This window comes from Antennarius striatus, chromosome 8 (assembly GCF_040054535.1).
Source record: "Antennarius striatus isolate MH-2024 chromosome 8, ASM4005453v1, whole genome shotgun sequence".
NCBI lineage: Eukaryota > Metazoa > Chordata > Actinopteri > Lophiiformes > Antennariidae > Antennarius > Antennarius striatus.
This window is the reverse complement of record NC_090783.1, coordinates 17,827,057-17,897,625: the sequence shown is the minus strand read 5'-3', so window position 1 is coordinate 17,897,625 and position 70,569 is coordinate 17,827,057. Positions and strand designations below refer to the sequence as shown.

The 70,569-nt window shown below is 40.1% G+C and overlaps 6 protein-coding genes across 16 annotated transcripts in view; 3 read left to right on the top strand and 3 right to left on the bottom strand.

The window, feature by feature from the left end:
• Positions 1–9,156, top strand: part of cxcl12b (chemokine (C-X-C motif) ligand 12b (stromal cell-derived factor 1)) — a 13,211-nt gene extending 4,055 nt beyond the window's left edge. Inside the window, exons 2-4 of the mRNA XM_068321312.1 lie at positions 49–166; positions 4,154–4,237; positions 6,044–9,156. Coding sequence (XP_068177413.1) covers positions 49–166; positions 4,154–4,237; positions 6,044–6,083 — 242 coding nt within the window. The 3' untranslated portion in view covers positions 6,084–9,156. The remainder of the gene's footprint in view (positions 1–48; positions 167–4,153; positions 4,238–6,043) is intronic.
• Positions 9,157–31,939: 22,783 nt separating this feature from the next.
• On the bottom strand, positions 31,940–33,454 carry tmem186 (transmembrane protein 186). Of its 4 annotated transcripts, none has more exons than XM_068322224.1 (2): positions 33,375–33,454; positions 31,940–32,706 (listed from the first exon to the last, which is right to left on the bottom strand). In XM_068322224.1, the coding sequence occupies exons 1-2, from the start codon at positions 33,417–33,419 to the stop codon at positions 32,050–32,052; spliced, it is 702 nt and encodes a 233-aa protein (XP_068178325.1). In that variant the 5' UTR covers positions 33,420–33,454; the 3' UTR covers positions 31,940–32,049. The 4 variants fall into 4 exon arrangements, with proteins under 4 accessions (XP_068178325.1, XP_068178324.1, XP_068178327.1 ...); XM_068322223.1 differs by having other exon boundaries at positions 33,274–33,443; XM_068322226.1 differs by having other exon boundaries at positions 32,868–33,410.
• An 86-nt stretch (positions 33,455–33,540) lies between these two features.
• gde1 (glycerophosphodiester phosphodiesterase 1) lies at positions 33,541–37,775 on the top strand. The gene is made up of 7 exons (XM_068321561.1): positions 33,541–33,700; positions 33,790–34,078; positions 34,436–34,611; positions 34,936–35,041; positions 35,790–35,882; positions 36,436–36,647; positions 36,810–37,775. The coding sequence occupies exons 2-7, from the start codon at positions 33,809–33,811 to the stop codon at positions 36,955–36,957; spliced, it is 1,005 nt and encodes a 334-aa protein (XP_068177662.1). The 5' UTR covers positions 33,541–33,700; positions 33,790–33,808; the 3' UTR covers positions 36,958–37,775.
• A 1,286-nt stretch (positions 37,776–39,061) lies between these two features.
• Positions 39,062–47,037, top strand: mcrip2 (MAPK regulated corepressor interacting protein 2). Of its 2 annotated transcripts, XM_068321490.1 has the most exons (7): positions 39,062–39,359; positions 39,492–39,583; positions 39,783–39,849; positions 40,892–41,025; positions 42,932–43,039; positions 45,559–45,662; positions 46,856–47,037. In XM_068321490.1, the coding sequence occupies exons 2-6, from the start codon at positions 39,529–39,531 to the stop codon at positions 45,627–45,629; spliced, it is 435 nt and encodes a 144-aa protein (XP_068177591.1). In that variant the 5' UTR covers positions 39,062–39,359; positions 39,492–39,528; the 3' UTR covers positions 45,630–45,662; positions 46,856–47,037. The 2 variants fall into 2 exon arrangements, with proteins under 2 accessions (XP_068177591.1, XP_068177590.1); XM_068321489.1 differs by lacking the exon at positions 46,856–47,037 and having other exon boundaries at positions 45,559–46,834.
• A 1,883-nt stretch (positions 47,038–48,920) lies between these two features.
• slx4 (SLX4 structure-specific endonuclease subunit homolog (S. cerevisiae)) lies at positions 48,921–62,554 on the bottom strand. Of its 5 annotated transcripts, XM_068322630.1 has the most exons (14): positions 62,363–62,554; positions 61,597–62,204; positions 60,206–60,404; positions 59,884–60,108; positions 59,128–59,324; positions 58,581–58,876; positions 57,729–57,954; positions 56,704–56,891; positions 56,226–56,372; positions 54,854–55,023; positions 51,775–53,960; positions 51,166–51,322; positions 50,663–50,977; positions 48,921–50,306 (listed from the first exon to the last, which is right to left on the bottom strand). In XM_068322630.1, the coding sequence occupies exons 2-14, from the start codon at positions 62,015–62,017 to the stop codon at positions 49,937–49,939; spliced, it is 5,097 nt and encodes a 1,698-aa protein (XP_068178731.1). In that variant the 5' UTR covers positions 62,018–62,204; positions 62,363–62,554; the 3' UTR covers positions 48,921–49,936. The 5 variants fall into 5 exon arrangements, with proteins under 5 accessions (XP_068178731.1, XP_068178730.1, XP_068178732.1 ...); XM_068322629.1 differs by having other exon boundaries at positions 61,597–62,554; XM_068322631.1 differs by having other exon boundaries at positions 48,921–50,303; positions 61,597–62,554.
• A 1,742-nt stretch (positions 62,555–64,296) lies between these two features.
• crebbpa (CREB binding protein a) overlaps positions 64,297–70,569 on the bottom strand; it is a 67,205-nt gene continuing 60,932 nt past the window's right edge. For all 3 annotated transcript variants that reach the window (XM_068320548.1, XM_068320549.1, XM_068320550.1), the window contains 4 exons: positions 68,816–68,983; positions 68,311–68,472; positions 67,945–68,226; positions 64,297–67,702 (listed from right to left, as the gene is read on the bottom strand). In XM_068320548.1, the coding sequence (XP_068176649.1) occupies positions 65,444–67,702; positions 67,945–68,226; positions 68,311–68,472; positions 68,816–68,983 (2,871 nt within the window). In that variant the 3' untranslated portion in view covers positions 64,297–65,443. The remainder of the gene's footprint in view (positions 67,703–67,944; positions 68,227–68,310; positions 68,473–68,815; positions 68,984–70,569) is intronic.

Sequence of the window (70,569 nt, the reverse complement as noted above, 5' to 3'; positions counted from 1 at the left end):
TTTTTCTTTCTTTCTTTTGTTGTTTTCATTGCTTTTTTGCATCTGCAGCAAAACCTATCAGTCTGGTTGAGCGGTGCTGGTGTCGTTCCACTCTAAGTACGGTTCCTCAGCGCTCCATCAAAGAGCTCAAGTTCCTCCATACACCCAATTGCCCCTTCCAAGTCATGTAAGTTATTGACTGTATAATTACTGCAGTGATTAAGTAAACAAACATCTGAAGGTAGTTTGAAGTATTCTGAAACCATAGCTCTATTAGGTTTGTCCACTGCTTTTGGTGTCTTTAAAGATTTTCTGTGTCTTGGTCATGAATAAAGTCTGCTTAACTCCAAAGACAACGATTGTTATCAGGAAAAGCTAAAAATATCCAAATATCCAAGTCTAAGGTTGTGATTTTACTTTTCTATGTCTTTTGGAATTTCAAGTTTACTTTATTGCCAAACCTGGAATCAAGATGATCTCTAATTTGTGATAGGAATGAAACCTTCTTGTAGTGAGGCAACAGCTCTACTTACTGCGTTTTTGTACTGTCCCATTTCCGTATCATTGAAATGGAAATGAGAATTCAGAATTTTAGTCATTCATCATTCAAACATGACTTTCAATTGTTCTGTACTGCATTACTGTATTGCTGTATTACCACATACTCTTACACTGGTATTTCATTATCTTTAGTTTTTATATTTATTATTTTCTCAAGTCTGTAATTGTTCACCATTAGTTTGGGATAAATTAATCCCTATAATCCCAATATATATTAAATAACAGATTTAATGAGTGTATATACGGAGGTGTGAAGTATCATGATCATATCTTCCTATTCTTTCCCTGATGACAGTTTAAAACAACACAACACTCAGAAAGAGGAAAGCAGCAACAGTAGACACTCAAGGGGGCAATTCATGCTTGGGAAAGGAAACATTGATTAAAGGTCAAACTGATTGCCATTATATTTCTGTTGACTCCTTATGTGCCAGTAACAACTTTTTATAGTTTCCCCACATAGAAACATTGCGTATACTGTCTTTGGTGTGGAACACACCAGAAAAGCCTGATTCAGTTTGTAACACAAAACAGGATGACAGAAATCTAACAGCTAAAATGCTGTGGGGCTATTGTCAAAAACAGAAGGGGTCTGACAGTGGGTATAGCATAAGTTCACAGAGAACAGTTTTTTGGGATGGCCATAAACTCTCTATAACCTCCCTCTTAAAAACTTTCAGTTGAGTCAAGAAGTCATTCAGACAAGCAGTCTGCAGAAGATCTATGCTGTTTCTACTGAGGTAGATGAAAGAAAACCAGTAACACTACACCCTCTTTACCCCCCTGCCTTCTGTATCCCACCAAATACTCCATCCCCTCCTTTCCCAGCATGCTGTTGGTATTAACTTGCTGTGAAGTCATTACTACCTGCTGCTTATGGAACTACAGCCCTAAAAATCCTACAAATTTGTGTTTAGGCTATCAGTTGGTCATTGAGACAAGCAGACAGATAAACAGGATAAAGGGAGGCACATGTAAACAGCAGAGGGCTCCCAAGCAGATGAGCTGGCCACCCATAGTACTATGAAAGAGAATGGGAAATATCTCAAGGAAAAGCAAACAGAGATCCTGTTACTGAGTTGTCTAATCATTTGATTAATAAATTAATTTGAGGGATTTGGATGGATGATGTTTAGATTGATGCCACTGCTGCTCTCTTCTAACTAAAGACACCATTTGCATGTGCAAATTAGTGTGGTGAGGAATAGAGGAGGTGACATGTTAAAGGGCTGTGGGGGGGGGGGGTCAAACTGAAGAAGAGAGAAGTCAACGGGCAGAGAGGAATGTGTGTCGATTGGCAAAGATGTGTGAGGGAGTACAGAGAAGCAGTGAGGCGAGACACCTCTTGAGCTGTTAAATCTCATACGCGACCTTTTGCCATTGAGGTGTGAGATCCACATGTTTGGACAGGGGCAGACCGTTATCTGTCCCTTGATTGCTCCAACAGAGCTAAAACCCACCATGCATCCTCCTATAATACAACAAATCCTCTCCCAAATATTTAGCTGAGCTCTCCATCATCAGTCAGGACTTTAATCAGTACAACATACAATGTGCAACTTCAAGCTGTTCCTATGTGGTGTCATTCTGAAATCCGTCTTCAATTTCAGTGAATTATACCCAGTGTGATAAACATAGTGTTTTTTCCCCTTAAAATACCTCAGCCTGAGGTTGTGGTATGACATTTTACAAAATCTAAGGTGAAAGTGGAGCTTTATGAGGCAACCTAAACAGGGAATTATTGCTTCATTTGATGTTCTTGCTTGATTAATCCTTCCATGGACTGATGTCACTTTCAGTACAATGCCAACAGTTTTATGATAGCAGAAAAAAACAGTCCTCTCCTACAGACAGTCCAGTCATTGTTTCTTTTTTTATGTTGTGACTGACAGGTTACAAAAATATGATAATGTCTAACCTGAAACCTTCTTTCTGTGAGGCGACAGCACTTCACTCTGCCCCACCTGCTGCCCGCATTTTTCATGAACAGTCATATTAGATTAATGACATTTGTTTCATATTTTCAGAGAATATACATTGTTTTCAGGAAGACTGCATATTTTCTATTGGAAAAAATGTAGGACTGTTAGTAGCCGCTGTTAATCGATTACAAATAAAAATCCTCGCACTACACTCTACTAAAACTCTTGAGGTAGCATGTTTTTGTGTAGAGACTGTACAGCAGCATGAACCACATTGTGAGCCTCGGCTCCAGCTGTCCCTGAGTAGAAACAGAGTGTGGTGATTCTTCACCACCGACCTGAAGGTGACATCCTGTTATGTTCAATAATCCTCTGGTTTTAAGTTTAGATGTGTTGTGAGATGTGCTGAAGTTTTTAGAGCTTAGCAGTGGTGTTTCAAAGCTTAAACCATATTAGATCTTATCATGACATAATGAGCTCCTACAACATCACAGATCCATCTGTAAATAGAGTGCAAATTTTTAAAGTATATAATACAAAGGAATTTGGGTTCTTCAATAATATGGTGTTGACATAACCTGTGTGAAATTATTAGATATATGTATGATATATACATGTACTCTGTGTGTGTGTGTGTGTGTGTGTGTGTGTGTGTGTGTGTGTGTGTGTGTGTGTGTGTGTGTGTGTGTGTGTGTGTGTGTGTGTGTGTGTGTGTGTGTGTGTGTGTGTGTGTGTGTGTGTGTGTGTGTGTGTATATATATACATACATGACTTGGATAATAATCTTGCTTTGCAAAAATGTATTTATTTATTTTTGGACATTTTTAGCTCTGATTTGAAGACACTACTACGTAATGCTTTATTGTCAACAATTTATCAACTTGGGCCTGCAAAATGATTCAGGTGCATTCAAAGCACTCCCAACAAGTGAAGAAAGGTTAAAAAAAATTCTCACATGGCCATAATTCAGAATTGGAAAAATGGAAAGTGATAGATAGATTGCTTTTGTCAAGGAAATTCCACAAGTTGATTGAATGGGGGAAACATTGAGAAATCCTCCTCCACTATATGGTAAAGCAGAAGCTGTCATGAATCCAGAAGTAGGAGATTATTTTTTATGTCTATAGTTACTAAAGCATGAGCCTTTACCATTTATAACCTATGATGTTTAACATAACAAACGTTTTTGATGAGAACCCGATTTCTTTTACAGTTGTTTTACATTCATCTGCAGTAAAATACACTTTTATCTTTCACTCAATCAATCAAATTTGTTTGTAGAGCACAATTTCACAGATAATGCAACACCATCTACTCTTGAGTAAGACTTGCTAAAACATCTGTGTGTCCTGGAGTATTTTTTGCAAAAACAAAGAAGCAACTAAGGAACTCAGATGAGCTCTTCTGAGGATCTGTGTTCACTGAAATGAAAGTCAGTCTGTTATTGAGTAATCTTACAGCATAGTTGTTGTTGTTTTAAATTATGGGGTTTTTTTGTTTGTTTGTTGTTCCTTTTTTTTTTCATTTTTATGAAGAATATTCTCCAGTAGACTTTTTTTGGATGGCATATACTATGTGTACTTTGTGATTTAACAAGAATTTTTTTTTGAAATACAACTTTTTATAAAAATCACAGTTTTAAGAGTTAGCAGAGACACTTCTCTAATTTGCAAGTACTTTTTCTCCCACAGTGCCAAGCTGAAAAGTAACAGAGAAGTTTGCATCAACCCAGAGACCAAGTGGCTGCAGCAATACTTAAAGAATGCCATTAACAAGTAAGAAAAAATTCTCCTCTCTTTAATACAGACACACTGACAGAAAGAAATGAAATACAGCCCCTCTCTCCGCTGTGTTTATATCTTATAAAGAAGAAATAAACCACTGCTACAAATAGCCATTTCTGTTTCCTGCTGACAAGTAGTCTCTGAAATCACTGATGTGGTTGATGTCACTAGCTGAGTTATTATCTGTGAGATAACTAAAATCCAGAAAGAAAAGTGATAAATCTGCCTTGGTGCGTCCTCCTTTCTTATCAGTATGCTTTTGAGACCTCAGCCTGTCCAGATGTCACCTTTTTGTCTCAGATTGTTTCATGATAGTTAATGAAACAATTCCTATGTTTAACACAACTTGTCCTTATTTCTATTAAGTAATTTCCACGTATCTGTCATTAATAGTGATGCATCAGTTGGTATTGTTGGAGACACTATTTTTCATAGTAACAAAGTGTTTATTCAGGCTTCAATGAGCTAATGGTTCAAATCTGTACTGTACATTTTGCATAAGAAATGCCCCTAGTATTTGCTTTTTTTGCAGGCTTCATGTCTGCTTAAAGCATGAAAAAAAGAAAACAGTAATTTCTCATAATCTATGAAATGTTTATACTGAATAATAAGAGGAGTTACATAAAATTTTTTTGAGCGATCTTATCCAGGGAGTTTTCACAGTTTACGAAGGTGGACATGTTGTGCCGCCGCAAAGTCCTTCAGGGTGTAAGACATTCTGTCTTCTGTATGTGCCTCTTACTGTTTATAGAGAAACAGGTTTCCATTATACATCATTCTTGCTGGTAAAAAAAAAAATCCTGCTGTGTTCAGTGAGATTCAGATTTGATTTACACATTTTGTTAGGGTTTTCTGAGCTTTTTTCACAAGGCTTTACATGCAACAAAAATGTGGAAATGACTGAGTCTTTATTTACAGTAGGATTTTATTATTAGAACTAAAATGAACTATGGGAAATTTAACATTAAAAAGTCAATGTTATGCATACATACATTTCTCTGAATAGAAATGTCTGTATGATGTGTTTTAGCCTAATCTTTTAGCTGTTAGTTAATGGGTTTTCCATTGGAACTTTATTATTTCCAGTTAGATTTTGAGTTTGACATTGTTGGCTTTCTATCTGTTGAGTGCTTTGAAATGTCTTCTGATGTGAGTAAGCACTATATAAATAAAAGTTGATTGATTGATTGATTGATTGGTAAGGGTAATTATTCTATTATATTCAAGTGTTAATTATAATAGCATTGCAGATTTATATTTTCACTGAGTGCTTTCTAACTTTTGCTAACAATACGCACACTATATTTTGCCTGTCAACAGTTAAGTGCAAGAATGCAGTGTGTGTGTGTGTGTGTGTGTGTATGTGTGTGTGTGTCTGTGTGTGTGCGTGTGCGTGTGTGCGTGTGTGGATGTGTGGGGGTGTGTGTGTGTGTGTGTGTGTGCTTATTTGGAGGTACCTGAAAATATCATTTATATTCTATGTTTACCATGGTACTGCTGCAAAGACCCGACGCATCCTCAAACGGTTGGTTGGTCGGTCAGTTTTTTAGGTTTGCACAAAAAGTGCCTTCAGCTCACCACCATCCAACTTGTTTCAAAATGTGAAAAAGGCAATGATAAAATGATTCCATGCATTTCAAATGACATGCTGAAACTATGAGATCCCAAATTGATTTGAAAAAATATCACTAACATTATTTTTATACTAGAATCTTGATGTGATCTAAAAATATAAAGTGATTATTCTATGTTTTCAAGCTATTTAAATAATATATCCCTCTGAATCTCTCTCTCTAGGGTGAAGAAAAACAGAAGGCGCAATAACAAGAAAAACTAAACGAAAGGGAAGACATTATCTGTCAGACCTACCATTCCTGGGTCATACCTGTATACCTCCCTGTCACTGCTATGGATGTATGTAAAGATGCTATAAGTGCCTTTTCCACCCCTGGACCATTTATAGAACTAGTACTTCACTTCTGAACTGCTCACCCCCGGTTCTACCTCACCACCAACCCCTCCAGACACCTTCCTAATCAAATCCAACTGTCCATTTTAACCAAAGCATAATTACATCAATAGATTCATGCTGAAATCAGATATAATGTTAGCGTGTGTGTTGAGTCAATAGAAGACGAGAAAGAATTTGTGTAACTTGGAGTCACATGAACAAACTCTGCATCTGTATTTTCCACTTTAAACACAGCTACAAAAGAAATTGTTTTCTGAATGTTCTGTCTCCCACAAGGCTTTGGTTGTAACAATTCTTTCATTTTCTTTCAAATCATTTCTAAATAAGAGCAGCTGAAACAATTAAATACACTTCTCCAAAGAACTTCATTTCAAGGTGTGGATTAGATAGCCTTAAAGTGGTTTGACAAACTGTATTTACAGTTAATTATTTAGAGAAGTAAATTACTTTTTCAATAGATTTTAATAATTTTAGTTTTATTGTTATCATATATACAGTAATGCTATACATTCAATATGAGGGGTTAGCAATACACAATTATTTACATACAATTAACACCAGATCTAGTATGGGACCTTCTTTGACCTGCTAAGACCACATTGTACTGATGTTGATTCTGAAGAAGTGGAATTAAACACTTAGCAATGCAAATTGTATTATATTTTATATTTAATATTAACAGAGACCAAGTATGCATGCAGTAAAATGTGCAACATGAAGAAAGATGTGAACTCCAAAATCAATACTTATGTTTTCATTTGCTGACAAACATAATGTTTTATTATGTTAATTCTTACTGATTTGCATTAAAGGGGGTAAACATCGTATTAAGACTGTAATTAAAATGCAGTATTTTCATACTAAGATCTGTCTGGAGAAAAGTAATACACCCAGTGGCAAACGATTTATTTTCCTATCTTATATAAGAGCCACTTTATTATCAATTTTTCTTAATTTTTTGTGCATTGTTTATAATGTTTAAAGGCAATTTTTTGTTTTTATGTAATGTATGCAGTAGATGAAGGCTAGCCTATAAAATGCAACAGAAAACAACTTAATTTTCAATATTTAAAATGTAACATTTCCCCTATACTGTACATAATGATATGCTGGCAAATTTGTTAGTTGGAACACATTTTTTACCCAAAGGAAGCAACATTATTTCAATCATTGTGTTTATGTGTACAAATTACCAGTAGAAAATCATATCACCCATTCATTTTTTGTTCCTTCATCATCCAATCTGAGCTGTAACAAAGGTGAATTAAATAAAAGAGGAAAAGCTGCTGTTATTATGTTGCATGAGACACAAACTTATTCAGCGTAGTTTAACAGCCATCCTTATTAACAAGTGATTCAATTTAACTGTGGATGATGTATGATGTGTCACTAGAGCAGCTGAGCCCAAGCAGAAGAAAAATTTGAGTTTAGATCCAAGCGATCCACATATGGTTTCAATCTAGACATTCAATGCACCCTCGTTCAACTGCTGCCATGCTGCAGTTACAGTCTGTTTTTTTTGTATGTGTGTATGTGCAATTTATAATGAAAGCTCGGTGTTTGTGGCCATTTTTCGGGTCTTTAGTTACATTCACTATTTGCTGAATCATGAATAAGAGGTTTGCAAGTGTAGGAAATTTTCATTTATTTAACAGAGCTCTATTCCACATGATGATCATTTTGTTTAAATTTATTGAAAAACAGCTATCCATTCATAGCTTTTAAATAACTGTTGAAATACATCTATAAATAACATTTTGTTACTTTTGTCACTTTTATAAATTTTTTGACTTCATAATTATTTTCTGATGAATGAAAACGAGATTGCATTTGTGATGCTGAAACTTCAATGCCTTTATCAGCAATTATTCATTTCATTGTTAGTTTATGTTGGTGAATCTGTTAATTAGACTCAATCAGTGGTCTGTTTTCTATACTTGTGCATTTTAAAACATTTCACATTTTAGAAAATATATTCTCATCAATAATCATTGCTTATTTGGTCCATAAGCTCTGCTTTGGAGTTCAAAATAAGATAATGTGAAATAATTTTAGGCAGCTTCATATTTTTTATCACTGCTGATAACACAAAAGGCATATTTTGACAATGATACCCAAATTCTTCTTCAATTAAGTCAAATGCAATAAAGAGCAAACCTTTCAGTTTATATGTCTTTTCTATAATTTGGGAGCATTACAAAAAAGAAATACTGGTAGTATCCTTCTCAAGAAAAAAAACCCTTTGCCATTAAGATAATACACTGGCAGTACATAAATGTATAAATGTAAAGTATATGTGTAGGAGTCTGATCCCATTCCCAGGGTGTCCAATATCACGGTTTTACCATTTTGTGTTGATTCTTGGTGGGGTTAGAAGTATGAGTGACTTATGTTACATTACCTGGGCTTGTTTTATTGGCAGTTCTGTTGAATATGCCAAGCAAAAGTGAGAAATATCTCTCTTTCAACAGCTGTCATGAAGCATTACATACTCATTCTGATGATAATAAAACGTGGCTGCTCCATACCTTGGACAGGTGGGATTTGCTATAGCACAGACCACATAACCTCTCTTTTTACAACAATAATTAAATCTCAGGAGACTGGACTTCCTGTTGCAGATTCTCAGATTTTTGTTAAAAAGGACAACCATCATCAACCTTAACCCTCACAGTCTTATCTAGGAGAAGACCATTTGAGGCACAATAAATATTCATGATTATCACTTCCTATTTTCCACATTATAACTACACCTATAGACCAATCTACTGCATTAAAAGAGGAAAGTGGAGAGTCACATGAAATGCCCGTTAAGACCCATGTATGGTGTAACACCTAAGGTTGCAAAATAATTCATTTGTGGTTGTTTATTACTCATCCTCAGCATGTAGCTTTGAAAAACTGTCAGGTTTAATTCAATAAAATCACGTAGAATGTATTAATTTCATTGTGCAGCTCTTTCCTCTGATCTGTGTGAAGACATATGTAAGAAACATGAGACATGGCATGGATGTAGACCCAACAGTGTTTGGAAAGTGAGAACTGTATGCTTGGGGCTTTTGGGAACATACAGAAATGATTATGGGATTTCTATACCATGCTTAGGCAGCTAAGACCTGGTGATGGAAGTGACTTACATATGTACTGAATACTTACTAATACGCTTTTTCTTTTATTGTTACAGTAATCCAAACCAGCACAGAAACATAGAGGACCTTAAAATAAGTTTGTTCAATATTCTTAACCAAAGTGAATTTTAAAAAATTGCATGCCAATCGTGACTATTAAGTTTATTGGGCCAATGAAAGTTGGGTGTGTGTTGGTTTCAAATCAACAAAACAACTGGTTCAACAAAAACTGGAACTCACAACCATCTCAAGGAGACAATGAAAGACAATTCATTTGTACACCACCACTCAAAAATAAGAGGTCACACTGGCCCTCTATACACTGGAATTTGGGGATTGGAGATAAACCATGCACAGTCTGAAAAACACAAACTGATCGGTCTCACTATCCATAAAGGATTATACAATAACCGTGTTTGAAGTTACAAGGAGGCCATTGCCCACACCAAAACCCGATACTACACCAGTATAATCACCGCCAAGGGAAACTCAAAGTCACTGTTCTCCCTACTTAATAACATCACCAAACCTCAGGACTCTCTAGCCCCTCACCTAAACACAACCTCCTTCTGCAACTCCATCATGACTTTTTTTAATGACAAAATCAAAGATATCCACCCGAATGTTTTACAAAATAAAAAACATCCACCAACATCTTGGATCCATCCCCCACCTCTGCATCCCAGCTGACTCTCACACACCTTTACAATCTTTCTCTTCCTTCCAGCTACCTACTCCTTCAGAAATAACAAAACTCATCAGAAATACTAAGACATCCACCTGTCAACTGGACCCCTTATCTAAACAATTTGTTAAAGCCTGTCTCCCCTCCTTGATCCCTTTCATCACTTCCATCATTCACTCCTCTCTCACCACTGGAACTGTCCCTACTTCGTTCAAAACTGCTGCCATCATCCCAATAATGAAAAACCTCACGCCGATCTCTCTCACTTCAACAACTTCCATCTCATCTCCAATCTACCCTTCATTTCCAAAATCCTTGAATAAACAGTTGTATCCCAACTCCATTCTCACCTCTCACAAAATAACTTGTATGAACAGTTCCAGTCTGGTTTCCGCCCACTCCACAGCACTGAAACTGCCCTCAAGAAAATCACCAATGATCTTCTTATGGCAGCTGATTCTGGACTCCTCACCATCCTCGTCCTCCTTGACCTGAGCGCAGTCTTCGATACCATCTGTCATTCCACCCTCCTCAACAGACTATCTTCTATTGGCATCACCCACACTCCATTAACCTGGTTCTCATCTTACCTTTCTGACCGCACTCAGTTCATCCAACTCAGGTCTGTTAAATCCTCCCCCACCTCCGTCACTTCAGGCGTGCTCCAGGGTCCTGTCCTGGGGCCTCTCCTTTCCATCATATACCTCGTTCCCCTTGGCAAAATTTTTCATAAATTCAACATTCATTTCCACTGTTATGCTGATTAAACAGCAATAAAACCGAGGTCCTCCTCATTGGCACTAACTCCACCATTTCCAAAATGGACAGCTTCTCTCATCATGGATGATTCCACCGTTTTGCCTTCCCCCCAGGTTAAGAGTCTGGGTGTCATCCTTGACAACACATTATCCTCCCAATCACACATCAGCAACATCACAAGGTCTGCTTACTTCCACCTATGCAATATCAATCGTCTCCGCCCCTCCTTCACGCCCCACACTGCCGCCATTCTCGTCCACAGTCTGTCACCTCTCGACTCGACTATTGCAATTCTCTCCTATTCGGGCTCCCTCACAAATCCCTACACAAACTGCAACTGTTCCAGAATTCAGCTGCCCACATCATAACTCGAACCCCCTCCATTCACCACATCACTCCTGTCCTCCAACAACTTCACTGGCTTCCAGTCCAGTTCCAAATCCATTTTAAAATTCTCCTCCTAACTTTCAAGGCCATCTACAACCATGCTCCTCTATTTGCCTGACCTTCTTCATGTTACCACTCCCTCCCGCTCCCTCAGATCCTCCTCCTCCTTACACCTGTCTGTCCCTTCAGCCCATCTCACTCCCATGGGTTGCAGAGCATTCAGCAGCTCTGCTCTCTGGAAGTCACTGCCACCCCAACTTAGAAACATCAATTCACTTCCCCACTTCAAAGCACAACTAAAAACACATCTGTCTAAGACTGCTTATTCCAGCTGAAACCTGTTTCTTTTTTTATTGATTTTATCTATTGTTATTGTTGATTCTTAAATGGACTTTGTATAATTCTGTACGGTGTCCTTGACTGTCAAGAAAGTCGCCTTTAAATAAAACTAAAATAAAATAAAATAATAAAACATATTATTATTATTATTATTATTATTATTATTATTATTATTATTATTATTATTATTATTATTATTATTATTATTATTATTATTATTATTGTGTATACCATCAGCACCAACAGTCCCTCAGCCATCCACAAAATCTACTCACTCAGGAAGTAATTCAATGTGCAGCGATTAAGAGGTCATTATCTGGATAGAAGAATCCAGACCTACTCCAATAGCCACTGTCAATCCAGATTCACCACCAGTGACCACCAACGAAGTGTCAGAAGTGCATATGGGCAAGAATGACAGTTCAAATGAGGACAATGGTAACGGTGATCTTAGATCACATGACGATGGTGATAATGACAATGAGGAGAACCTCCAGCTTCACATCAAGGCGCCAGATCTTAGACGCACCAGGAGGGTACCCACCAGGACACAAGAACCCTCACAATCTACCCAGGTCCATAGTATCCGATGTCAATTTGGGAGCGATAAGGGCAGCTGCATTCCCAATGAGGGTTGGTCATCAGGGGCGACAACCCCTTTTGGAAGAAGTGACTGTAGGGATCTACACTGGCAGGTACACAACACAGGTGCATCACATCCACTTATGTTGTCTTGGGTCAAATGAGGAAGAGATATACTGTATGTTGGTTGAATGTAAGTTACTCACTCCTTGTGTTTTCTGGTCGCTAGTTGTGTGTGCTGGGCTCCCTTTTCTGCAGGGTAGTTGTCGCTTAATGGAGGACACAGGCTTAAGCATGGGATTTTGTAAATGATTTCGCGTCACTGAGACCTGAGCAGCTGGGCTGCATGGTGACAGAACGTGAACCAAGACTCCTTCTGTGCAAATGTGCGATGGGATAGTTGAGCATATCAAAAAGGTCCAGGCCAGCCACTGTTTCACATGAAGAACTTCCATCCATCTGTCCATCTTCACAACTGCTTTATCTGCTGTGGCCGGTCACGGGGAGCTTGAGCCTATCCCAGCTGGCTTAGGTGTGAGGCGGGGGAAACTCCGGGCATAGCTCCAGTATGCTGCGGAGCCACAGCGCACTGGTGTGCATGAGTGTTTTTCTGTTGTTAATAGACAGAAAAACACGCACGCATGCACACACTCACTCCTACAGACAATTTGGAACCAGCCAATTAACCTGAAGAGCATGTTTTTGGAGTTGGGAGGAAGCCGGAGAACCCGGAGAGAACCCATGCAGACACAGGGAGAACATGCAAACTCCGCACAGAGCGGGATGCTAACGTGGAACCGTCAAGCTGTGCACCGATAGTGCTACCCACTGTGCCACCGTTCAGCCCCGTAAATAAGTTGTATTTTTTTATTTTTTTATTTTTTGTTTGCTTATTGTCTACCTGAATTTTGTCTCTGGGTCATCTGCTCATGTGCTCAAATCGTAGTGGCTTTGTCAGTGTTTAGGTTTATCCAAGTCCTGCCGACAAGCCGTAGGATTTCTTACTTAGGCCCCTGTCTCCCATTAAAATCCTCTGCCATTTTGGTCCATCTAGCACCACTGTCACCCCTACTCTCTCTATCTCTCTCCCTCTCCCTCCCTCTCCTGTTTTCTCTCTCAGGCTTTTGTGTGGTGGATCATCGACAATCAGTGTCCTCTGTCTGCTTCCTTGGCTGGCAATATCAAAACCTACACAATGGACCTGCATCACCATCCATTAGGGGAGTCTGGTTCCATCTCAGTTGGTTCAGCTATGGTTTGGGGTTTTGGCAGGGGTAATCATAACTTTTTTAAGAACAATAACTTGGGCATTATTTGGTCTGTCCTCAGAGTGGTGGATCCTCGGCAATTGGTGACCTCTGCTTCATCGGCTGGTGGTGACTCACTCTACTGGATGGATCTGTGTGCTTTTGTCATACATTTATTATTGTTGTTGTTACTGTTATTGTTGTTGTTATTGTTGTGCTGTTAATCTGTACATGCGGTATCTATTGCTTCATCTGTCCGCTCCTTCAAGAGGAGCCCCTCTTCTGTAGTCTTCCTGAGGTTTCTCCCATCCATTTTTTTCCCTGTTAAAACAGTTTTGGGGGGAGTTGTTCCTTATCTGATGTGTGGGTCATACTGCTCGCAGTACACAAAGGTCAGAGGGATATCGTCCATGTACAGATTGTAAAGCCCTTTGAGACATTTTCTGTGAATCTGGGCTATATAAGAATAAATAAACTTGAAACTTGTCAGTTTTTTTTTTAATAAGTGGTGTTAATGCTGGTGGTTCCCCTCCCTAATTGTATCTTTGCCAGTACTTGCGTCTGCCTGTCGCTTTTCCCTGATTTATTTAATTACACCACGAAAATTGGTTTACATGTCAACATACTAATTATCATCTTACTTGTTTCAAGAAAATTTACATACTAATGCATTTCTGGGTAAAGTTTTTAGCTCTTTTGGCTCAAATTCAGTCTGGTTTACTTCCAGTGGAAATCAATTCTAATGTTACCAACCCTGTCAGTTCAAATAAGACCAACAGTTTTATGCGTCAGATCAAAAGATGAGACCTGTATAGTGTGTAAAGCTAAAGTAGAACACAAGCAACATTTTCTTCACAGTATGGTTGTTCGAATAAGATGTCATGTTATATTTGACTGGACTTCGTTGTTTGACCATATCTTTTCAAATCATGAACTTGTACTACTTGGTGAGAGGGCAAAGGGAAATTCTTTAATGTGTTTCAGATGTTTCTGTCTCACATGGCCTCATTTTGTAGGTGCTATGTTAAATACAATGTATAGGCACAAGGTCAGGACGCAACTATTAAGTGGTCAAAAATGAACACTGAACTCCTATAGGAAATGAATTTATACATTTATGTAATCATATCAAATCTACATTGAAAGCAAGAAATTATGCACTTGGCATGATGTTTTAGACTTGAATCAACATCAAGACCCCGTCTCGTTAGATGTTGTGAACAATCTACAGAAATTTTAAAGGCTGGGTCAACTAGAATATTTACTAAAAAAATTCAGCACATCAATTGTGGAGTGTGAATTGGTAGCTGGAGAGATGCCAGTTCACCTCTTTAGCACTGCTGAGGTGCCCTTGACCAAGGCACTGAAACCCACCAGTTGCTCATTGGGCCCTACGTGGCTGACCTTCACTGAGCCAGCTCTATCTCACCAAATCACATTACACAAATTCATATAGACTCATATCAGCTGTGTGTGTGTGTGTGTGTGTGTGTGTGTGTGTGTGTGTGTGTGTGTGTGTGTGTGTGTGTGTGTGTGTGTGTGTGTGTGTGTGTGTGTGTGTGTGTGTGTGTGTGTGTGTGTGTGTGTGTGTGTATGAGTTCCGACCTGTATATCTGCGGACTATATAAAAGAGTGACAAAAAAGTACACCAAAAAAATTCAAGTTCATACTCTATTATTATTATTATTATTATTATTATTATTATTATTATTATTATTATTATTATTATTATTATTATTATTATTATTATTATTAAGTTCAAATCACCAGATTTGTTGAGAAGCACAGGTGGGAAACACATTGACAGCATTCCATTCCTGCATAACAATGCCAAAGCTTCATGTGCTAGATTGGGAATGTCCTTAAACTATTATAAATACCCAGTTTAAAACTGAACATAAAGGAAGATGATGATAAAGAAGAACAGATGTCTTTGTGCTTTAACTTAAAAAAGGTTTAAATTTTTACAAACTATATGACTATTTGAGGGTGGCACAGTGGCACAGTGAGTAGCGCTGTCGCCTCACAACACGGCAGGTCCGGGTTCGAGTCCCGCTCTGTGCGGAGTTTGCATGTTCTCCCCGTGTCTGTGTGGGTTCTCTCCGGGTTCTCCGGCTTCCCCCCACCTCCAAAAGCATGTGCTTCAGGTTAATCAGCTGGTCCCAAATTGCTCGTAGGACTGGGTGTGTGTGTGCATGGTTGTCCGTCTTTGTGTGGCTCCGCGGTGCACTGGCGTCGTGCCCGGAGTGTCCCCCACCTCACGCCTTATGTCAGCTGATTTAGGCTCCAGCTCCCCGTGACCCGCCACGGCGGATACATAACAATATGAACACTTGCCTAATATAATGTAGGTCCCCCTTTTGCTTTTAAAACAGCCCTGGCTCATAAAGGCATTGTACTCAACAGGAACTCGAAAAGGTTATTATGGTATATGGCACCAAGATGTTACCAGCAGATCCTTTATGTCATCTAGGTTGTGAGTTGGGGCCTCCAAGGAGCAGACTTGTTTGTCCAAGGCATCCAAAATGTGCTTGATTGGATTAAGATCTGTAGAATTTGGAGGCCAAGTTAATGACTCACACTCATTGTTGTGTTCCTCAAACCTTTCCTGAACAATTTTTGCTTTGTGGCAAGGTACATTATCCTTCTGAAAAAGACTTTTTCCATCAGGGAATAGCTTTTCCATTAAAGTATGTGCAGGGTCTATAACAATGCTGGTATGTGTGTAAGTCACATCCATATGGATGCCAGGACCACAGGTTTTCCATGGAGCAGAACATTGCCCAAAGCATCTTACTACCTCTGCTGGTTTACCTTCTTTTAATACTGTATCCTGGTGTTATGTGTCCCTCAGGTAAGTGACACACAGGTACCTAGCCATTCACGTGATGTAAAGCAGTACATTAAATATAAGACCAGGACCTTATATTGCACTGTGGTTCAGTTCTTATGCTCACATGCCTATTGTTGGTATTTTATGTGGTGGATAGGGTCAGTATGGTTATTCTGAGTGGTTTGCAGCTACGTAGCCCTGTACATGACAAATTGTGATGCACTGTGATAACTCCCCATGTGTATCAATGAGCCTTGGCCACCAATGACTTTACCTATAAAAGGTTTTGATAGACACAGCTTTTGACAGATACTGACCACTGCAGGCTGAGAACATCCCCCAAGAGCGGAAGTTTTGGAGAAGCAACTACCCAGTCATCTAGCCATCATATACTGGCCTTTGTCAAACTTGCTATTATACTTATGTTTTCCCATTTGTCCTGCTTCTAACACATCAATTTTGAAGACTAAATATTCACTAGTTGCCTAATATACTGCACATAAAAATTAAAGGAACACTTTTTAATTGGGCCTGGCATTAAATCAGTTAAACCTGTCTGATAATCTTCTGTTTGGTTAAGCAGCTGAGGGCATCGTTAATCACTTTCAGCTGTATTGGTGTTCATGGAATTAAAAACAGGTGCACTACAGTGGCAACAATCACAAAACCCTCAAAACAGGACTGGTTTCACATGTGGAGTTCATCTCAAGTTTCTCCCTCTTCATCTTTTTTGGCTGGTTTTCTATTCGTGCTAGTTTTGGCTTGAGTAATCATCTCTACTGGTAGTATGAGGCGATTCCTTAACACTAAAGAAGTTGCACAGGTTGTCCAACTTCTCCAGGATGGCACATCCACACATGCTGCAGCAAGGTTTAATGTGTCTCCCAGCACAATCTCCAGAGCATGGAAGAGATTTCAGGAGACTGGTAGCCATTCTCGGAGAGCTGGACAGGGCCGTAGAAGATCCTCAACCCATCAGCAGGACTGATACCTGCTCCTTCCTGCAAGGCGGGACAGGCTGAGCACTGCTCGTGCCCTACAGAATAACCTCCAGAGGGCCACTGGTTGAATGTCTCTACCCAAACAATCAGGAACAGACTTCATGAAGGTGGCCTGAGGGCTGACATCCTGTAGTGGGCCCTGTGCTCACTGCCCAGCACCGTGTAGCTGACTGGCATTTGCTTAAGAACACCAGAAGATTGCCACTAGCACCCTGTACTTTTCACAGACGAGAGCAGGTTCACCCTGAGCACCTGTGATAGACGTGAAAGAGTCTGGAGAAGACAAGGGCAACGTTATGCTGCATTAAACATTGTTCAACATGACAGGTTTGGTGGTGGGTCAGTGATGGTCTGGGGACGCATATCCATAGAGGGACGCACAGACCTCTACTGCTTAGGAAATGGTGCTCTGACTGCCATAAGGTATCAAGATGACATCCTTGAACCCATTGTAAGACCCTACGCTGGTGCAGGAGGTCCTGGTTTCCTTCTAATGCACGACAATGCCCGCCCTAATGTGGCAAGAGTATGCAGGCAGTACCTGGAGGATGAAGGAATTGAAACAACTGAATGGCCTTCACGATCACCTGACTTATACCCAATAGAACATCCATGGGACATTATGTCGAAGTCCATTAGGCGCCGCCAGATTGTTCCTCAGACTGTACAACAGCTCAGGGATGCCCTCACACAGATCTGGGAAGAAATTCCACAAGACACCATCCGCCGTCTCATTAGAAGCATGTTGCGACGTTGTCTTGCATGCATACAAGCGCGTGTGGGCCACACAAGATACTGAAAAGCATTTTGAGTTGCAGAAATTGTTTTTGAAAAAATGGACTAGCCTGCCACATCCTCATTTCATTCTGATTTTAGGGTGTCTACAAAAATAAGCCTTCTGTAGGCTGAAAACTTTTATTTCCATTAAAAGACTTGGCATCCTTTTGTTCCTAAGACATTGCCCTGTCGTTATTTGTATAGAAATCCAACTTCATATTGAGATCTGATGGATCTAATGTGTTCCTTTTAAGTGTTCCTTCAATTTTTGTGAGCAGTGTATATCCCACCCACTAACGGGGGCTATGACAAAGAAATAAAAGTGTTATTTATTCTACCTGTCATTGGTCATAATGTCATTTCTGATCATTATGTATGCATAAGACTGAAGTCTAGTTTTAAACAAATTTCTATGATATTTGAAGATCATGAATTTGTTCAGACAGTTGAAAATTATACAACTTTAGCCCTGTATGATAGATTGGATACGTAGGAGACTAAAGAAGAAAAGAGGAGAAGAGAATCACACCAGTGATAACAGAAAATACAATAGAATGCGATGTTAGTGTGCAATAGAAAGTCACATGTATATGTAAATTAAATTCATCACTTAGGTGAGATAACGATTATTTGATTGTGAACAGTGCAACTACATTAAGCACGACAGTTGTATTCAGCAGGGAAAACAGGCCTATATCTATTAAAGTCTTGGGCTTCTAATCTGGAAAAGGATTCTGTTTACCTGCACAGTGTTTACCAGAAAGCCTGGAATCCCCCTGCTGAACAACAAAAGGTGGATGTGTTCATGTACAAGTAAGCTGTGTATACATGTGTGCACAAACAACACTGAAGTTCAGCGGCCAGTCATTTGATTGTACCTCTGATTTGTATAGGTGTGACCACCTCTGTTTGGACCCTGTCCTCCATCTCTTTCCCAGCTCCCCTCCCTAAGAGAGAGAATGAAGGAGAGAGAGAAAGTATAGGAGCTGCCTTGGCCCCCAGCGCTCAATGTGGAAACAATGGGGACGTGCTTCATAGTGACAGCGGGAGACAGGAACAGGCACAAACACAGGAACCGTCCATTCTGCCACCGAGACAGACGTTTAAGGGCTGTAGAATCCGGAGGAGGACCTCCCTCTCTCTCTCTCTCTCTCTCTCTCTCTCTCTCTCTCTCTCTCTCTCTCTCTCTCTCTCTCTCTCTCTCTCTCTCTCTCTCTCTCTCTCTCTCTCTCTCTCTCTCTCCCTCTCTCTCTCTCTCTCTCTCTCTCACTCTCACTCTCACACTCTCTCTCTCTTTCTTACTCTCTGTGTATTTAGGTATAACTACCAGCATTTTCTACTTATTATTAGAAGGCTCAAATCATTAGATTTTGCAAGTATTTAGTAATAAACCAAAGTAGTATGACCAAACAATGATGCAAAATTAAAAGTATCACAAAGTTGTTCATTATGATGGGAACATTCATTTGTGTTCCACAATTCAAAGCTTGGATAGGTTCCAGCATAACTTGTGACTCACATTTTGCATTAAGTGGTTGATGATGAATGCAAGAAATTAATTCCAGTTGTCATTGCGACATATTGCTCTGACACGATGGAGATCATAACAATTCTTGCAGTCCTGTTTATATCAGAAATTATGAACGACAGACTCCGGTTGATTTCTATAAAAAATAGGTTGTGGATACAAACTCAATTTTTTTTCTTTGGAGAAAAGAAAAGATTTTACAATAAAGAATGAACAAAAACAGTAAGGTTCACTGATGCTACGCAGCCAATCCTACCACTGACGGTGCTGCATGTGCGCCCTGCCATGCAGGTTAGCTAGCTAATGACAGTGCAACGCAAATGCTTACCCGGATCAATCCAATCCAATCCAACTTTATTTGTTAAGCACTTTACAATCAAGGCAAAATGAACGGGCAGCGGCACATCCACTCACCAAGCCGAAGTAAAAAGGACACGCAGTTCTTTTAAGCTCAAATGGCTGTCGGAGTACTTGCAAATGTGACTTTGTAATTTCCCCTTGCGGGGATCAATAAAGTATACTTCTTCTTCTTCTTCTTCAAATAAAAGAAGAAGCAGTGAAACCTGGGGAGATTTTTTCATTTTCAAGTGAGAAAGGTCAAAGCAAGAAGCAGAAGAAGCCTACAACCTGGACAATGTGTAAAATCAAGTGAAAAATAAGACAAAATTTAAGTAAGTCAGTGCGGTCACAAGATTTATCATTGATGTCCAACCCAGGGTGCTCTGGTATCAGGTACACTTTTGAGCATCCTTGTGTTCGAACATGGAGTTAGTTATGGACAATCCATGACTAGCACAGAAGTCCAACAACATAGCTCGGGTTTGGATCAGGGAGGTCATTTTGCCTAATCATGCCCCTCCAGCTGTCTGCGTCATTGCCAACATGTGCATTGAAGTCCCCCAGGAGAACAGTGAATTCCCTTCAGGGATCCCATAAAGGACCCCATTTAGGGATGCAAAGAAGGCTATTATTTAATGCATGCATACACACAAAGAAAAGTAAGACACCCCCTCTCCCCCCACAGCCTTAAAGTGTAGGGAGGCCACCCAGTGATGTGCAGTTAGAGGATAGATAGATAGATAGATAGATAGATAGATAGATAGATAGATAGATAGATAGATAGATAGATAGATAGATAGATAGATAGATAGATAGATAGATAGATAGATAGATAGATAGATAGATAGATAGATAGATAGATAGATAGATAGATAGATAGATAGATACTTTAATAATCCCGGAGGAAATTGCGCATATCCACTGCTCAGCCAAACACCAGGAAAAAACAGAAATAAAAACTGGACATACCACAACACATACACTACACTAACAGACACATGTAGCATTAACAGCACATATACTAAAGAGATTAAAATATAAACAGTATAAAATTAAAATATAAACAGTATAAAATTAAATTAAATTAAATTCATGGCTTCACCTGCCATCATGATAGAGAAAAATGGAAAATGGGAGAAATAAATTAAAATGTTTTATTTATCTAGTGATATGTATTATAAAGATATTTTCCATTAACGTCACCAATTTTAGATTATGTTTACTCAAAATTGCTGAATTTTCACATTTACCGCTGAAATACTGAGAAGAGACCTGAAGCTGGGCTGTCAGCAGCTGGCAGAGCTTCACCATGTTGCGCAGTGACTCGGCTAACCGCACTGGCATGCGATACAGTGAGACCATAATGCTATATCTCCATATTTCACTATTAAAATGTTCAAACATGTTTGCTATAGCTAAACTTCTATAATTTAGCAAATGTATGTAATGTACAGTGTTTTTTATCAACAGCTATATATCTGTGACGTCTGTCTTAAGTTGAACGATCTTAAAACGGCTGGGAAGAGGCACTAAGTGAGGCATACAGTTCTCCTGCCTCATGGTAGGGGGCACCGGTGATCCCAGGGATTCTTCTTGGGTGTCCTCGGCTGCAGAATAAGTGACAGCAAGCTACAATCTATAGTCAGCCGTTCATTTGGTTTTTACACTCGCCTTGCTTACTATAAAAATAGAGGATTACACATTTCATCTCAAAAATTGCTGCTTTTGATCAATGCTTTTGTTCAGAAGGAGCAGCCTACGGACTCCATTTATAAGTATAAGCCCAAATATTTAACAAATAAACATCTAGGTAACATGTTTTTTAATCAAATGTGCTTATTTGTGTGTATGTGTAAATAATTCTGCAATTAGACTTGAAACATAACCCACTCACTGTTGCTACACTGTAGGATCATGTTTGTAAATCTGATTATGATGAAGTCATTGCCTCACCAACCATTAACCTCACAGCACGTCACTGCATCCACCGGGATAAACTCCAAAACAGCGGCGCTCATCCGGGGGTTTGTGAGTATACCAAACCCGCCTGCACCTCACATCTGATGCAATTCCGGAAAAGAACAGGGTCCAACGCCTGTCCAGGAGTTTCTTCCAGGACCGAGGCTATGCATAGATGTAAGCCCCACCTGATCCAAGTGGTAACACTCCGCCTCCAACACGTGCTTTGGTTCCTTCCCTGCCAGTGAAGTGACATTCCACATCCCCTGAGCCAACTTTTGCCATCCAGGTGAGGTCCGTCGGGACCATATGGCAGCCTCTGGGCATGGTCTCATGTTTCCTCTTCTATTTCTAATAGGGTTTTCAGAACCATTCTTTGTCTTGCCCTTCACCCAAGACCTTTTTGCCTTGGGTGAACCTATCAAGAGTACAAGACTCCCGACAACATTTCTCTCAAGATCTTCAGGGAACACCAGTGTAACACCCTGTAAGCTGTACGAGTGTGCAAATGCGCACTGCTCACACATTCTCAACACACAAGAAAGAAAAAATTAATACAAACGTATTAAGAAATATCCAATACTGTATTAGACCAATACAAGATTTTCTGTACCATTTTACATTGCAACTCATTCAGTGACAGGTGTCCAGCCAATGATACGATAAGGTTCACTGACGCTATGCAGCCAATCAGACCATTGACGGTCCTGCATGTGTGCCCTGCTATACGCGCCGTGCAGGATAACGACTATAGACGAATGGACAGCGACATCCATTCACCAAGCCAAAGTAAAAAAGAAATGCAGTTCTTTTAAGATGATTCCATCTTAAATGCACTCTGTGTCTTGTCATTAATGTGGCGAGACACAGAGTGCACGACTACGGAATCTTTCAGCACTGAACAAAAGGGAGAGGATGGCTAAATAGGCCCCAGGTCATCAGCCCAATGTAGCTCAGGTGTGGAGACCAGGCTCCGCCCATGAGCCCAGACCCGCCTCCTGCACTGTAGAGAGGGAGAGCAGAGCAGAGAAACATGACCAGAGCAAAAACACAACCATGACAATACTACCCCAAGACAATTATACTCGACCGTGGAAGCGGTCCTGCTGGTTTTCAACACGTTATTTGACAGTCTTTTCTTTTGCGTGAGTGCTACAGGTAATAATGTGACTGTCTGGACAGTAAAACAATTGGTGGTCAGGGTTCCTCAACCCAGTTTCACACTCTACTTAGTGTGTAAGTAGTAGTAATTTGTGCACACACTTCATATTTTATATTTTTTTCTCTTGCATGTTGCTTTACTTTTACTGTGTTACTTTCTCTGAATGTGTTGAGCATGGAGTGTGGTGAGTGCTCTAGCTTCATTTAACTTGCCCCTCTGTAGGGTTCCTGCAGGCATTTGAGACCTAATACGTCAAATAACGCTTGCATTTTTTTACCTTGCTGCCTTGGAAAAGAGTTTGTAGTCTTGGGGGAAGGTCTCTGTCGCCTACCATTATTTGACTGTCACTTGTGTCAATTTGAAGTATCTGTTGCCTTCTCGTTGGTTTAAATGAGTCTTCCATTTTAAGCCACCTATTGTAATCAGACTCAATTCTCAATATGGCATTGGCTACATTCAGTATATATCAGATCATGAGGAACAACTGAAAATAGACCACAATCAGAATTCGGGGCATCAACCAGAGCTGTAACTCTCATTCATTCATTCATTCATTCATTCATCTTCTAGCTGCTTTCATCTGCTGTAGTGGGTCGCGGGGAGCCTCTGGATCTAAACCAAAACCATTAACTCCAGAATGGATTCATGAATAAAAACATTCACATTATATATGATTGTCTGAGACAATATTATTACTAATTATTAAGTGCAGTTTTTAATTACATTTACATCAGATGGAGTTTGTATTTTTCAGCTGAATCAAAGACCAGTGTTTTTGGAATCCTGAAACATTAGTAAAAGATTAATAGATTTAATTGTGAAGTCACGATTGCTTTTAAATTCAATCTCAACTTTAAATAAATATCACATAACTGTAAACACTGTTGTGGAGTGAGGATATATAAGGTGTTTTCTTGCAATAGTCATAGTATTTTAAGCAAAATATAATTAGTTTTGGTCACAAACCGGCCCAATCGTCGGTGTGTGCACTTCAAATAAAACACTGTAAACTATGGCCGGCCTGATGACGATGCGAGACACAATAAATCAGGAAAACTTCCAGGCCCTAATTTAGGATTTCCTAATAACTTTTGCAGCAGTGGTGTTGTCTACATTGCTTGAATTCCCAGTGCATTTTACTACCTATTCTCCGTGTGAAAAGCTTCTACTTTTTTTCCCCTCCGTACAAACTATATACTACATCTTATAAACGTTAGTGTAAATAAAGGAGCTACCGATAATGTTATAATTGAGCTATTAATCTGCCAACTGTTGATATACAACAAAACACTAACTTCCTGTCTTGGTTGTTGTGACTTATTTAATGTCTGTATCCTTGCTGAACTTTCAATAGGTGGTGTTATAACTGACAACATTACATCATTCAGCACCCAAAGGGCACCTACTACCCAACTTCACCTCCACCCTCATTTCCTTCTGATACCTCTTTCCTCATTCAGTAATGTGGCATTGTTCAAGATTAATGAGACTGACCCTTAGGAAATCCTCTGCACCACTGAAGTGGAGACTGTCAGTCTGAAAAGAACTGCCAAGGTAAACACAGTTAATCAGCCAGTCAGTCTTCTCTGTTTCTCTGTGCCCATCTAACACCTGTTTGATGACAGGTCAAGCTATTCTCACTTATTAGTAATCAGGAATGTGAAACTGGATTTGGAATGACACTGGGGTTATAGGAGGCATAATGTTGAAAACAGAGCAGTCTCCTTCTCAACATTCAGCTAGTCCATGAGTCTGAGCAGTGCTCCTCTTCAGAAGAAACCCCCCTGGGTGAGGCCTCACTTTCAAAGAATTCAAATGTATAGAAGGGCCCACAAGGATCGTCTATGTGAGAACTAATCTCACACTCTGGCTTCACTGTATTATAGGGCAAAAGCAGGACAAACATTCACTTCAACTGAGGAAAGTACCACGTGAAAAAAAGAAGCAAACTTTACACGCATTTATCCAAGAAATTTTCCCGCATCCTTGTCAGAAACACAGCCATCAGGTCACTTATCATACAGTCTTTATTCAGTATACTTATTCAGCCATGTAAGGGTAACAAAGTACACTTAAAATTCTGTGCAGTCAGAAAATATTAAATCCAAATTGTGGGAGGGTTTTTTTTTTCTGATGACTTTTCCCTTTTACTTAAAATAAATACTTTTAAATGTCCACCAGTCTTGTCGCAATAAGCAGAAACAAAAAAAGAACCATTTGTTGTGAATTTGCTCATGAAAGAATAATGCAGTGTTAAAAAAATTATAATAATAGATAAAATGAAGGAATGTTGGTTCTGGTTCAAAAGAGGAAATGTTTGGACTCCATGTATCACCCTAAGAGACATTTCAATCCAGAACATATTGGGTGTTGAGCTCATCCATTGTCAATTGTCCGATTCCCCCAACCTCATACTATGTTATCCAATAACACAACCCATCACCATTAGTACTAAAAAAGTAAATCACTGAGCGAGCCAGGGAATCTCTCACTCTTTTATTTCTTTTTAAAGACATCCCACTAGTGGGGTTTTTGTGTGACCTTGGCCTATGTTTGCCAGGGTGGGACAGGCCGCGTGTTTGTTTTTAGGGAGCATGCCCTGAGAACATATGATGAATCAGTAATTAGTGTGAAGCGTGTCCAAGAATGTGGTCTCCCAAACTACTCATGTATAAAAAGCACGTCTCCTATTCTTTTCCTTTTCCTTTTTTTAATCAGGCTCTTTCACCTTTTTTTTTTAATAGTTGCTACTGCAACTACATAAATTAAGAACTTCATGTATTTTGTTTAAGGAGGGAGAGGCAACATTTCCTGCTTTTTGCTGCTGTCACCCAAGTATAATAGTTTTCACTTACAAAATAGAATTTCACATCACTAATACACAAGGTTTTTAAAGAGGCTTACAGTTTGTCCCAACTTCATGTGTTTTGGATTTCCTTGGAGACAGAGAATAACTGATATGCAGGGGATCAGTGAATATTGTGGCTTTAGGCTATAGTATATGCTCATATGAGTGTTCCATATTACAAAAAAAAGAAAGGTTTCAGAGAGCACTTGCTCTGTCAAGTTTGAACAAAAGGCTGAACAGTCACACTGCTGATTCAAAAAAAATTCGGCACACATGTGTCTGTGTGTAAAATAACATTTCTCTATAGAATATTAATTGAAATGCAAAACCTGTTGCAGCTCACAGATGTACTAAAAATTGGTCATCTTTCTTCCAGAGTACTGTAAATGCAAGCCAACAGTAAAATCGCATCACTTATACTCTGAGTTATCCTGTAGAGTTTTGTCTAGAGCACAGCCATATAGTCTAATGGTGTCGAACTGGAATGTCTATTAAATGTATGTTCATTCCTTTCCCCTGTCTCATAGAATGTCTACACCCTGCCTTGCCCACAATCAAATGAAGTGATCGTAGCACTCAAATATGAGACTGTAATCACACCGCATGCCTGCCCCATTTGTACACGTTCCTCTCTTTGTCAGCCCAAAGTCTCATATAGACACCAAGTCCCCGGCAGTTTCCTGCAGCTGAACATAGACAAGTGTTTCTATTTATAAACCTAATACAAGGTTCAGCAGTCTCTATGAGTCTGTAGGCCACCACATCTAGCAAGATTTACCAAGCTCTGGACTTACATTGTTGGAAACCAGCTGAGACACAACACTTTTAAATAGATCAAAGTGTACATCACAAAAACATAGTCAGCAGTCACTAGTCTTTCAATCATCTAAGCAGCTTACTAAGTACGATCTGCTGTATGACGATTGTTTGTTGTGTTTTGACGAGTCCATGAAGAGCAAACGGGTAATTTATGTTTCACATGACACAAAAAGGGATGGCTTGGTGATGTAGTAGTTAATTCTGTCACCATCATCTCATGTCACAATATGAAGATCCTGGTTTCAGGGCTAGAACCTGATCCTTGTCAGGTCTACAACCTGATCCTGGTCTAGATCCTGATCCTGGTTTCAGGCTTTTCTGTATGAAGTTTGCATGATCTGCATTTGCACTCTGCAAGGCATTCTGACTTCTTTCCAAGATCTTAATGCTTTTGGACTTGGTGACGACGTTTGGTGGATTGGGAAATTAAAGAAATTAACATATTTTTCAAAATGTCAACACAAAAAATCTAGGTAAAGTTGTGAATCAAATCAGTTATATGTATGCATATCCATCCATCCATCCATCCATCCATCCATCCATCCATCCATCCATCCATCCATCCATCCATCCATCAGTCTTCTTGTGCACAAGATCATCGCAGTTCATCACAGGGCCACAAGAAAGACAAACAATGATGCACAGTCACATTCACACCTGCGGGCTTTTTGGTGTGACCAATTTACTTATATTGCGTGTATTTGGAGGTGGGAATAAACTGGAAAACCTGGAGAAAACCCATGCAAGCACAGGGACAACATGCAAATGCCACGCAGAAGGGAATCAAATCCAGAACCTTCTTGCTGTGAGGCAAGAGCACTACCTACTGCATAACTGTGCCACCATTTATATATATCTTAAACATAGTGAGACATCATATTAACCAATGAGGAAATTAGTCATACTTTCAACAAGTTTAAAATAATTTTTGAATTACCCTGTACATTAAAAAGAATCCAACTCTGGAACACTTTAGCATGAGCCTTTTGACTGGTGTTGTGGAAAAAAAAGGAAATCCTTCACAGACAGGATTGCATCCCTTTCGTATAATAAACATCTGAAATATTGTGTTAAAATAATTTGGAAGGTTAAACAATGTAGGGGAAACGATACCTGCATGACTGATGAGTGATTACCAGAATCTGGCATGACTGGGCTGATTCATAATGGTGTCATATAAATAAATCCCAGAGAGCAATGGCCTTAGTTGAGGTCTTACAGGGAATGACACAAACACTGTGGTATCCACGTTGCATTGTTATATATTTGTCACTGGAAAAGCACAAGGAGTCAGATCTTAAATATAAACACCTTCCTACATATTGTTAATGCTTAATAAGACGGAGAATTCTCCATAAGCACAGGAAATTGTATTGAATATAAAAGAAAAATCACTCAGACAGGTCTGGACTTGTGGTCAATACAATATTGTTGATCATAGGAACCTTGTCTTGGCCATAAACAATGACAAAAACAAACAAAGGTGGGTCTTTAGAAAGACATTTTGGATTAAGATACCAACAAATAAAAGTGGGATTTTCCTACAGTGGAATAGAGTGCTCCAGGGACCTTTCTGGACATGAAAGAAGCACTCAAGGTTGCCAGAATCACTTTCAATTCACGGAGGTTTTGTGGAGGAAGAAACAGCCATGTAAGACCTTTGTTCCTTTGTTCTTGTTCTGAAGTGTACTTTTAGGAGCCATAGGTGAACCAAGGGTGTTTTTTATCCAGGGTGTGACCTCAAGCACACAATTCAATCCAGTCCTTAAGATCACGTCAGGCTGAGCAAATGTGTAGATTAATGGGACAAAATCATATAGGCAGCACAGCATAAGAAAAAACATGCCAAATATGTCAAGTAAGCCATAACATTTCTCTGCTTTCTCAGCTGGTGCCAGAGAGGAACACTTATTTTTGTCTTTGTGTCTGTACCAGAATGCTGAAGAGGCAATAAAAATCAAAGAATGTGATATATGCTAAATAAACAAACAATGCAATAGATGGGAATAGCTGCAGTTGTGAAGTTCCGACGGTTAAATTTCATTACAGAAATCAACATCAATTCCCCATTCTAATTGGACAGGAAAGCAGCTTTTGAATTGAAAATATTCACCAGTGCAGTTTTTGAAGTGACCCAACAAACTGCTGCTCTGTTTCCTTGCTGACACTCGACTCAGCTTCCCAGTTATTAGTTTTGGAATTTTGAGGCATTGTATATGGAGTCTAGTGACATCTGGTGGCCTATACATATTACAGTTACCTTAACTGCAGAAAAAAGTTGGGATTTGTTTAGTAAAAATTATCCCATCCATCTATCTATCCATTGTCTTGCAGACTAGACAACCGCTCGTCTGTCTTACGGGTATTGCGACAGCTGATCCCACCTTACATCGGGCAAGATATAAACCGAAAAGTGAGTATCAAGTTAGAGTTTACAAGCAGAACATACAAACTCTGTGTGCAGCTTGTATGTTCTCTTCCTCAAACTTCCTCCCACCTTCAAAAACACGCATCTTAGGTGAATTGATCAGTCTAAATTTCCCATACATGTGAATGTGTGTGTGGTTGTTTGTCCTTCAGCTCCACATCGCACTGGCGTCATGTTTGTAGTGTCCCTTGCCTCTCGCTCGCAAATAAACTGGGTTAGGCTCCAGCAATCCCCTTGATCCATCATAAGCAGAACTAGCCGTAAAGAATGAATGAATGAATGGAGTGGTTTTACGTCTGCAGTGAAAGGGTAACATAGTGACACTTGGCAACCAGCCACCAGAGGGGAGCAGCCAGGAAAACATTCCGCTTGACCTTCATGACCCTGGAACATCCAGTATATAATAGTATCATGAATAAGCTCCCTTGAAACCTAATACTGTGCAAAAGTGGATAAGAGCATGGAATTAGGTGGGGAAGTACTCTGATTTAGGCTTGGACGGCTCCAGCATAAAATCATATTTTTTCATGGGTCTAGTTGCCTCTAATGGTCCTCTTACATAGGAATTCAATATACATATATACTAATGTTAATATTTAGAGCATTAAATCTAAGAGTGTGGCTTTCCTCTTCTAAAACACATATTGTGTTGATGATATGACAAATGTCCTCTGGAGTTTAATTTTTGTGCATTTCAAGAAAACAATGTCAAAATCATTTGAATTAGTCAAAATATCTGAGCTTGAGGTCGCACCACTGACTGGACTTTATGTATATTCTGCCAACAAAAATGCTTTTAAAAGCACTTAACCTGTCACTTAACCTGTCAATCTGATCTTGGTATTTTACTGTAGATTGTATTCTTGTTAATGTTTTTCTGACAAAGAATAAAACTTAGTGTGGCTGACTGGAACTTTATGTGGAAAAAGGTTTTTTGCCAATTTTGATAATTAATCTTATATCTATACTACCACTTAGACTTTCTATAGACTTTAGAGTCTCTCTGAGATTTAGTGTTGTCAAAGTGAAAAAAAAAAAAACTGAAAAATTCACCATAACTCATAATATTAGGTGAAAAATAGAGCAACCCCCCCCCCCTCAATTCTGGTTCCACACCCCATGTTTGTGTTGTGCATTTTGACAAAAATATGTATTGAATTTATTGTCTAGGATGAAATTTAACACTGCGGTGCGCTGGTATCGTGTCTGGAGTATACCCTGCCTCATGCCCCCAGTCCGCTGGGATAGGCTCCAGCAACCTTGCGACAGCAGGAAAAACAGGTATTGAAAATGAATGAAAAATTAAACATTTTCCTTCAATCATTTACAAATGTGGGCACTGTACTCATTTTATTATTTTTTTTACTGTATTTTTCAGTCGCTAACAAGTGTTTGTCCAAACTCTTAACACAGACTCACACCTAGAAAGCACAATTGACCAAATGGTTAATTTTCTTCTCAAAAACACATTTTGTTAAATAAACACCAACTCTCCGTTTCAAAATAGAATACATCTTTGTCTGTACACACACTTTACCAAAACACTGGATATTCGACTCAAAATGAAATTACTGTGTCAAACAATAATTATTGTTTTCACTTCATAAGGTACATGCAGTCAATCAAAGTACACCAGGTTTCAAAATACTGGGTATTGTTGACATTTCAAAAATTACATAGACTTTTATGTTTCAGTTTTAATGGTAATTGCCTGCAAAATGTACACAAAAGGTCTTGGTTGGGAACTTTATGTCCATGTGCAATGTTCACATTCAAAAGCATTCCAGTAAAGAGCAAATCAAGGCGATGCACCTGGGATAGAACCTTTTGGTATGCCGGGGGGCAGTGACTTAGTGGTAGAGCGGGTCATCCAATGTTCCAAGATTGGCGGTTCGATTCCCCCTCCCACCCAAAAATACCCGGAGTGTGAGCCGACAGTGGGTGTCAGCACCGCCAAGACGCCCTTGAGCAAGGCGCCGGCACCCTTACAAGTTGCTCATTTGGGCGCACCATAAAGGAGCTGCCCACCACTCCCCCCCGCATGTGTACGGGACCCCTGTGTGTGTGAGTGTGTGTTCAGGGCCTGTTCACACTGATACATGCACGTATGAATTACTAAATCTAGTGTGCCACTAATTTCCCTTTCAGGATTGAGTATATAAAATAAAAAAAATATTAAAAATTAAAAAAATATATTCAATTGTTTATCAGCTGCAATATATTGTTTTGGAACTGATGTCATTGCAGAAGCAGAGGTTTTTATACCGAATCTAAGGTTTGGAATATTGTTGTTGCTATTGTGGGATGTTGTGTGTTAACATTCGACAATTAAAAAAAAACAATTCATAATTTTGTTGGGAGGTGTAGCTTGTCTGTTAAGAAAATGAAAGCATTGTGGAAATATGTTCACTGACAGCATATTGAGGCAGATCCACCCATTAAAAAACGGGAGTTCATGGCAGAGCTGCCCCAAAACTCAATATATATACTTCTAAGTATATATATTCTTAAATATATATTTGACTCGGCCAAATTGGTATCCAGAGTTGAACAATATTTTACTTGTTCATGGTACGATAACTTTTCCCCAATGTGAATTCAGATGTTCATTGAACAAAGAACTCTCTATCCAAATAAATCAACAGCTTATTTCAGCATACTAAAATCTTTTACAGTTGCATAAATTTACCACAAATACAGCACTTGAGAGAAAAAACAATTCAAACCAAGAATTCTTTTAACTCCACACGTGGAGTTACAATTATATAAGTGTAATCTAGTCGTAATACCACTAAGACCTGTCAAGATGAAGGTTTCATTTTGAATAACCCCTTTAAAAAATTGGAGTCATTCACGATGGCTAAGTTCAGTAAGAAATTATATACTAGAAACGTGGCATTTAGATCATTTTTATTCAAGTACATTATATTTTAAACATAACATAGCCACAAGAGGGCACAGGCATTACTTTAGGGTAATCCACTATTTTCACCAATCAAGATTATAGAAATTATTCTAAACTTCCAAACACCTTCTGAAATCCCTGTTTATCCACCACCAGTCCAAATCGTGTGGAAAAATAAAATGTCTGTGGACTGCCGTGTCTCTTTAATTTCAAAATTGTCTCATTTACAGAGTCTCCTGTATCGCCAAAGGTCATTACATCAGAGACAGGCATGTAGATGTCATGGCGCCTACCCCAGAATGTGAGGTGGGACACTTTAAGAGTCGTCTGGGATGAGTCCAGGTACATCATCCCCACAACTCTCCTGAAGAAGTGACTGGTAGCATATAACATGACACAAGCAAATAGTGATAACCCTGTTGTGTAACTCACAAGAAAGAAAGGGACTTCTCCCATGTGGTAGAGTATAAACACCGGAGGTAAAACTACCACGGTGATCCCAGTTTGGAGCAGTTTGAGCCTAGACAACACTCGGATGACCTTAATATGTGGTAGTGTGTATATCATAGTGAATTTCTTTTTCTCCAAGTCCGAAGACCTGACCAGGGCTGAGACTTTAGGTGCAAGGGGTCCATCTAAACTCTTGATAGGTGAACCTTCTGAATTGCAACGCACTGCAGGTCTCCCTTCGGTGAACAGGCATGGTCCTCTAGTACAAGTCGGAATGTGGAACATCAACCTTTGTAGAAACACTGACCTTACCTGTAGAAAAATCAGATAAATGTATTGACTAAAAACAATTTACAAATACTGATTTGAATAAGACAATATAACAAAAAAACACTAGTGATATTTCAACAAATCCAATAATTTAAAAAAAATTATCAGCATATTAATTGATTAGAAATAATAATGAGCTGCACCTTTAATATTTCATGAAATTAATGTAATTCAGCATCTATATAGCCAAAAGTTGTAAAGCTGTAACATAAATGTTCCATAAGTTGCGAAACATTGACGCGCTGGTTGTTTTTGGCCATCTCCTAAGTGTCAAAGGTCATTGTTACATATCTAATTGTTACATAGTGCCTGGTCGCGGACAAAAAGTAGGAGCAATTTATCGGGATCAATAAAGCAGACACCAGTGATTTTTTTTCTCTACCTAAGCGGAAATTTATCAACCGAACCAGCAATGCCAAATTGTCCATTATTTTGTGTCAATGAAGCAGCGTTGACCAAATCTGAACGACATAACTTTACATCCGCGATGCATCCCAGGAGCAGTACTACAGCTAGCTTAGGTAGCTAATACTTCAGCTGTCCATTTACTTTCTGTAGTCTCGTAGAAGAATAATTTTTAAGTAGGAGCTTCAGAAACAACGTTGCCATGACTGCGCCGCGCTGAATGGGAGAAGAAAATCACGACATACAGAATAAATGTTCAAAAACGGTGAGTGTAGTACAGCTGTAGCCATGATGAACACGACCCGGATGTACTTCCTCTTCCTTCTTCTTCTTCTTCTACGTCTTCTTCTCATGTTCCTCCAGATTATATTACTTGCTTTTGAAACGTGACTTCCTGTTTACCTAAATCTCTTTTTGGATTTTGAGTCAACATGACTATCTTGTATTTCGACTTTTATGAATGAACGTGATTTTAAAAAATCAAATCAATCTTTTTTTCATCATCATCACCATCATCATCATCTTCTTCTTCTTCTTCTTCGCGGAAGTCAGTGTCACATCGGTGGTGAGAGTACGTATATATGTCCGACGAGGCATCAAATGAACGTAAACGTAACAGAATTATTAGCTCCTGTTTATTTATTATTGCTTCTTTATCAGACAAGGAAGAGGAGGCACCATGCAGTTTGGAGATGAGGTGGTTCTCTATTCGGTTGTCTTTGTGATCGTCCTGCTGGGGAGCCGCAGTGCTCTGTGGGCAACCTTCCTCACCGCGTCCTTCTACCTCTTCGTGGTGATATTCCGGTTCCCCCAGTTACCGACCTGCCGAGTCCAGCAATTGCTGCGCCCAACCAAGAGTGCATCCGGCGGCGTTCCCAGAGTATCAGTGGTCGGTCACCGAGGCGGTGGGCACGATGCTCCAGAAAACACCTTAGCAGCCATCCGGGAGGTGAGAGGCAGACTGACGGAGTCTTTGTGCTATGTCCTGGAGTACTTTTTCCTGTCTTCCATGGGGGCCAAGGGGTACCACCACCCCTCCCCAATTAGGTGTAATGTACACTGGAAACTAATACAATACAGACTTTAGAAAGACTTCCCCTTCTCCTTTTGGCCTTTCCCAGTTAGGGGTTGCCACAGATTTTACCCTGTGTTTTCCCATCATTTTTAAAAAAAATCACACTGACTACCCACATTCCCACTTATACCACATTAATGCATCTTCTCTTTGGTATATAGGTCACCAAATAAACCCTTCTGATTCTTATTCCAGCAGTCTTATTTATTTGTCTTATTTGTTATACTCTAGGCTAGTAAGAATGGTGCTACAGGTGTGGAGTTGGACCTTGAGTTCTCAGCAGATGGTATCCCAATACTAATGCATGATGATACTTTGGATCGGACCACCAATGGTTCAGGACCACTCAGTCAGGCAAATTTGTCTGAGTTGGGTAAACTGGACGCAGCTGCTAAACATAGACTCAGGTAGGAAAGCAGGTACCATCACACATAGAGTGCAAACATAGTCTAATGAGCAGTTAATATTTATTTTCTAAGCTCTGATTGCTCTGTTTGCTTTGGGCTTTTGCAACCTGATACAAAAACACCTTCCATGTAAAGCAATTATACAATTGATTTAAGGAACGACCAACTCTGTTTTTGCTAGTTGTAGGGCACACATTCTAATTAACAGATTTTATAATCATTAACAGCATCAGATTCCCAGGTAAGCCAAGATAATTTGTTTGGAAGAAAAAAAATGTTGACATGTGATTCTGAAGTCACACTGGGATTTGTTCTTTTAATCAGGGACAAGTTTGCTGGTGAGAAGATCCCAACTCTGGAGGAGGCAGTGGAGGAATGCATCAAGCTTCAGCTCACTATTTTTTTTGATGTCAAAGGTCATGCAGATGAGGTGCAATCAATGAAATGAACGACTCATGACTTGATCACATTCAGTGTTTGTCACAATGAATCTGTATTGTCAATACTGCATAATGAAGAGTGTAATCTCTACAGTGCAGACTTGTGTGTGTGTGTGTGTGTGTGTGTGTGTGTGTGTGTGTGTGTGTGTGTGTGTGTGTGTGTGTGTGTGTGTGTGTGTGTGTGTGAATTTACGCAGTTGTAACTACTATCTCTTTCTGACTGGATGGAAAGTAATTTCAGTACTTATTTTATTAGGTTCATGTGCCCTTCTATAGACATTTTTTGTCTATTATTTGTGTGAAATCAAAATGTAACTACAGTAATATAAACTTTTATATTGTAAGTGCTTTGGAATATGTTTGCATTGAAACATAGTACGGTAATATTTAATGTTTATTGCTTGGAATGCTATAATATGTGTCACTAAAATGCACACTTACCTGACCCAGAATAGGTCCAACAGGGTGATTGTAGTTAGGCCACATACTCAATGCAGTGTTTGCAGCACTTCATTTTGCATAAGACAAATTCAAACCAATACTCAATATATTTTAGCTTAGAAAAAAAATGCTGCAGTGCAGGTGATTCTTTATCAAGGTCCACTGCAGTGTGGCTACACACACAGCCGCTGGTGACATAGTTGGATAAAAGCACACACAGTGATGTAACAGCTGAAACACAGAACTCTAATAACAGACTGTCCTACAATAACCATGTATTTTGTACTTCCCTCCTAGGCAGCTGCAACACTTACAAAATTGTATAAAAAAGATCCAGTCCTCTACAATAGCAGCATTGTCTGCTCCTTCGAGCCAAAAGTCATCTACAGGGTAAGAGACTGTTAGAAGTGAGCCAGTTTCACTGCAGGACTGTCAAACTACTGAGGAAAAATGGGAAAGATTTCATGCAGACTGTTTTCTGTTTAAGTATGGTTCACATGCTTTCCCACTGCCTGCATAATTATTGTAGAACTGAAGCACTTGGTTTTTTTAAGACATTGTCCATGATTTCTATGAATGTGAAGCTTGGATCTCTGTGAGAAAGTGAGCTTGCAGTATAGGGATGTCCTTGCACATTTTTTGCCATATTCAGACACATGTAACTTTGTATGAGTTGAACTGAGCAAAAATCGAGCTCAAAATCTCTCAAATAAGAATTCTTTCCTTAAAACTGGTTTGCCGGACCAGTGTTAATGATCCAACATAAAACAAAACAAACTGGAACAGCACACTTGTTTTGCTTATCTCCACCTATGATCTCGTATTTGACATGCTGATACAGAATAGATAACCTGCAGTAGTTTTTCCCCATTTCTGTTGTGTATAGTAATCCTATAGCTAACCACCTTCGCTTCATTTCGTTTTCTACTCACCTCTGGCCCAGATGAGACAGAGTGATCCTGAAGTGATTACTGCATTGACCCACCGGCCATGGAGCTTCAGTCGGTTTGGAGATGGTACCCCGCGTTCCTCATCACCATGGAAACACAAGTGGTTAACTCTAATGGACATTGCGTTGGACTGGGCACACCATAATGTATTATGGAAGCTCTGTGGTATCTCTGTGTTTCTTGTGCAGAAGAACTTTGTCTCACAGTGAGTTTCTGCACCGGGGACCATACACTCATTACTGCTCTATAAAATTTATAATTCAGTGTAGACACACTCAGATCTAATGACTTAATAACACTCAAATACTGTCACTTCTTGTGTTGTGTGCACCAAAAAAATAACTCTATTTCTGTGTACTGTCTACAGAGACTATATCCAATATTGGGCCCAGAGGGGGGTGGAGATCGTAGTCTGGACGGTCAACACAAAAGTGGAGAAAGACTATTACCAGGATTTGCTGAAAGTCAGCTACATCACAGACAGCTTTGTGGAAGATTGTGAACCCCATTACTGAGAAATACATATATCCAGCACTCTGGTTACTGTGCACATGCACATTAGAAAGACACCATGTAAAAGAAAAGTATGTTAATGTGGCATGTAGGAGGAATCTTGTAGTCTCATGCACACCATTATTGCAAGTATGTGTGGTAGTATGTTTGAGATATTAAACTGACCATGACCAGACTAGGTTTTATACAGGTAACTGGGACACCAAGGAACCTGACACGCACAGTTGAAAGAAAAAGTATTTGAACCCTTTGAGATTACTTGGATTTCTGCACAGTGGCAGCAGTAGTTCAGTCCACTAGGTCTTGTCGTGGGGACCGGATGGTGGCTGGCTCAAGACCCACCCATGGACCAAAAAGTTTGGAGTGTGAACTGGAAGTTGAAGAGGTGCCAGTTCACCCATTAAGCACCAAGGTGTCCTTGAGCAAGGCATGTCCCCAAACAAGTTCCTCATTGGGGCACACCTGGAGCTGCCCACTGTTCTACCATCATCCTGTTTTTATCTACATTTACAGACATTTAGAGTGCCAGGTAGCAAAAGTATGTGAGTGTTTGGATTCATTCACTGATCACCCATTCTCTCTTGAGATTCAGTTGGTGGACAGATGGTCTTATGTTTTTCTGCAAAATGGCTGATTCCTGGATCCAATCAGCTCATGAAGAAGTCAGTAACCTAGGGGGTCATATACTTATTCTATTGCTCCTTTTTGTGTTGAAACCTACAAGTTGTAAAACTAGGACTGGCTATTGGAAGCAAAACAACCATTCATTGATTGCTCTGTAATTAGTGATTTAATCTTTTTAAACAAACTACCAAACTTGCATATGGATTCATTCCTTTTTCCATGATAATCAAAAGCAGAGTATATCTCTGCCCAAACTGTGGGATTCAAACTAGTTGAGGCTTTGGGGCCAGTCTCAGAATATTTTCAGGTTGGTATCAGATTATGTCCTCTCTCATTGGCCAGAAAAGCCTATTTTTGCCAGTGGGACTCTTAGTTTTCATCAAAGCACAGCTATCAGAGCCAACATCCTGTATAATGCCTGGATGATTGGAAAATGGTGTGACCACACCACCTTTGATGAATGTACTATAAATTTCTATCTCATGAAAAACAACCTATTCAAATACTTTCAAATCAGACACTGGGTGCACATGAGCTATAAAGATTTTCCACATATTCCACGAGAATCTTCACTAGAAGAACACTTATTTAGTAAAGCTTTACACCATACAAAAGGCCTTATTTCCTCCATCCCAAACAATCACCTTGCAGTTTATGTTAAAATCAGTATAAAAAGCAAATCGGATGTAGATCTTAATAGTATGATGATGATGACAATTGGAGTAATTTCCATAAATCATCACAGTATTAATCTCATCAGTCCACAGGCAAATCCAGTTCAATATTTTTAATTGAACCTATTACACTCCGCTCAAGCTACATGAGACACATCACAACACCTCTCCCCTCTGTGAAAGTACAGAAGTTCACATTTGACCTTGACCTAGTTTTGTCAAAGTTTATCTCATATTCATCCCCTTTGCTGTCTGAGTAATGTGCTTTTTGTTTCATATTTCTCTCTTCGACTGTTGCGAAGATATTTGGTGGACTAACAGGAACACACAAACTCTGACAATTACATCACCGCTTTGAAGCGGGATGTAATAAAACAAAATTTGCAGAAAATTTTAACACACTGTAAAAAAGGCTTTCGTCAAAGATTATAATAAAACCTTGTAATTTAAATAAGATAATTCTAGCGGGCCATTTTGCATGATTAAGTAAAAACTGCTCTTGCAGGCAATGATGACATCTGAGAAATTTATTAAAAAATGAGGCATACTATAAAACAGGACAGCACTGAAAAGAGTACATACATATACATTATTTGACCAAAAAACAATAATTCATAAAAAAGATATTTTTCTTTGTAGTACAAAGAAAAATATCATGATCGTATTATGTAATCATTTAATATACGTTAATATTGAAAGTTTGTCCTGCACAGATCCGACTTAATATTTAAAATTAAAAAAAAGAGGATTGTACCTCAACTGGCATTTGGCAACACTTTTATTTTCAAGGTTCCGACCGGATGTCGTTGTTCGTCCTTCTCCAGCGTTCGACGTTTCGCTACCATGACAGTGTGAACGTCGCCCTGCAAAAAAAGCAAACCGGGTCTAGTGTCCCGGTGTTCTCATCAGAATGCTGAGGATCACCGATGTCTCGTCTCGGAACGCAGAGGGAGGCGTCCGTGCCGGAGCGTCACCCGCATGTCACGTCAGGAAGCGCTCGGACACGCCCCCCTCACTGATCCCCAGCGTCGGAAGCCGCTTTCTCCTTGGATGACCTACACGTCGGTTCTTCAACGGAGCGCCTACTGTTGAGGAGGAGCCGCACGGTATGTATCAAACAAGTTAAAACGTCTCTGTTGTTGGCGACAGACGGACTCAGGAACAGCTGGTCCTGGGGAGCAAATGATATGCGATGTTCTCCATTTCGTCCCGTGTTGAAGCCACCCGTCTTTGAACAGGGACGTTACAGAATCTGTGGAGATCGCTGTTGTTCACATGATGTACACAATCACCAGAGGTCCCAGCAAACTTGTTACACAACGGAGGACGGGTTAGTGAATGGATCTGTAATCTAAAGCATGATGCAACCTAACATCAGATTTTTGTGCAATGAAAGAGAAAGTTTTGCATTTTATACAAATTATTCAGTGTGTGTGTGTGTGTGTGTGTGTGTGTGTGTGTGCAAAGATTTTAAAGGCTTAAAGTGTTAATTGAGATTGAAAACTATGAAAGTTAATTTTGTCTTTAAGGTCCCACGCAACAAATCGAGACCAAACTCAACGACGTGAAATTCAAACCAATGTCTCCACTTCCTAAGTAAGTATTATAAGACTATGTGTATGTTATGTACAATTAAAGTGACGGGTCTGTGTAGATCATTGTACTCTCTCGGTCCTTTTAACATGTCACCATGCATGAACACCAAATAACTCTTCCACTGGTGGTTGTGGTTCATTACCTTGGACTTTACCTGCTGCTAATATGCTTCAAGTGCTCCTCGGATTTATAACAAAGAAATATTATTTGATAGTTCTTCTTAACATCGTAATCATTATTTTTTGTCCTATTATGAGTACTGTTTCTACAATGTTAATGTATGCATCATAAATAGTACAATAACACTATAGTAATACTACCTATTGTAAAAAAAATTAACTGCTGTTGTTGTGGTTGCTCATCTGTGTCCCTTACTCTCTCTCTTCCCCCATAGATCAACCCCACCACCCATATACATCCCCAATTTTGTCCCTCTACATCTTTCTCACTTCAACCAGTTAAATCAGGGAGACGACCACCATGAGTTAGGATCTGTTTAAGGGTTCTGCCTGTTAAAAGGCAGTTCTTCCTCACCAATGTAACAAAGTGCTTGCTCAGAGGTGATGGTTGGGATTCTAGAGAATAAAGAGTGAAATACAGACCTGCTCTTCTTGCAGAGTAACTTGAGATCACTTTTTTGCGATTTAATACCTATTTAAATATAATTAGCATGACTTTAAATGGCTACACTTTTTTAAATGTCTTAATAACAGTTTCAAAAAGAACTGGAGGAAAGATAACTTCTTGCAGGTTTAGATTGGAATGCACCAGTATTTGCTACAAGTGGCTAATAAACTTACAGCACTAACTTTTCTGTGAGTTGTTGTAAAGCATAATGCTCATAGTAAAATGTAGTTATTTACATGCAAATTAAAAAAAGAACAACAAAATCCCACCAAATAACATAAATGTATTGCTGTATGCATGATGATCAGTCAGGAAATTGAGTTTCCAGAAGTTAAGCAGCAGCTACAATGATAGTAATTTCCTTAGTCTTGAGAGTCAACTCTTTGCACATTAATAATCCATCTAATCTCTCCAGCTCTCCGCACCCAAAGATTGTGTTCAGTCGACTGAATGGGAAACGTTTTCACAATACAGCCACGCAGAATAGTGCCAGCCCAGCCAGTGGATTCACCCCAGCACACGAAGAGAATGTCAGATTTGTGTATGAAGGTAAGGAGCAGTTCATGTCTGGCTTTGGGTCACAATGCAAGACGTCCAGGGCCAATCTGGACGTTGCTAGAGCTTTCTCTATTTCAATATGAAAGGGTCAGAGTTTCGAAAAAGGAACATATTTATTCCCGACTGAGCAGTTTTATAATAGGCTAGGTTCTGTGAATTAAAAGTTTTGGCACATGTAAAAGAAGACAAATTGGTTGTACCTGATTGACAGAATGCTTTCTTATTTTCATCTATAATAATTTACGTAATTATTTACTTTATAAACAGAAAATGAATCTGAAACTACTGTCATAATTAGTCACTTGTCTAGAAATTAAAGTTGGATATTTGTTGATTCGAGCTGCTCAAATATGAGGACCAGATAGTGTTCCTTTTTAATATAATGACAAAGCAGTCATTTTATTTGCAAATGTAGCCGCAAGAGGGCACAAGCAGTGTCTTATTGTGCCGGTCCCAAGCCCTGATAAATACAGACGGTTGTGTCAGGAAGGGCACCCAACATAAAACTTTTGCCAAATCAAAGATGCGAATCAAACCTATGACTTCCATACTGGATCGGCCGAGGCCCAGGTTAACAACAACCGCCATCGGTGCTGTTCACCTACAGGGTGCCGGTGGAAATTGGATTACTGTTGGTCGAAGAAGGAGACGAGGAAAGTGTGTTCGTAGGAAGAGAGAGAAGAGGAACGCCAAGAGTATAGGACTGACAGTATGGATGTTGAATTTTGGAACTATGACAGGAAAATGTAGAGAGTTGGTTGATATGATGCAGAGGAGGAAGGTAGATATACTGTGTGTACAGGAGACCATATGGAAAGGTAGCAAGGCTAGAAGTTTAGGAGCAGGGTTCAAGTTGTTCTATCATGGTGTAGATGGGAAGAGAAATGGAGTAGGAGTTATCTTGAAGGAGGAATTTGTTAGTAATGTCCTGGAGGTAAAAAGAGTGTCAGATAGAGTGATGAGTCTGAAGCTAGAAATAGAAGGCGTGATCTTCAATGTCGTTAGTGGGTATGCTCCACAGGTAGGATGTGAGCTGGAGGAGAAGGAGAAATTCTGGTTGGACTTTGATTAATTGATGCAGAGCATGCCTAGAAGTGAGGTCCACTGATGCAGACTTCAATGGACATGTTGGTGCAGGAAACAGAAGTGATGAGGAGGTGATGGACAGATTTGGTATCCAGGAGAGGAACGCAGGACAGATGGTAGTTGACTTTGCAAAAAGGATGGAAATGGCTATAGTGAATACTTTCTTCCAGAAGACGCAGGAACATAGGGGGATTCTGGTGGTGAGGAAGATGAAGAGGACAAAGGCAGAGCAGAGGACAAAATGGTGGAAGCTGAAAAAGGAAGAGTGTTGCATGACTTTTAGGAAGTCAGGTTAAGTAGTGGGAAAAGAATCATGGATCCAGAAACTATAATTCTCTTACTGTAGTGTTGGAGAGGAGGACATTGTCCAAACTAAGGGCCATCTTGGACAATGAGTTTCACACACTGTACAGATACGTGATGGGACAAAGGAGTACCTTCAGTAGTGGGATGACCCTTCCTAAATACACTACTAAACGCCATAGGAACTCTTTTCTGCTTTTGGCCATCTGGCTGTATAATGCCTTACTTTAACAAGCTGCAAAGGTAAAAGAAAGATGCTGTTACTTTATGTATCTGTATATACAGTATGTTGATATTTAATTCTGTCTATTTAATTACAGTATTTATCTGCTCTTTTTAATTCTGTATTATCTGCTCCTGTCTCACTTTTTTACTTTGTTCTACTGCGGAGTGACTGTGACAAAAAGCAATTTCCACTTCGGGGATTAATAAACAATTCTGATTCTGATATAAATCCAGATTCCTGTTTTCTAATTAATTCATCTTATACTGTGTTGTTTACTTCCAGCATGGCAGGAAGTGGAGCAGAAGCTCGGTGATGGGGAAGAACGGGAGTCAACTAACAGCCTGGGTCCTATTCAGTACTCTGAGAAGAATCCCAGTACTTCAATGAAGAGTAAGTATATGGTTCTTCAATGGCTTTCCCATATTTTCAAGTCCTATTCATTGTCCAGTTGAAATACTTTACTAAATACTAAATAACATTCACCTTCATATCACACAATAGTAACGTCTTAACATTTAACTCTGCACCTGCTTTTCACCACACTACACTCTAAACCAGTAATCATGTCCTACTTTTAGCTTTACTGTTAAATGTAACACAGGAATGCTGGATAACTGCTTTTATCTCACTGCAGGAGTTGCATGACAATTGTTTTTTTGTCTGGGCAATCAAATGGCAACTTTTGTCACAGTTTGGTTTAATTTTTAACTGTTTGATTTTTAAATTGAAAAACTTGGCTGTTCCAGACAAGCCAGGTGTAACAGCTCATTGTCCAGTCAAGACTGCATGTGCCTGGTTATCTCTTCTTTCTTTTTTTGAGATGAAATATTATGACAGACTCAATTAAGAATAAACAGGCAATGTCTTGCTTTATAAACTGTATTTGCCATATTTCCTTTTGTGGTTCCACCAAGATAACATCTTTGTTCTCAAGGTCTGGGATGGAATCCACTGCATGTGGTGACCATTTACTCTTTTGTCAACAAGAGGTCTAACATTTTAAGTGAACTACCTCATTATTGAATGGATGCCATCCAGTTTAGTACAGATGTTCATGTGTTTGCCACAATAAATGATCTTGCAACTTTTCATTGAAGTCGAACTTTAATTTGGGGCAGCAGTGTCTCAGCGGTAGAGCGGGTTGTCCAATGTTTCAAGATCGGCGGTTCAATTCCCGCTCCCGCCCAATCACTTCGGGGTGTCATCTGACAGGAAAAGGTGTCAGCTCACCTCCCGAGCCCTGCTGAGGCGCCCTTGGGCAAGGCGTCGTCTCCCTTACAAGTTGCTTACTGGAGGCGCACCATTAAGGAGCTGCCTGCCGCTCTACCTCCCCCTCACCTGCATGCCTACGACCCCGTGTGTGTTACAGGTCTGTACACACTATATAAGCATGAACCTACAAACCTGTGTGTAGAGTGGATTCTTCATTTCCCTTCAGGGATTAAAACAGTTAACAAAATTAAAATTTAAAACAATTAAAAATTAATTTACCCATTATTTCTGAAGCCCAACCACGTGCAAAACTAAAGCCTTGCGCATTAGCTGAAATTGTTGCATATGGAAAAAAAATGTTGAATCTACCTCTGACATTTTTCACGAGAGGAACCACAGTACCACACTCTACAGGAACACACTTCTTTTGAATTGACAGTCTGTTTTGTGACCAGCAATTGCATGCAAATAATTGTTTAATTTTCTGCTGGGCTTCACAAAATATAATTTAAGTTATCAACATCACAACAGACCCGTGCCCAACAGTCCCTGCAGGAAACCAGATGGCAGCTTTTTTTGTTGCTTGATACAAAAGGATATTACTCAGTATTTGTTATTTTCCAACACTCATGCAGAAACTCATCTGTTTAATAATAATATTCAATCCTTTAATGATCCCCTGAGGAAAATCACTTTTTTTCTTCTCTAAATAATCATACGTGTGTATACTCTATATAAAAACACACACACACTAGCAGGAACCCGTGGAAATTCCACGATAAAACAATAATACCAGACTTCATACCAAACATGAAAAGAATAAATAGCTACCTTATTCTATGGAGCAAGATAGATAGTACATAAAAATGGGAAAATTCTTATTGGTTGATAGGCTTTAACCCACTGAATGTATGGCATAGTTTTTGTATACCTCACCTTTCTTTTTCTTTGTGATTTTCCTTTTGTGCTTGGCATTCATTGGCTCTGGCTAAGTAGCACTTCTCTATTTGTGACGCAATCCTTTCCCCTCCTTCAGTCGGAGTTTTACTCAGAATTCGTCGCTGTTTGGACTCTCTGCTCAAAAACATGAGAATGGTTGGAACAGTTATGACACACTAAAATTATGTTAACTGGGAAGTCCATGTACAGTTATTTCTTCTCGTAACATAGCAGATGCCTTTCGCACACCACCCACTGCCAGTTCACACTCTGAACTTTTTGGTGCACAAGGGTCTTGAGCAGGCCACCCTCGGGTCTCCAGCCCAAGAACTAGTTGACTGAGCTACAGCTGTCCCCCTGAGCCTGTTTTTCTGCCATCACACTGAGAATATTTATATATTTTAAACCTTGTTAGAATTGTAATTTACATGGAAATAAAGCAGCTGTGACACACAAGTGTCAATTTCTAATGTTTATTTTGGAAAAACCTGTCTATGCCAGTTTCAGAATCATGTTTCTGAACCTGAAAGTGAAGGGGTGACAGAGAGCTGAACCAACTGTGGTTATTTTGTTATTGTTTTGTTTGTTTGTGACAGGGACTGACTTTTAAGCACTTAAAAAGATGAGAAGTGTGCATCTGTAAATTGCTGACCCATTGCTCGTATTGCACGTATACGCACAAGATACTTCTTGCAGTCTTACTATTATTCTACCACCATTAGCCCCAATTCTTTCTCCCCTCTGTGTTTTTTGCTCAGGCTTTGTGCCAATTGACCTGGAAGAGTGGTGGGCCCAACGCTTCCTTGCCAACATTGCCAACCTGTCATGAGTGAAACTCTGCGTTGATGCTCCACAAATGAAGGTATCACAAAGGTGGAGATGATCTGTTTCCAGGATCTGCAGGGTGAAAAAGTTGTACAAACATTGTACAACACCCCCACCCCCTGATAACCTGACTGTGAGCTCACAGTGCTGCCTTGATGTTGTGCTATGAAGGATCCGTCTCTACTTGAATGACATGGGAAAGAAGATTTTATCTTACTCAAGAAGTGTGCTTTTCTTGTACGTCACTGTTGATCTTTTAATAGAAATCTGTTATGAAGCAAAACAGTAAAGGGTTTTTCAAAAATGCTCTGCATGACTTATTATTTCCGACTTTAAATCCCTTGTTACAGATTAGGGTGAGTAAATTAGGTAGTTTAGCTTGCAAATTACAAAAAAATCTGTCCATCAATCAGGGTTTAACACTGGATCTAAGATTACCCAGACCAATGCCAGTTGGTCTTTAGTTGACAGGATGTATTAACAACCCACTAACTGTTCATGTTCACCACTTTGCCAGTGGAGTCAGACAGGGTAGGCCAATGGCAACACAACGTGATGTGATTAATTGCTTTGATTAGAAATAGAATAGGCTCCTTTTCACCTTTCATGATAGTGTTGAGACAGACATGTTTGAGTGCTCAGGTACATACATGAGAGTGATGGGCACCTATAGCCCTTGAAACCTATTATTCCACTGATGCTGGCTAGACCCAAACAAAACGACTGATATTACTTTAAAATGTGTGACTCGTCTTTAAATAAATTGTAACCACCTGCAGATATCGTTCAACTAATGTTCAGGCCATTGTGCTGCTTTATTAACCTGCCGAGATGCCAAATAGGCAAAACCAGTTATGACAAACTATCAGTATACTGTAGGAATGTAGCCAAAGTGTGAATATGAGCACATGTAACGGAGTTAGGCGACCACAGATGACCCATGGTTGTCATTATATGGCACGTATTGGGTAGACCCATGACAAGGTTGGAGGTATATCACAGTCTTGGCCTGGGAACACCTTGTGTTATGACTTTATTTGAAGGATGTGATTTTGCTACATAAATATTAATATTAAAAGTTAATAATTCATGTCAGACAGTTCATCTATGTTAAATATGTAGTTAAAAGAATATGTGTTTTATTTCATAGTATTTTTATTAGGGAAAAGGGGAATAAGTTAGGAGCTAAAAATTGAAATTGATTACTTGTTTATGGCGGTTTGATTTCAGTGACGCACTAGATGCGAAGAAGTAGAAGAAGAATCGTTGTTGTTAGCAGGCAAGCTAAGAAGACTCAGTTGTTTTGGGAGATGTCCAACCCTTGTTTGATTCAGTAAAGAAAGCCGCCTCAGTACAAGGACAGAGTCTAGTCTCGTCATTTTGTGGAGTTTAATTCATTACACCTTGGGATCCCCCAGTCAGAGCTATTGGATGTGGCCGGAGAAAGGGAAGTTTGGTGCTACCTGTTGAAGCTGCTGCCCCCACGACCCGACTCAGGATAAGCGGTAGAACATTAATGGATGGATGGATGGTCTTGGGCAGTTGAACCTGGCATCGCCATCCCTTACCAGGTTGGATGCACTTTAACATCATACCCAGGACATTAAAACGTCATTTATTTTTGAGTATTTTATCTTTCATTTATTAATGGTGGTGTGTGAATTTTATCTCAATATTGTTGTTCTTATTTGCTTTTCTGTTTATGGTGAAGATTGCCTTGTGCGCATCTCATGGCTTCCTGAATCCTTCATTCCATACACTTGAAAATATAATGGGCAAAACTTAACATCATGCATCTGTGGAAGTGAGATGGGAAAACATTCAACGTTCAATGCAATAATATAACGTGAAATATCATAGAACTTATGACAACAATCTGTGCATACAATATAATGCATGCAATGTCATGACACTCATGCAATAATTTAGGTACTACCGTAGCTCCTCCCGTCTGTCCCTCACAATTAAGTGCTGCATTGCTGAGGGTAGGATGTATGTGAGAATGCTGTTCCACTATTTTCTTATTCAGCCTTTTAACCCTGAGCTGTTGGAGTTGTAACCTCCAGTAAATAACATTCAAGTAATGTTCTTATTTTACCTGCACTTCTTCTTTGTCTTTGGTGTTCTTTTATGAGTTTATTGTAAATACTTAAAGTTTGGCACCTACTGGGACATAATTGTTAATTCCGGTCTTGTAATTACGCCGCAAAGATGGTGGAGGACAAATTGGGTGATTGTTTATGTTTAGGAGCAGAGGCGCAGAAGGAGGAATTGAGGAGACCAAATTCACATTGTCTCCGACAGGTGCTTTCGTTTTTGAATATTAGAAGTAAATTTGGTTCTTTCAGTTATTTTATTTTGTTCACAGGTTCGTTTTTGATGTGTTGAATACTATTTTCCACCTTTTTTGAAATGTATTATATTGTGTCAACTGTTTTCAAAATAATTTATGTTGACTCCTTCAGATACGTTTTTTCAATAGGTTAAATACAAGTTCTGTTATTCAATATATTCATATGTATTTGAGAACTGGTGTTTGCCTAGATTTTTTCCTCCCTTCATAAAAATGATTTAAAACTGTATTTTGGTTCACTTGTGTTGTCTGTGACATATTTAAATGAGTTTGATCTGAAACATTTTAAGTGCGACAATCATGCAAAAAAAAAAAAAATCATGGCGGGGAAACTTTTTCACACCACTGTATCTTTGATTATCTTGTGTAACACCTGTACCAAAGCGTGAAGACCAGTGAAAATTTGGATAGCAGATATTTTTATCTGACATAAATGCTAAAACTAGTAGTAATTTCATATTTTTAAGAAAATGTTCCCTAGGTTGCAAGGTGATTTTTTTGCAAGCGCTCCAAAGGGTCATAAACGCTGGCCAGAGTATCATCGGCAGCCCCCTCTACACCTTGTCTAACTCCTGCAGTCTCTAGGGCGCCCACAGCATCCTGGAAGATCTGTCCCACCTCGCATAGTCACTTCCAACTTGTGCGCTCGGGTAGACTCTACATACAGCAGGGTGCAGGGACAAAAGGACTGAGGGAAAGTTCTATTCCAGAGCCATAACTGTGCTCAACTGGTCCCGAATCCTTCACTCACATCTTTGAAAGTATAATGCGCAATGCTTAACATTCATGCATCTGTGGAAGTGAGATGGAAAAACATTCAACATTCAATGCAAAAATATAATGTGAAATATCATACATTTCATGAAAAGTCATTCAATAATTTAGTTGCAGCATACGATGTCCAATATATACATTCATGTAATAATTTGCGAGATACTCTGTAATAACACTTGACATACAGAATTTACTTTTATTTTATATTCCACATGCCCCTTGCGTGGGTGTCATCTCATGTGACACCACTACAGGTATACCTCTTCGGATTTCTTACACTACTTTTGAGTGTGTGTGTCTGTATGTGTGCCTTTTAGCTATTTAGTGTCTCAGCACGTTTATTGTATCTTTTTATCTTATATTGAAATTGGAACTTAGGAATCCTCATACAATTTTATTGTTCATTGAACGTATTCTCAGCAACAGTGACAAAGTCCAAGGCCATGTCCACACATAGCCGGGTATTTTTAAAAATGAGTATTTTCTCCGCTTAAAAAAATAAAACTTTATGACTCCAATGAAGAAAAAAACAGAGGAACAAATATTCAAGTGTCAAGCATGTTTGTCAGCATCGCGGTTATACGTCAGAAAATAGCCGACCTTCGTCTGTGCGCCACGTGAAGCAGCAGCACTTATGCTTTAACTACGTCCATTCCACACGCAAACGCATACCCGACGTTTTCTAAAATCGTCACTCTGGCCGGTGTTTTCAAAAACCATTGACTTGTGACGGAGATATGTGTTGTTTTTAAAAAATGCCAGGTTCCGTGTGGACATGGGCACAGTCTGGTAGTATGACGAAGAGCAATGTTGGACTGACTAGTAACCCATTCAATGTGAAACCCTATTCCAAAGCCAGCTGGGAAAAACATTGAATACAGTAGTTGAAATTTATTGTTGGGCGACCTCCTAAAGTCCTTTTCTGACAATAACTACATTCATTTTCTGATGATTTTGTTTCTTTCCTAGATTCATTGGTGATTTGTTTTGAACTTAGGTGACTAGAAACTCTTCTCAGAGATAAGCAACATTTACATGTTTTATTTTCAGTGCTCCAAATATTTCATTTGACATAAAAATTCAAAATGTACTTATAAAATTTCAAAGAAAATCATTAAAATAAATCTCTTTTTATACTATTGTTCTAAAAAGTTTTCAGTCTTTAAAAAACTTTCTTGCAGCATTCAATGGATTGCTGTGACACTGCTTTCCTTGCATCTTTTACTTTCATTCACCGCCTTTGCTCCTCTGCCCATCTTCTTTCCTCGCCTGCATCCGGGTGCAGAGTGGCTCGGTTTGGCAGTGGTAAAAGTAATGCACTGGGAGTCCAGAAAATCCATCAACTTGGCAGAACTCAAGCGGATTCCGGATGCCTTAAGTCGCTTGTGGAGCTGGGACAGAACCAAAGGCTGGTACTGGAGGATTTGAGTGTACAGTTCTGGATCAGACAGAATGAAGGACTGCACAGCACGGAGGCATGTCCTTTTCTGGGAGGGAGTGACGTCACTTTCTGATTCGTCATCAGAGGAGTGGCACAGCTCAGGGTTGGACCTGCTGAGAGAGAATCAGGGGGTCAGATCCATAAGTTGTATTTATGGACGTTATTTTAAGCAGCAAGAAACATTTATGTGGCAATAAATTATAGAACAACTACAATGAAAGAGACTGGCATGAGTGTTATATTATTTTGTAGAGATTTTCAGCTCTGTGCTATTGCTGCAAAAACATTTACAATTAAAAACATTTTTCAGCTCATGATACGACAAGATTCTATTGAATTAATGAATGACTGTTCCATATGGGGCTGAAATCTATTACTTTCATTCCATATTCATTACTCTGACATTCTTTGTCAAAATATTGTGGAAAAAAAAAGCAATTACAATTTTGAATTGAAAGAAACATGGTACCTTTCAGATTCTTCAATTGTTCCACTTGAAACGGTGTCAAAGGACTGTGAGGCAGATTGATTGCCTTCCTCCTTGTCTTTTAGAGGGGATGTGAAAGCTGGCGCAATGGGATCTTTAAGCTTCATTGTCTGAGCACAGAAGTGTGGCTTCTTGCCAGCGATTACCAAATTAGTGGGTTGGAGCGTCATCTTGGCTGTGCAGCCTGCAGATGAGGTCCCATCATCAGAATCCGAACTCTCCAGCTGGTGGGTGTACTGATGAATCTCCTTCAATTTAAGGATCATCTGGCGCTTTGCCAAAGGCCGAACACCGAATCTGTACAAAAAAGAAAGCAAATTGTTTTTGTGATGGACAGAGGAACTTACAGTTGAATTGGTGGAGAAAACCCAATGACAGAAAACTGAACCAGACAGGCATGGTTGAGTGACATTGAAGGTGTTAATTTGATCACCCTCTTCACCCTCTCTTCAAGCTGGGGCATGGGGTAGACAATCCTGACTGACCTGCTGAGTTTGTTCTTGAGTTCTGGCGTGTCCATGTCAGAGTAGTGGGGCATAGGAGTGATGGGCACCAATGTACGCCTTTTTGTGTGAGATGATGCTGATGAGACACAATCATAAAGACAGTGTCTGTGTTCACCACTGGATTTGTGCACGGGAGCTTCATAAATAAAAAATAAAAATATGCAGTAAAATCAAAAGTTTAGACTTTGCTACTGTTTAAACTGATCCAAACCAAACTGTTTTAAAATATGAAAAGACAAATTCAGAGACACATTCAAATTCAGTCAGATACCATCACATACTGCTGATGACATTATTATATTGCATGACGTTAGCAGTGGTGAAGTGTTAAACTTAGTTTAGGCTGATATATTTACATTTTTTCAGAAAACTTTTGCAAGAAAAAAAAAAGAAAAACTTCTTGTTTTACCCAACTATTTGTTAAAGCTAAGAAATTACATTTCAATAACCCAAAACAAATATGGAATGAGAAATTTTGTAGTTTTATTTATGAGGGTAGCCAGTGTGGTGAGCACTGAAGGTGGTAAGTTCAGCTATTCCACACTCTGAGATGGAAGTTTGTGATTTGTCAAACAGCACACTACTCACCAGGTGTTTTGAGCTGAGCAGAAGGATTCAACCTTTGCGAAAGAGGGAGAGTTTGAGTCTCCACCTCCTCAACCTCCTCTTCTTCCCAGGCGTCCCATATTTTCGAGTCCAGGAGGCTTTTGCTGTCCTCTGGAGTGTTCTGAGTTGTCAGATCAGGTGATACTAGCCTGGATGGTTGTAAACTGTGGACTTTGGGTGTAGAGGAGTCAGCCACAGGGCACAAGCTATTCAATAAAGGGATACTGTCACCAGGTGGTGAAGGCTGGAAGCCTACAGAGGAACAAAGCATGTCTGTCTGTTGCTGAGACAGACTTAGCTCCTGCTCATCCTTCAGGTTGGCATCTAAACAGACATCAAGGGCCCATGAGTCATTGAAAGCTATGGGGGGGTCATCCCTGGTCATGAAACTATGCCTGACATCATGTTCTGTCAGTCTGGTTTCTTCTGCTGCTTCTGACTGCCCCAATTCATCAGTGATGTCGCTCCTTACTGGATTAGACCCTGTGTTGTCGCAACTGCTGAACTCTGATTGTCCACTTCGATGAGAGGAGTCACTGTGCCTTTGTGATATTTTAATACCTCTGTTCGAGTAAGAAACTGATTGATCTGAAGGGTCAGACAGCAGGGAAAGATGAAAACTCCCCAACTCTGTTCTCTCTGGGCTGGTCTCAGTTGGTACCTTATCCCTCCCTTGTCTTGTCCTGCGCTTATCAAGGTTACTGTTGAGCATGGAGGTGGCAAGAGGAGCGGGGGACAAGTGGAGCTCAGTATGCAGGGGAGTGCTGCTGCAAGGCTGGGCCTGTATGTAACAAGGGGTGACCTCCTTAGAGGAAGTAGAACTTGACAGGTGTGGGAACTTTGACTGGCTTGTGGTTAGTGTATTAATTTGTTTAACTTCAGCCACATCACAGCTATTGGTTACTGTTGGGCAAAAACTTAGATCAAAGCTGGAGGAACAAGAAACCGTTTCCTGCAATTTAATTCTGGGAATGCAGTCTTCTGTTGGTTTGATTTGGGACGGATCTGTGGTTGAACTGTGTGAGGTCTGAAGTCTGTTGAGTGGTAAAGGAGGAGATAAAACAGAGAGTGACGGTTGTAAATCATCACCTTGAGGGAAGAGCTTCGTCCTACACATCCTGCTTCTCGTCTGAGTTGAACTGGTTGTGGTGCTTTGCCCATGTTGGAGTGGTGTGTTTGGAATCAGCCAGGAAAGCTCTGGAGAACATTCCAAAGTACTCTGATTACATGTTTGAATTTGTGCAAATGGAGTTTCAGGACTAAACTCTAAGTTGCTGGAACTATTGTCATGGGAGGATTTATTAGGTTTCGGGACAGGTTGAGTTTTGATCTGGGTTTGCCTTTGAAGGTTCTTGACAGTTTGTGGAGAATGATGTGAAGGACTGTGGCAACAAAGTAGAACATCAGTCTCATCACTTGAATCAGACAAAACTATGAGCTCAGGTTCTTTCTTTATTTGCTGTGATTCAGGAGAATGAGGACCTTGGCATTCTGACATAAAAGGAAGACCTTTAGACATGTCCAAGGTAGCAGTACCTTGACCCACGGACAGACCTGCAGCAGGCAGGCTGGATGCAGGTGGGAGACTGACGGAAAGGTCATCAATTGCACTTGCTGAAGAATGATTTAAGGATTTGTTAGACAGTTTAGATGAAGGTGTTTGAGTTGAGTGATGATTTTGCAATTTAGGGATATACATCTTTGGCTGGCCAGAGGTAGAGTGGAGCAACGAGGCCTCTCCATCCTCACAGTTCTGAATTTTTTTTACAAGGAAGCTTGTGGAGCTGCTTCTTGACTCTGTCAGTGTTGTGAACACTTCTTTTCCACCTTCATCTTCAACCAAATCATCATCCTCTTTCTCTTCTCCTTTCTTTTTCTGTGTGGCAGAAAACTCATAGATCTCTTCCAGTTCTTCTTCGTTCACGTTTTCTTCACATATCTCCGTTTCATCTGTTGTGAATTCATTTGTGTGACAATCTTTTTCAAAAGCTTTTCTTTCATCTACATCTGTGCTCTCATCTTCGTTCCACATGGAGATCAGGAGCGCCATAAACTCCTGGTCTGTTTGGTTGGTAACATTGTCTTCCTGGTTCAGGTAGGTTTCCTCATCTCCAAAAGTTGATGCATAATTTTGGCTACAAAGCTGCTGAAGTTCCTGCAAGTCAAACCTTCATAAAGACAAAAAAGAGAACCTTCAGTCACTACAGCTTAACAGGAAAACTATCCGTGTGGGATAATCAATCAGACGGTTATTTCCTCTGCATTATCTATCATACAGATCAAAGATCAAAGCTAGTGCTCTGACCTACTTTCATAGATCAAAACGCTAGCTTTGATCTATGGTCTACTCACGCTGGCCTTCTCCCTCGTCTTTGTATCTTATCGGGTTCCTGACTGTACAAAAGTTTAAATTTGACCTTGACCTAGTTTTCTCAATGTCAAGGTCACCATCTCATTTTCAACCACTTTGCCGCCCGAGCAATGTGTTTTTTGTTTCATCTTTCTATTTGCAACGGTTGGAAGATATTTGGTGGACGGACGGATGAACGAACATTGACAATTATAATACATCACTGCTTTGAAGCGGGATGTAATGACAATATTGTGACACATTGTGATATAAAGGAATGCTGGGTGATGGCATCAGACCTGAAGTCATAAGTTGTAAAAAAAAAAAAATGCAGTCCAGGTGATCACTTATGTGATAACTAATGAAGTATGAGTAAGGTTAGGATATGAGTGTAAGATGCACTATTTTCTTTTATAGCAACCAAAATGTGGTAAGGAAGAGAAACTGTTGGCAACCAAAGTTGTTTAAATCAATCCACTGTATGTTTAAAGTCCAGTGGATTGATTTAAACAACTTTGGATAACCATGACCTGGATAAATGAGAACCTACATAGTCAAACTATTGGGCAGTTTTGGCTCAATGGTCAAACAGAAAAATATATTATCCCAGACCAATCAGAACAAACAAAAATGCCAACTACAATTATATAACCCATCTAAATTGGCTTGCCCTGGAATATATTCTTGTCTGACCGTACACTGTATACCAACCTGCATGCAAGCTCCAGGACATGAGGCAGCAAGGATGCAGGGATCGAGCAACTGGCTGTGTAGAGATAGTGCAGAAAAGCAAGCACTGCCTGTGCTGGTACTTCACTGATCAACACCCTCTGGGCTGCATGCATTCCATCCTCCTGCACCCCAAAACCACATTCATGTACCTGTGGGGAACAAAGAAACGATGGTGAGGAGTTAAAATGCAAGCAGGGATAAAACAGTGATGAAAATAAATTATCACAACCTAATCATTTATCCAAATTAAAAAATAATCCTTCTTCTATCAAACAAGGTTTTAGACATTAACCAAAATTCATCAACCAATATATATATGTATGTGTATGTATATGTGTATATATATATATATATATATATATATATATATAAATAACATAACATTCCACTCGGAGTGGGATGCCAGTGCATCCCAGTCAGCTGGGATAGGCTCCATTACCCCGTGACAGCAGATGAAGTGGGTATTTGATGATGAATGAATTGCTTTTATTGACATGTTACATAATAACATAAGGGGTGACCAATTCAAGATCAGCATTAACATAAGTATGGAGTGTGAACTGGTAGCTGGAGAGGTACCAGTTCATCTCCTGAGCACTGTCGCCCTTCAGGAAGGCACCAAACTCCACAAGCTCCCTAGGGCTCTGCTACTTGGCTTTCCTTCACTATCTCCCTCACTTAAATTGCATATTGTACAGGACATTTGTGTCTGTTGTGTACATTTTCTGTTTTCCATGTAAAAATATACTGAGCAAAAAAAAAAATTCCCCTCTGAGGGATTAATAATCTTCTTAATGTCCCAACTTTTTTTAAAAAAAGTGATATCAGTCCAGGTCCACGACTCACTGACAAAAACAGATGTTTTTAAAAAAATGATATCCACTAGGAAGATTTTGCTCAACCCTGAAACTGCACTACTGAAATACTATACAACTGTCAATGAAAGCTGAACTTCAGATAGAAATCAGTGTACAGTGCGCCCTTGTTCTTTGCAGTTAATGTGTTTCAGGAACCACATGTAATTAATGAATTCTGCAATAGAGCAATAAACTATTTATCTTATTATTTACGGTAATTTAAACGTTTATGAACCCTCCCCATACTGATATTAAACCACCTTCTATCTGTATTACCTTTTCCCACACTCTTATCGACTGTTTAAAGCACTTTTGTGTCTCACGTAAGTCCCAGACTCACGGAACCGAGTGCACTTCCAGATGCCGTCAGCCAATAGAATGCGCGTACGGTATCACGTGACTGCCTACCAAAAATCTGCAATGAGGTGAAGTCGCTAGCGTTAATGCGCAAATGTGTGAGGATGCACAGTATTCTGCTTTAGTTTTCATTTTACCATTTCCGCCAGCAGAGGGCAGCGAGCATAAACCATGAAGGAATGAGCAAAGTAGACCTCTCCAGTGTCCACCTGGAGCTGCACATCACACAACTGAGGGTTGTTCACCATGCTGCTCAGATCTGATGCAAGTCTGGACAGCGCCACCTATAGGACACATTAACACCAAAAAAGACTTGACATACTTCATGGTCTCAGCATGGGAAGCCTATTGTTGAGTTGTTATTGCATATGCAAAAAAAAATTACAAATCAATCCTTGAAAACCAAAGTTGAAAGGCTTGGTAACAAGTTAGTGAATTATAATTATATGAAATCCCCTTACCCTCCAGACACGTCATGCTGTAGTTTAATTTCCAATTACATTTTATTAGATCAAATAGACTATAGTTATTCTGGAGAAAAGTGTGCTAACATATCATAAGATGTATCAGACAGTTCCGTGATCCAGGCAAAACTGTGATGACAACTGGTCTTACCGATGGGTGGCGTAAATGGTCATTCACTGCTCGCTTATCAGTCTGTCTTGTTTCGGGGTTGGTGTTGACTGAGGGAATGAACGAGTTCTTTGGAAGGAACTTGCTCACACAGAGGTCAGCTTGCTTCTGTGACTTGTCCCGTACAAAGCTGTTCAGCTCGAGGTCTGGGACCAAACTGGTGTTCTGCTCTGTGGGAACAAAGACAATTAGGACCCAAACTGATGACAAATAAGAAAGCTGCTCCTATGGTTACAATAGTGCAGGAATCAAAAGCTTAAAAACAATAAATATATAACAAATAAATAAACTCTGGATGAAAATAATTTTCATCCAGAGTTTATCCTCCCCAAATTTCAACACCTTTGTGTCTTCTGCAAGAAGAAGAGACTGAGAATAAAACAATGACGAAAAATTATCAATACAATTTAACCCTCCAGTTTCCCTCCAAGTACAAACATTTAGGTAAGATTTTTCAGTAAGAAAAACAAAAAAGTGCTTCAAGATGAAATAAAGAGTTAGAAATTGCAAGACATTGTTTTTACAAAGAAAAGCTCTCAAGAGTGCATAACTCTACCAACACCTTTGTCAACTCCAGTAACCAGGAAAAATTTTCCATTCCAATGAGTAATAAAAACTTATTATAAAAGCATATAAGCTAAAAAGCTAAAAAAATTCCATACTATTATACAAAATAAGTGTTACAGCAAAACTGCCATAATTTGAAAGAACAAATGTTCCATTGAAATTATTAAATACATGTACATTTAATGCTTGAATAGCAAAACAATAATTAGAAAAATCAGAAATAAATAGAATAATTTTTTTTTTAAAAGTAAAATAATACCGCGCAAAAAACTCAAGAACACCTGTTAATATTTTCAACCTCCATTCAATTGGACCTGTAACTGCAGTTTAGACAGGTAAACAACTTCTTCTCTGTCTATGTATTTAAAATGCATATTAAGTATTGCAAAATACTCAGAAAACGTATTTAACATTACAATCCACTTTTAAACATGTGTTACCTTTGTCAGGCCTTGAATCAGTGTAGGCACACTGAGAGAGTGTCATGCTATGGTCAGCTAGCTCCATCGGGTGCCGGAGTGTCTGGCTCTTCAGTGGAAGCTGTGCTGTCCCTGGAGTAGATGCCACATTTTGTAATGTGGATGCCATGGTTCCTACGACAAGGGTTCCTTCACTTGTTGACTGAACAGGTTCATGTTTGTCGTTTGCGTATGTGAACGAATCACTCTAGAAGTGGAGGGACAGTAGTAATAAATGCAGTGTGATCAATTTGAAATTTGGGTCAAATACAAAACTGCACCCAGTGAGTGAGTGAATACAGCAATCAAAGACTTAATTTTTCATTAAGTATCCATTCTATAACCACATCTGTCAAAATTCTTTATTTTTTTTATCAATTTTTTTTCTCTCAATGAAAAGAATTATATAGTATAGTGATATCCATTAAAAAATTAATTTTATACAGAATTACTGCCAACTTTCTAACCATCGGGATAAAACACGGTGACCACTGTCCACACAATCACATAGTTTTCCTCTATGGCAAGTATCTGTCAAGCATAAAGATCCTTGCTCTTGGTTTTGTAAAAGAGAGATACGGTATTACAGGAATAATAATTCCAAGGGAATTTGACTGAATCCAAGAAAACCATTGGTAGTCGTTGACACATTACAGAACACAACATCTGCATTTCAGTTTTAAGCCTGATTAATGTTAATTTGTCAATTTTATTTCTAGCTACCAGATACTGCGTGCTTGTTCTATTTGGAATTTGATTAAAACACTTTTTAACACTTAATCTAATTTGAATTCAGAATAAGAAGCACAAATAATATAACAAAGTCTCTCTCACTGTTGCTGATTTCCAAGGAGCGATGAACTCCCTCAGTTCTGGGGTGTAGAAATCAGACTGACAGGTGGAACCTTCATCCATTAGTGTGCTTTTCTGCCAGAGGGGGGCAAATCCACTCCAACCAGGCAGACTGCTGGTGCAGCGGGTTGGGGTAGGAGGAGAGGGGGACCGGCTGATTACAAGAAGAGCAGAAACACGTTCCTGCAGCTTTGTCAGAGCTGTCTCAGCATTCTGAACAAGGAGGAAAGGAGGAGGTCGGAAGATGGCTTGCCTTTTCCTCTTCCCACATCCCTTATCTGCAAAATTGTGGTTATCATTCTATGAGTAGGGATCTTTGACTGAGCTGCTTTTGTCACAAGAGGCAGCAGAAGCTGCTGTACAGAGGAAAAATAACTTAACACTTATAGTAATTTTACAAAGTTGCGTATGAGTGATAACATACCTGTTTTTTGCAAGAGTGAGAGAGAAGATTCCCAGATATGTACGTAAATACTCATTAAAAACACACTTGATATAAAACACTGATAATAGAATGAAGTTAAAATACCTGCAGCTGGCCTCCACTTCAACGCTGCATTAGCCTCTTTCTGTACAGGTCTCTCCGGCTCTCTCTCTTGTTCTAGCATGGAGGAAGACAGAGCCAGGGCTACCATAGTGTCTTCATCCAAGGGCTCAGCCTTCTTTTTGGGCTTCTTCTGTGAAGGGTTGGCTGGTCTCTTTCTTTTAGCACTTCCAATCTCTGTACTAAAGAGAACAACAGAATGACTAGGCCTCACATTAGTATACTACTGCATATACTGCCAGATAATCTAATGTTATTATGTGGTAACAGATTCACATTTAACTCATTCGCTGCCAGCGCTTCAAAGGTAATGATCTCCGTTGGTGGACTGTCAGATGCTCTAGGCATTTATCGGTGTTTTTTTTCTTTTCTGTTCTTGATCAATTGCAAAAATGCTTCATTCAAAGCGACACCGTGTTGGCTTGTAGGTGCAAACTTTGTTGCATCATAAACTGCCACAACCTGTCTTAATCTGATTTGCGATGCTATGTTCCGTAGCTAAATTCCATGACTAGAAGCCTGATTTTCACAGTCAAAGCTCCTCCAGACTGTTGAAAAATGTAATTGAGGTCTACAAATTCCATTGGCAGTGAGTTATATTGTCTTTGTCCACAAATCTAATAAAATGATGTGGAGAAACCCATCATTGTGTGGATGATAATAACCAAATTTAGAACATATACAAACATATACAAAATTGTCCTGGATGAGAGATAAAAGGCACTTTGTGGTTAGACTCACAGTGTGTTTGTGTTCTTAGTCTCATCAGCCTGTCTTTGTAAAGCCTGCAGCAGCACAGCTGGAGTCACACCCATGTCTGAAGAACATCTCTTCAGGTGAGTCAAGCGACTCTTTTGGGATTTGAAGTTCTTGCCACATATTGGACAGTCAGGGACACGAGGTGGAGGGGGAGGAGGAGGAAGAAGAGCGGGAGCTGAGGCACTTTTTTCACTGTGATCCAAACATCTGCAAAGACAAGTCAATCTCACTCTCAGTTAAGTAACTGCAGTCAAGATATTTCAGTTTTGTTGATCCAAATCACATATGAGCATCATGTAAAAACCTGTTGAGGTGCTGTAATCGCCCATCGGAGGTCATGTGTGACAGGTTTCTGTGGCAGATATGACAGAAGAAGAGGCCTTCATCCTCCAGGTCCGCTGTCTGGACTTGTGCTGCTTCCCTGTTTAGCTCCTGCTGCAGCTGCAAGGCCAGAGCCTCGTCACTGTCCTCTGGTTCTGGGCTGATGTCTGCGCTGAAAGACTCTAGAGTATTCGGGTACAGTACAGAGTCCGTTATTGAACCCTCTCAGTAACATTCACACAGTCTTTCACATACCAAGGGCACAATGACAAATGACTCAGCGGGAGCGGGAATCGAACCGCCGATCGTGAATCATTGGACGACCTGCTCTACCACTGAGCCACTGCCGCCCCTAATATGAGGTTTGTGGCCATGGAAGTGATTGGAACACGTAGATTCAATAGTGTTGATAGCAAACCAAAGACTTTTTTCAATACAATCTAATTGTATAAGGTCACCTGATCACTGCTACTGACTTAGATTCAGTAAAATAGTGACTTAGGTTAGTAATCTACAGGCATTTATCCACTTATATACCAATCAACAACAGTATTATGACCACCTGACAAATACTGTGTAGGTTCCGTTTTTGCTGCCAAAACAGACTTGACCTGTTAAGGCATGGACCTCTTGAGACCTCTAAGGGTTTGCTGTCTTATCCACCACCAAGTCTTTTGACGCAGGCGCTTTAAATTGACGTAGATGTTAATGATTCAAACTCAATGCTGTGTTTGTCACACCTTAACTGAAATATTTTTGCTTTGTGTGCATTATCCTGTTAAAAGAGGCCACTGCCATCAGGGAATACCATGAAAGAATTCACATGGTGTGCAACAACTACGTAGGTGGTACATGTCAAAATAGAATCTCCATCAGGGGTTTCCAAACAGATTTTAAAATGTGAACGAGACCATTCCTCTCTTGCATTATTTGCATCAATATTGCTGAGTTTGGCTGTACTTTTAAAATATATATATTCTTCATGAAATGGTTGAAACAAATGATATACTGAAAAGGAATCCCTGAGCTAACAAATTCATTTGATAGTAACTATGACAGTATTCGTTATATTTAACTGGAGTTAGTTTTTTTGAGACAGACAACAAAAAAGAATAAATATCATACCATATCAATACCAAATATCATTACAATGTCTGTTTTGCTAGTATATTCTTATTACTATAATATCAAAACTGTAAAGTAAAAAGAAAGACAATGTTCAGATTGACGCGACATCAGCCAGCTGTACTGCATAACATTACAAAGAGAACAAATCACAGTCCCCACAGAAAAAAGAAAAAAAACTATATTCTCACTGTTCACTGGGCAGTAAATCTACACACTAAAATCAGTACCAAGGCAGTATCATCTCACCTTGTCTCTGTATCAGGTGTGATGAAGGATCGCTGTCATCCTCAGGGTTTTGAGCCAGGCTCCTTTCTGTGTGCAACAACCTCTGTGGGGAGGATCTCCTGAACTGTTGCATTTTGAGAAGAACTTTGTCTTTTGCCATCAAACTTTGCTCAGCTCTCAGTCCTGCTGACGACCAGGCCTCCGCTGAATCAAACCCAGTCCCCTCACAGACCACAGGCTGCTCTGCATCTCTGCAAAGAGGCTGTGTTCCAGCACACTTGGACCGACGAGCTTCTTTACTTCTCCCCCTCTTGACTCCATCACCTGCCTGACAGGACTGGTGCTCCGTCTTCTTTGACTGTCTGGGCTCAAGGGGTTTCTTGCGATTTCGTTTTAGCAGCTTCGAGCGGAGATCGACGAAATCTAGAGCCGAGTCATCCATGGTGACGTCTCACTTACTAAAATGCCAAACCCATATGACCCAGAGGTAACGTTCTGCCTGAAAATACGACCATCTTAGTGGTGTTAAGCCTTGCTTTTACGATAGCTAACTTTGCTCAAGCACCTCGTAAACTACGTGTTAGCAATCCTGAAAGCTCTGTCAATGCTGCACTCCAAAAGAACAGTACCTGCCATTCAAAAGAAACATGCGTTTGCAAAACCGGGTTCGACTGAAACACTTTATTTGTGAGTAATATTTGTAAGAGTTGGTAGTGAAACTATCAGTAACGCCAGACAACAAGCAGTGAGCCCACTGTAGTTGGTCATGCTAACATTTTTGACTCACCCAGGCGCGAAGATTTAGGTCGAGCTTTCAGTGTCATTTATGCACGTCTAGAAGTCTGATGCAGTAGATACTCGTGTATTTTACTTAAATGTAACGTTGTATGTGAATTGTAAAAGAACTAGGGATGGCCGGATTGACAGACGCATTGATGATCACCTTTCCTCTGTGAAACAGAGCGGTTCGGCACTAGGTTCCGTTCGGGGGGCGTGTCAAATGTCGCTGGTTGATGACGTCACACGCGCCGAAATGCATCGTTTGGTCGAACCACCGGTTCACAACTCACCCGACGTCATTCATTTGTTTCAGAATCGGAATCAGTTCTGTTGCCCTGTCTGAGTCGAGTTCATGTCCTCTTTCACTACATCCATAAACCTCCTCTTTGGTCTTCCTGTAGGCCTCCTGCCTGGCAGTTCAAAACTCAGCATCCTTCTACCAATATATTCACTATCTCCCAGAGAGAACAGTGACTGTCTCTAGACCAGTGACGTGTGGTGAGGTTCATGGCTGGTGAGGCCCTGATTTTATAATAAGATTTACAAAAATATGAACCTACAGTTTATCTTATTCATCATTTTATTAGCAACATGTCATTTTTAAAGTTTCAGAGCAGAATTATTTACACAAACTAACACACAATCAGCACATTTGATTAAAAAAAACGTGTTATTTCCTACATGTTTGCTTATATGTTACCTTTACTTATAAATGAAGTCCATGCGCCGCTCCTTCTGAAGTTTTTTTTTTTACACCTTTCCTTTTATTTTAGCTGAAACTCTAAAACACACCTGACACTCTTCTCCACCCACTTTTTCTTCACATATTTCAACTCAAAATTTTTTTCAATGCTTTTGTTCAGAAGGAGCTGTGTATTGACTTCATTTATAAGTAAACATAACATATAAAAAACGTGTAGGTAAAAACATAAGTTTTTTTAAATTAAATTTGCTTATTTGTGTATTACAGTTTGTATGTGTAAATAATTCTATGAGACTTCAAAAATAACCTACTCACCGTTGCTTATTGAATGGTGAAAGAGCTGCACTGTAGGTTAGTATGAGTGTGAACATCTTCATCTGATTATGATGAAGTCAGTGCCTCACCAGCCATGAACCTCACCGCACGTCACTGTTTCCTGCTATTGTTTTTGAATATGAATTTCACGTGAAGGTGGCTTTTTTTTGTGAATAAACTTGCTTTAAAAAAGAAAAAAACTTTTTTGAGTGTAAATATGTGCTAATCGCGTCTACAATTGTCCTGTTTCTTATGGCTGCTAAACTATGTTTGGCCCCAGTGACGTATGACGCCCACGTGACCACTGAATGCCGAAGCTGCTGCGGCGCATTGTGAAGCTTTTATGACCAAACGGATGTTACACATACAAAAATTATTTTTTCTTCTATTTTTCATACTGATGAATAACATATATCACTTAAAATTAACTTTACTTTCCCTTTAACAGACAAGATTTTCTCTCTGCATTAATACCTTGAAAATATGAAGTCATTTGGCGTTAGTAATACTATACTGTAATACACTTGACACTTCAGATGAATTTTAAGTTGTCCACCCTCAACCAAATACTGCTAGTCACTGATAAAGTACTTTCAGCATAAACTTTTGGTGTTTCTGAAATACAATATGAATTTCATGTGTAAAATCCTGCATCACTACAGATCACACACACCCTACGAGTTCATAATAACCCACCTTTTAAAAAAATAACTAAATTCAGGGGAGGAAAAAGGGGACTGTCTTCTGATCGATGTCACAGGTTCCACCCGACTTTGCTGGTGAGCAGATGAAAAAATGTTGAACTGAGGGTAATTAACACAAACCAACAGGAGTCAGGACTCATTTTGTCAGCAGAGTACTTGAATTTGTCTGTTGCACACATTTTATTTAACAATAAGGTATATAAGAAATGAGTCTTTAACCAGTTTATACAGTTATTTTATTCTCTTATATTTATAGTATTTTAATAACTTGATACAATAGGAGAAAAAGTAAATACCCCTAATTCAAGTTTCTGTGAGAGGAATGAGGAATGATAACCTTTAGAATTCTTCAAAGTGAATCTCAATGTGTGCCCCATCTCCAAATAGAACACAGCTTAAGTGTGAAATGTTGAGGATGGGGAGTCAACCGAGATGTGGCCAACAAGTGGTGATCATTCCACCTCAGCTTAGGGGGCTGGTCTTTTAGTCACTCTTTTTGCACGTAATTTTCTACACCTGTAAGACAGATTTTCCAAATTCCAGACCACTGAGACATTAAACGCAGTCCTTTTTTGTTGTAAACCAGTGAGGCCTGTATATATTTTGGTGAGGGGGGTGGGGTGGAGGGGAGGGGGGTGTTGTGTGTCAGTGTGTTCATGTGCACCTGCGTACATGCTTTTTATACACACAACCTGAAGCAGTCCATTTCCTATTTTAATACAACTGAGTGCTCTTCATACACACAAAGAGAAGGGGAATGGTCCCTGAAACGCAACGCCTTGATGTAATGGTAAAACACTAAATTACAATTGCCAGGAATAACGGATTAAGAAAAGAACAAAAACCTGGCCCAATTCCCAAAGTATTTTTACAGTTTCAACAGAAAATGCTTTAAATTTATTGAAAAGGTACAAAATAAAAAGATATGAATAATATAATGCAATTGTACATTTTCTTTAAGAAAAAAAAAAGAAATAAGGCATGAAATCATACCAAAGTTAAACCAAAATTTGAGTATTGAACATATTTGGTCAGAACCAAAAATATACTCTTTATGTGATTTCAATTTCACTTAAGAAGCAACTTGTAAATCCCTCAACATCTTAAGGAAGAAACACCCATCAATTAGGTTTAGGAAACAAATTCCCTAGAAATTTTGACTTTTTCCTCAAACTAATTTTCTTTTTTCTTTGTTTTTCTAATAACAATTGAAACTTTTTACATGTCCGTACAAAAACTTTTGTCAACCTTATAAAGAATAAACAAAGCCCTCTAATGGGATTAAGAGTTTGAAGAGAAAATTGGAGAAAGAGGAGAGGGCGGATGGGTCCCTGGGAGTATGACTGTTCAGTTCCCAGCAGAAATGCTACAAACCCTCCACAAACTTCTCCAGAGTGTCCCCTGTAGCATCTCCCACCAACCCCAAGTCACTGTTCAGCCCCCCTCTATTGGGTGGGTTAAGCTGTGGAAGCATGGCGCTCTGTTCTGGTGTCCCCAGATGTCCCTGTTCCAGGGACCCTGATAGTGGGCCCCCAAGTCCTGGGTGGGGGGAACCGGTGTGTGGTGGATGTGGGTGTTGAGGTGAGGGTTGGGGCTGATTCTGAACCTGTGGAGACGGACTGGAATGTGGTCGCTGCTGCTGGGGTTGTTGCTGTGAGGGTGGACAGGGGGACTGAACTGGTGCGGGCGAACGGACCTGGTTGTTAAGGGCATTAGCTAATGAGGGCTGGCCAGCCAGCAGATGGGTTTGGGGGCTCATGGGGCTGGGCTGGGCAGGAGAGCCTATCTGTTGCTTGAGGATGGCCTGCTGCTGAGGAAGTTGCTGCTGTTGCTGCTGCTGAAGTATTCGTTGATGCAGAAGGTTCTGGGTTGCATCCATCCCCATACCAGGCTGGGCCATCTGAGCCATGGGTGGAAGTTGGCCCATTGGTCCCCCAGCTGCTCCTGCACCTCCTTGCATTGCTATCTGCTGCTGTTGCTGCATGCGGAGTTGAGAGTATGTAGATGCTGTACCCTGCGCTTGAGCAGGAAACTGACCAGGATGACCCTGAGGCATCACCCCCTGTTGTTGTTGTTGTTGTTGTTGTTGTTGTTGCTGTTGTCTCAGAAGTTGTCGTCGATAGAGCTCCTGAATCTGTGGATTGGTGTTGTGCCCTGCATTCATCAGTTGCCCTTGAGCTGCTAATGCAGAAATGCCTTGTCCAGAAGGCTGCTGGGTGGACTGAGGGGGTATCCCTGGCCTCTGCACGGCCCCTCCTGGCATTGCCATGGCCTGCATCGTTGGCATGCTAGGTTGCTGTTGTTGACCTGCTTGTTGCTGTGGCTGTTGTTGTTGTGGTTGGTTGGCATGGTACTTTGCTGTTCTCTGTTTAATGAAAGCAGCCATAAGCTGAGGGTTTGATTTGAGAATGTTGAGAACTTGCTGCTGTTGCTGGGGGGAACTTGGAGACTTAAGGGTACGGAGAAGGTCCTGCAGGGCATTGGGTGCAATAGCACCAGGTCTCTGGGGTGTCTGTACCCGTGCACCAGGTTGCTGGGAAATCAACATCCTCTGAGTCTGTTGAGGTTGCTGTCCTGGGGATATCATGGCTCTCTGCATGGGCATGGCCTGTTGTGGGGTCTGGCCTGGGCCAAGGCCTGATTGCTGAGTCTGAGTTGTCTGCATGGGTCCTGGAGCTCCAGGCCACTGTCCTGGGGCCATGCCTGCCTGCATGACTTGTGGACCCCGGGGTCCTGGCACCATCTGCATTGGAGGTTGCATTGGTCCCGTCATGCGCTGTTGTGGCTGCTGGGGGTTCATTGGTAAGCCATTCAAGTTGACTCGGTAGTTCTGCTGGGCCTGTGCCATCATCTCAATGTGCCGTGCCATTTTGACTGCAGCAAGGGGAGGCTGCTGTTGTAGCTGTTGAGGTTGTTGAGTTGGCTGGGGGAGGGGAGACTGCTGCTGGTGTAGAGGGGAGGCTTGGGGGCCAGGCTTGCCCTGAGACACTGGTGCTTGAGGCTGGACATTGCGAGGTGTGTTGGGGAAAGAAGGGGATATAACACCTGATGAAGTGGGCGTCTGTGGTTGATTTGAGAGTGGTTGCTGGGGTGTTTGGGGAGTGTTGGGCTGGGCATGGGAAGAGGGAGTGCTGGGAGCAGCTGATGCTGGCGGAGATGGTAATGGCATGGTTCTGCCTTGCATGGTGGCCATTCTTCTCCTCATCAACTGGGCCTGCTGAAGCCTGTGCTGCAGCTGCTGCTGGCGAAGTTTGTGCTTGATGTTTAGGCAGAATGGAACAGGACACTTGTTTTCTTGACAGTGCTTTGCATGGTAACAACATAAGGCGATAAGTTGCTTGCATACAGGGCAGCCACCATTGGTTTTGCGCTTGCAGCCCTTGGTGTGCTGCACTACTCGCTTCATCTTCTGGCAGGATGGCAAAGAACAGTTGGCATTGCGACACTGACAAGCGTGGACAAGAGACTGGATGCAGCGCTGTATGCTTAAGCGCCGGCTCTCCTGTGGGCTCTTCGAAGCCTCTCCACTTTGGCTGTTGCTGTCATCATCCAGGCCAAGACCCCACTTCACCATCTGGTGCTCGTGTCCCTTTATGTTGTAACAACTAATGCACAGATCAAAGTCCTGCAGAATAAGGTAGATGAGTTAATAGAAATTAGAATGAGCAAGTTGGAGAATAGACATTTTTGTAAATGTACTTTCTTTATGAAAAAAAGGATGGAATCTATATTTTTAGTCAATTCCTATTTGTGCTCATTTCCTTGCCTTTACACGACCTCTTTTAACACTGTGATTAAACTGTACAAACATAGGATAACTCTCATATAAGAACATACAGCCCACTAAGAGTTGTAAATGAAACTCACCTCGCACACAGTGCAGTGCCAGCGTGTCTCAACATGGTGCTTGCACTCATTACAAGTGTACACAAAGCGGTCTTGTCCCTGGTTGTGCAGCTCAACCAACATGCACATGGTGCTCCACTTGCACCTTCTGAGAGAGCTAAACTCCCAGTGTTTGTCCCTGGCCAAAGTCAGAAAAGCATCACGGCCATCCATCAGGTCACAGGAAAGCAAAGGGTCCGGGTCAACAATGGGTGGCAGAGTATTGGCCATGGGACCAGAGTGGAGGTGGATCACAAAGAACACCTTTCATTGAGGAAAAAATAGATTTAGCTCAAATGCTCATGAAAATCCTGGTTACTTTAAAAAATAAAAATATATATGTCAGACCTCTTTATGCTTCTCCATGGTGGCGTATAGCCTCTGGGACAGGTCATTGGCTACATTCGGCATCCCAGGCTTCTTTTTATTAGCACGGCTAACACTACTCTTGTTTTTATTAGTCTTCTTATTGTTTTTCTTCTTTGCGTTTTTGCTGTCACCTGGTGTTCCCTGTGAGATAATGATTGATTATATATACACATACATATACACAAAAACACACACACACACATATATATATATATATATATATATATATATATATATATATATATATATATATATATATATATATATATATATATATATATATATATATATATATATATATATATATATAATTTAGCCATATATTCTCATTGTGCTGATTAGTGATGGCTTAAAAGGAACTGTATCAGAAAATTTGTTGACTGGTCATCAAGAAGGCGCAGCAGAACAAGACTTCTATAAACCTGAGCAGGGAATGAATTTTTAAAACTCGTATCAATGGTTTATCAAAAAAATATGACTGAACCTCAGGCATTTCAGAAGCTGCCGTGTTTTCTTCCTTTTTTCTCTCCTCCTCCTCCTGCTCCAGTTCCTTGATGCTCTCCTCCAGCACATTGGGCCAGAAGTCACCTTCAAAGTACGGCAGCTCATTAGCACTGCTCAGACGGTCCTCTGTTGCTTGCTTGAAGATGTCCTAAGAGATGGGCATAGTCCATGGGGCAGAAAAAAAAATGAATACACTTGTTTTCTGTAATCAAACATCATGAAACTTTAGGTGTCATGAGCTGGCCTGACTGATACATAAAATGCAGCACGTTGTCAGAAAAACTTTTTTTTAAAAATTAAAACTGAATACCAGGGCAATATTAGAAAAGATTTACTTTTTGAAGATATCAGATTTACATAAATGCCGAGAGGCAAAGCATTCCATCTACCATTCCATCTTTGTACCTGCCCTCATCTATGGTCATGAACGATGGGTTATGACTGAAAGAACGAGATCATGGGTACAAGTGGAAAAAAATGGGTTTTCTCATACAGATAGCTGGTGTCTCCCTTAGTGATGAGGTGAGAAACACTGCTATTTGCGAGAGGCACAGAGTAGAGTTGCTACTTCTTCGTAGAAAGGAGTCAGCTGAGGTGGTTTGGACATCTAATGCGTCCAGCTGGAAGAGACCTCGGGGCAGACCCAGGACCAGATAGAGGGATTATATCTCAACACTGACTTGGGAATGCCTCGGGATCCTCCAGTCAGAGCTGGTTGCTGTGGTCGGGGAAAGAGAAGTTTTAGAAGGGCTCCCTATTTAAGCCGCTGCCCTCACAACTTGACTCAGGATAATGCGTATGAAGATGAAGATTTACATAAATGTTCATTTATCTATATTTCATTTATTGGTTTATTGTTTCTCTGACAATTTTACTTATAATTTGTAGTCCTTACCTTTTCCCACACTCTTATCATGTGTTTTAAGCACTTTTTTGTCAAGTGCTACTGCGTTCCCAGACTCTAGGAAAGCACCGCACTTCTAGATGCCATCAGCAAATAGAATGCGTGAACGGTATCACGTGACTACCAACCAAAAATCCCAAATGAGGTGAAGTTGTGAGTGTTGATGTGTGAATGTGCACTGTACCAAAGCCGAGGCTTGGTTCACATTGCCAGCAGTAAGTCAGACCCATTCAAAGTGCACGTTGGACTTTGGGAGAGCTGTCCTTTATCACCGGTTCTGTTCATAATCTTCATGGCAGAATTTCCAGGTGCAGCCAGGATCCTGAGGGAATCCGGTTTGGGGACGATGTTGTCCTGCTGGTCTCTTCAAACCTGGACCTACAGTGTGCACTGGGGCAATTTACAGCTACATGCGACAAAAGGGGGGTGAGGAGTTCGAGTATCTTGGGGTCTTGTCCACGAGTGAGGGAAGGACGGAATATTAGATTGACAGAAGGATCGGTGCAGCTTCCGCATCGATGCAGTCATTGTATAGGTCTGTCATTGTAAATAAAGAGCTGAATCGTAAGACGAATCTCTCGATTTACTGGTCAATCTATTTTCCTACTCTCACCTCACGATCAAAAGGATAAAATAAAAGCAGTTGGAATGAGTTTCCTCCATCAAGTGGCTGGGCGCAGCCTTACAGACAAGGTGCGGAGCTCATTTACCAGGGAGAAACTTGTTGTAGTGTCTCTGCACCTCCACATTGAAAAGAGCCAGCTGAAGTGGATCGGTTTTGGATGCCTCCTGGACACCTCCTAGGGAGGTGTTCCGGACATGTCTTACTG

What these genes read in the sequence shown, in the direction of transcription:
- tmem186 (XM_068322223.1), bottom strand. Translation starts at nt 33,333, where the DNA reads ATGGCAACGTTGTTTCTGAAGCTCCTACTTAAAAATTATTCTTCTACG. An exon ending in CTTCTACGAGACTACAGAAA is followed by an intron (nt 32,707 to 33,273) that starts GTAAATGGACAG and finishes ATTTTTCTACAG; the next exon opens with GTAAGGTCAGTGTTTCTACA.
- gde1 (XM_068321561.1), top strand. Translation starts at nt 33,809, where the DNA reads ATGCAGTTTGGAGATGAGGTGGTTCTCTATTCGGTTGTCTTTGTGATC. An exon ending in GCTGCTAAACATAGACTCAG is followed by an intron (nt 34,612 to 34,935) that starts GTAGGAAAGCAG and finishes TCTTTTAATCAG; the next exon opens with GGACAAGTTTGCTGGTGAGA. An exon ending in TCAAAGGTCATGCAGATGAG is followed by an intron (nt 35,042 to 35,789) that starts GTGCAATCAATG and finishes CTTCCCTCCTAG; the next exon opens with GCAGCTGCAACACTTACAAA.
- mcrip2 (XM_068321490.1), top strand. Translation starts at nt 39,529, where the DNA reads ATGATGTACACAATCACCAGAGGTCCCAGCAAACTTGTTACACAACGG. An exon ending in CCAATGTCTCCACTTCCTAA is followed by an intron (nt 39,850 to 40,891) that starts GTAAGTATTATA and finishes TAATCTCTCCAG; the next exon opens with CTCTCCGCACCCAAAGATTG. An exon ending in TGTCAGATTTGTGTATGAAG is followed by an intron (nt 41,026 to 42,931) that starts GTAAGGAGCAGT and finishes GTTTACTTCCAG; the next exon opens with CATGGCAGGAAGTGGAGCAG.
- slx4 (XM_068322629.1), bottom strand. Translation starts at nt 62,017, where the DNA reads ATGGATGACTCGGCTCTAGATTTCGTCGATCTCCGCTCGAAGCTGCTA. An exon ending in GCCCTCTGCTGGCGGAAATG is followed by an intron (nt 55,024 to 56,225) that starts GTAAAATGAAAA and finishes TGTTCCCCACAG; the next exon opens with GTACATGAATGTGGTTTTGG. An exon ending in ACAATTGAAGAATCTGAAAG is followed by an intron (nt 50,307 to 50,662) that starts GTACCATGTTTC and finishes ATTCTCTCTCAG; the next exon opens with CAGGTCCAACCCTGAGCTGT.